Below are 72,089 nucleotides of genomic sequence, written 5' to 3'. Positions count from 1 at the left end.
GAATCACCTGGTGCTGATTCACAGTTATTAATCACTTCAAAAAAAAAAAAAAACAACAAACAAACTTAATAGTAAAATGAAAATAATTTATTTAGGAATTTTCTAAATACAACCTCAGTGGCAAAAGTTCACAAGTAAAATAAATACAAAATACAGGGCTTTTAAAGATGCAACAACCAGATGCCTCTTCTGTACTTTTGGAATAGCCTCCCTGAGACACTCTGAGAAATATCACCTGCCTAAAGATCTCTATCAATTCTGAAGACAAAACTAGCTAGAAGCTGCAAGATTTTGGGACTGATGACTGGGCATCCTCTTCTAAGTATTGCATAATCCTTTTTAATCTTTAACCTGGTTGCATATCTAATATATATATATGCATGTAGATTTACATCTTTATCTCTTGATTACTTTCTAGATTTAAATTGTGAATATAAATTCAGATTCCTTTGATGGCTCAGCTTGTTTGACAAAATGGTTATATTTTAACCAGCTGTAGAGTCTATATAACTGCAGGTATTCTTTTCATTTTCCCGAGAGAGATTTGGGTTTTTTAATGGCTGGTTGACTACTTCCTGCCAAGCCTGGGTGCTTTAATGATACCTCTAAGCCTTGATAGAGCTGCTATTAACATATATTAAGTGTTTTATGTAAATCATTTATGTAAGAAGCATTTAGCCAAAGTTTTGACAGAAGCTTTTAATGTTATTACCACTTTGTTCAGGCTACCTCACTGAACCTGCACCTGTAGGATTCACTTTCTATTTAACCTCATGGCATTCAACAAAGCCAAGTGAAAGGTCCTGCCCCTGGGCTGGGGTAATCCCCAGTATTGTTAGAACCTGGGAAATGAAATGATTGAGAGAAGATTTGCAGAGAAGGACTTGGGAATACTGGTGGACAAAACACTGGACATAAACAAGCAATGTGTTTGCAGTCCAGAAAGCCCAGTATGCTGGGCTGCAAATAAGGAACAATGAAGGTGATTCTGTCTCTCTGCTGCTCTCTTTTGAGACCCTACCTGGAGAGATGACTCCAGCTGTGGGGCCCCCAACATAGAGGGACACAGCCCTGTTAAACCAGGTCAGAGGACCACTTCTATGAAGAGAGGCTGCGAGTGTGGAGGCTGTTCAGCCTGGACAGGAGAAGGCTCTGGGGAGATGTTATTGTGGCCTTTCACTGCATAAAAGGGGCTTAGAAGAAAGATTGAGAAAGACTTTTTACCAAGGCATGTAGTAAAAGCACAAGAGTCATAGTTTAAACTGAAGGAGGCTAGATTTAAATGAGATATAAAGAAAGAGCATACTGTTGTCTATCACATCTTCTGTGGGAAGTTTATAGCAATTAATGTTCCTAGTTCTGAGTTTCTGCATTTTCAGAAGATGGTGTTTTTAGCAACACAAGTCTATAGTTTCTTATTTACTTTTGCTGCTGATCTAAGAAATTGAGTCCTGCTTTCCTTACAATTGTTTCTTTCTTGTTTGTAGAAAGCATCATTTGCTTTCTACAAACAGCGGGTGATAATACTTTGAAGAGTAGAGTGTTGTGCAATGAGATGGGATTTATTAGCAATCTGTATATAGCAAACAACTATTTTCTGTGAATGAATAGACTAAGGGGCAAAAAGTACCATGGTTCGCAGTGATAAAGTTTTTATTAGCAGATTTTCTGTGGAAATTGTGGGCTGTAGAGAGAATGTCACTAATATGACTGAGGAAGTACTAAAGGTACTTTGTGTTGTTACAGAGTACTATTGCTCTGTTCTCTGTGCATGTGGCAAGGGGCCCATAGAGAGGAAATGTGGGATCAGGCCATTAAACCAGCTTTCACCCAGTGAAGAGTACTTCCATCCAAGCCATGAGCATCTAGTTTCCTCAGGAGAATCCTGTGGGAGACAGCGACAAACACTTTACTGAAGTCTAGATAGACATCCACTTTCTTTCCACATCCTAAGGGAAGAGCATTTCTCTGCATACAGTTGGATAAATCAATTTACTTCAGGGCTACATATATATCAGTCAGTTATACTATAGACAGAGTAGATAGAGAAGTTTGAGAAACCTCACTGAATGATCAGTAAATGTAAACACCTCAAGAAGTAGTAGAGTTTATGCATTTGCAGTAGTCCACATCAGCAAAAAAAAAACCCCAAAAAACAAAAAAACCCCATAATTTTCCTTTTTACAAAATTAAAATGTTCACATATTAAAAATGTTCAAATGCAATTAAACATATTTCAATCAGAAGAATGTTTCACTGGGTTCCCAACCAGTTCCAGGCACAGCAACATCTTCCCTTGCACCTGAGAAGCCGTAACTTCTGGAATCAACTCATATCTGGAGCACCACTGCTCCACAAAGTCCAGTATTTTTGCCTTGGTGAAGAGCCCATATCCACCACCTGAGCTGGCTCACTTATGGGCTGTTTGCTATCTGTGTGTAGTGTTTCACTGTGCTGTGCAGGCATTCCATTGCCTAGTAAATCTTTGTAACTAATTTGATCCTTTTTCCTTGGGACCAGCATGAACGCATGCTGGCATTCCAAGATCCTTTTGATTAGTTTTCCATACAAGAGCTTATGACAAAATTACACTTGCAGAATTTGATCTTTTAAAATATTTCTCTTCTTGGAACATATTATAATCAAAGCACATTCTACTTTTTGCTCCATTTCTGTGCTGAGGTATTTATGATCAAAGCACAAGGGTCCTGGTGTAGCTTTTTGAACTGCAAGACACCTACTGGTAAAAGACAATTGAACCGAAAATGTTCTCAAGCTTGCAAATCCAACCTCTGATGTCATATGTTCAGGTCCTGAACGAAGACTAGAAAGTCATCATGAACTATTTAACGCATTATATATTTTTGATATTTCAACTTATAAACAGATTTATGACAATGAAGTGATTCCCACTCTGTCTCCTAATTTTGTCACAGAAAAACCTTTCAACTTTTGATGTGTGGCATCTGGATGAAAGAAAACATTCAACTGATACTGTGTTTTACAATTTAGTGTAAGTGCAAAAATCTCTTACATTCATGAGGAAATTCAATTTTGTAAGGAAAAAAAAAAAATCAAGAATGGTGTTTACCTGAGATAAACTTTAACATCCTTACCAGTCTTTAAAAGAAATTTCACTCTTTGCTTGTAGCCTTGAAGGCATTTCTGTTTTCTCTAGATAATTTTATTTCAAAACATTTGTACTAGAGCTTCCTATTCATACTATGAGGCAAAAGGTAATATAAGATAAAGAAACAGGATATATATGTTGTAAAAATTAAGCATTGGTTTGGAAAGTTCTATTGTCACAAAGGAGATTAACATAATCACTTTTGTGTCTAAATTGAAACATCCTCCCTCAAGTAAGAATAAACAATTTATTATCTTGAAATTAGTTAAATATTCTGCACTCCTTGCTTCTTTATCCTGTTACCATAAGATATGTATATAGCTTACTCTGTGCTTCAGATTTTCAGAGTTTTACTCCCTCGAGATTTTTCAATTTTCCAGAAAGAAAAATCCTTAAATATACATATAGTTTTATATGTAACTGTACACATGGGCTTACAGCTCATACAGAATTTCTAAGTCTCACTTTATCTTTCTGCTTGGTGGCATAAGATGTCTAAAGTCATGCAAGTCAAATGGGATCCTGAGGTAAACCTGTATATAACATACCCAATTTCTTTACAGACATAAAACCAAGCCTGACTCCTCTCAGAAGAATATGCTTCACCATAAGAACTGTATTATAAGATGCTATGTCTCTGCCACCAGTCAGTGTATAGTTTGAGCCAAGAAGCATCACAGAGAATTTCACGATGGTTTCAGAATATTCAAACAAACAAACAAAACTGTATGTCACAGATCTGTCTAGCAATCAAAACTTGCTTTTAGGCTTAAGGAAAAAAACGCTTTCCAAGGCAGTGATTACTGGAAGTGCACTATAGCAATGCTATTCTTTACAATGAGATCATATAATTAGTGATATTACTTAATAATAATAATATTTTTGATGCAGCCTTTAAGGATTAGTCTGGTTTTGCTGCTCATATCTCTTACAACAGGGTCTAACAGAAAAGCACAAGGACTGAGATTCTTTTGACTTGTTTGTTGCAATTCCTGGAGATGAATGAAGGCCCATGGCTACAGACTATGCTAAGTGTTCTGAAAATAGAGTAAATAGGTTCTCTAGCACTATAGTGATTGTAACTGGAGTGTTTGTGAAAGGTCTTGGAAGGTGACAATTGACATTACCAGATATACAAAGAAAGCAGGAAAACAGTAAGGAAGTGTTGGCTGTCCTGGCCAATGTCCAAGTATGGGAAGTATGAACTTAGACTGACCTAACTATTTTCAGATATCTTCTATTCCTAATAAGGAAGGGTTTTACAGAGGAAATTTTGAGGATAAATTAGGATAGTTTTATGAATGTTTACAGGAAATTTCTCCCAAGAGTAACAAGCAGCAAATATATGTTTAAAATATCCATCAGCAGTAAGGGAAGCAAAGTTTAGTGACCAGCTGAAAGAAAATATTGACTTACTAAAACTGAAAAAAGAAAGTAGCAAGAATAAAGATCTCTACCTTGTTTTAATTGCAGAGGCCATCAGAATATCCTAGAGGCCATAAAGAGGGTGAAGACAGTGATTGGATCCAAAAGAATCACAGAATCAGTTTGCTTGGAAAAATCTTTGAGATCATCAATTCCAACACCACCTTGTCAGCTAGACCATAGCACTGAATGCCACATCCAGTCTTGTCCCCTCCAGGGACAGTGACTCTGCCATCTCCCTGTGCAGCCCATTCCAATTCCCAGTCACCCTTTCTGTGAAGAACTTCTTGCTAATGTCCAACCTAAATCCCCACTGGTGCAGCTTGGGTCTGTGTGCTCTTGTCCTGTCCCTGGTTGCCTGGGAGAAGAGACCGACCCTCACCTGGCTACAGCCTCTGTTCATGGAAATGTAGAGAGTGATTGGGTCTCCCCTGAGCCTTTTCTCCAGGTTAAATATTCTCAGCTCCTTCAGCCACTACTCACTGGACTGGTGTTCCACACCCTTCACCAGCCTTGTTGCCCTTCTCTGGACATGCTCCAGCATCTCAACATCCTTCCTAAACTGAGGAGTCCAGCACTGGACACGGCACTCAAGGTGCAGCCTCACCAGTGCTGAGTACCAGGGAACAGTCACTGCCCTGGTCCTGGTGGTCACGCTATTCCTGATAGAGGCCAGGATGCCACTGGCCACCTGGGCACACTGCTGGCTCATGTTCAGCTGCTGTGAATCAGTACCCTTTATATATAATATAATAATATATGTATATATAAAATACAGGTCCTTTTCTGCCTGGCTGATGTCCAGCCACCCTGTCCCCAGCCTGTAGTGCTGCGTGGGATTGTTGTGGCCAAAGTACAGAACATGGTACTTGGTCTTGCTGAAACCTGGAATAATAGGATTCCTTCCATGGATCCAGCCTGTCCAGGGCCTTCTGCAGAGCCCTCCTACCCTCCAGCAGATCAACACACACACCCAGCTCGGTGTTGTCTGTGAATTTCCTAATAGTAGACTCAATCCCCTCATCCCACTCATCAGTAAAGATATTAAACAGGACTGTGCCCAAAACTAATCCTCAGGGGACACCAATAGTGACTGGCCACCAATGGGATGCAAGAAAATTCAGCATCAGAGGAATTATATGATTATGAAGATCTTTTACCAAATTAATCTCCAATATTAGGAAGACAGCAGATTCTAAAATAATTATAATGAAACACTGAAGCATGTTCTTACATGCATGCAGTTCTTTTCAGAATGATGTATTATAGTGCAAGAGCAAGGAAGCTCACTTGAGATTTGTGCATGTAGTACATTGGCACTGACTTCTCCTCACCTCCTGTACTGTGAAAGTTCAGTTTCAATGAAGTGTAAGTGTCACTGTTGGAATGCACACAAATAACAGAATACAGCACAATTTTATATCTGGAATTACATGTAAAACCTGCTCCAAAATCCCCATCTCTGTTCCAGTAAATGTCTGATACATTTAAACAATGACTTTTAAAAAGAGACAGGAACCAGGTCTTCTTCATCTCTTTATTTTTCTTTTCACAAGTCTAATTTCAAACCATCTCCCCCACATTTATGAACACTGCTTAAAACCTCTGAGAGGATCTGAATCTAGGCCAGAAATCTGAGCCAATGTTTCTGAAGTTGGACGGAGATTCACTTAATAATGTAGGAGCTGTAGGCTCCTCCAAACCTTCTCAAATACCAAATTTTGTAACAAAAAGGCAACAGAAGGAATGGTGTGCAAGGATAGTTTGATTGGAAGGTGATAAGCTAGAAAACAGCGGCTTGGCATTACGAAGATGTTAGGGGGAAGATAAGAAGATGATTATAGACTTTCAGGGAATATAAACACAATGTTAAAATATAGGATAGTTGGCTGGGAGCATGATCAGTAACTTAAAAGGGACAGCAGCTAGCTAATCACAGCAAGAGAGGACTGGCCTGGGAACTGCTTTTACAGTTAAGCATCATACTGTCCTAAATCATGGCACAAGCAGAAGTGATGACAGAGTCTGAAAAATGCTGCCAGGCCACCAAACCTAGATGCCTTTTGACTGTGTTCTAGTTTCTTCAGGCTCATGAACAAGTCAGGGATAGTTAGGAGACCCATGGTAGTTCCACTACTGAAGTTACAGGGTTGTAACATAAAGTGAAAAATATTAAATATTTCAGAAGGATCACAGAGTGAGATTAGAAAAGGAATAAACATACAATCAGTACAAAACATAGAGTATAAATAGTAAAAAAATTGTTTTAAGTAATTTAAAACAGAAATATATAAAAATAGTAACTTTTAGGTTATTGTCTTCTCTGCACGTTACTTTTGCATATTTTAATTTATATTAATACTAGATGGAGTAATGTTGCAGAATCCTTTGTCTCCCCTCCCCTCCCCTCCCTTCCCCTCCCCTCCTCTCCCCTCCCCTCCTCTCCCCTCCCTTCCCCTCCCCTCCCCTCTCTCACTGTGTCTAAAATTGTAGGATACTCATCCAAGATCTGAGCTTTCTAGCTGTTCAGTAACAAAAAAAATAATAATTTTTTTGACTAGTTCTATCCAAAATAAACATGTCTGTCAGCTTCTTGGATTGTCACAGCAGCTCAATGGCAAAACCAAAATGTTCTAATAATAAGCAAATGGTAATGCACTATCTAGGTTCTCCTATTTACGCCAGAAAGATTTTAAAAGAGATACATGTAATTAATGTCCAACCACATGGCTTAGTTTCACAAACTCTGCTGAAAATGCATCAGCTCAGAACACTTGTGGTCAGATTTCAAATTCCTGTATTCATGTACTGAGCCGTGTAATCAGCACTGAAGTAATGGTACTTCAAATTGAATATAATGTGAGTTGCATTTTGAACTTGTGGACAGTTCTCTAATAATGTTCTCTGCAACTGCAATCAGCATGAATTTTGTTTTCAGAAGAGAGAATGGGGTTTCGTAAGAAGCAGCTACAAAGCTCTCTGATAACTGAAAAGTCATATTTTTCTAGCATTGCTAAAGAGTTAAAAGTATTTATATTTTCCAAAAAGCAAAACATTTAGAAAGGAGTTTGCTGCTGTGCTAATCTGAAGCCCCCTGGCTTCTGCTGCCTGGCAGAGGCACGGTCAGCTGTGGAGGGTCACTCCCTGGATCTCAAGGAGAGTCGGGGAGCGGCTGAGCAGGAAATCACACTGCCTGCCTTGTTTGGGGGAGAGGCAGTGTCCAGGGAGGTAATGAGGGAGATGACTCTAGGCTGGGAAAACAGTTTCAGGTTTAATCCAGGCTTCCATGAGCTCTAAGTTACAGAGCATCCAACAGACAAAACTGACCTCAAGGCTTTTGCACCATCTTAAATACCGAAGTGGTAACAAGGGGAAGGGAACGCCCATTGACCAATGGGGGGATTTGGGGAGTGGAAAGTGAGAGGATAAATAGATATAAAAACCAATGGCAAAAACTTAAGGGAGGGCCCCTGGACCCTCATCCAATCCCTCAACACCCAGGGTAGTAGATTCTGGAAGAATGGGATGGGGAACCGAGTGATGGACAAGGTACCAGGGAGGGGAGGGGGAAGTGACCAGGCATTGTCAGGGATATTGGCACTGAGGGAATGGTGGGGAAACTCGGGGTGGAACTGTTGGGAGAAAATGGGGGGTGGAGGGGCAAACCATTACAGAACTGTTAGGGAAATATAAAAACACAATACAACAGGAGCTTATTAATTTTTCCAGAATTCATAGGACTGAAATTATTAGCTTGAAGTAATTTGATAGAGACAAGATATCTGATGGTAAGTGAATAATCCCTCTCTCCATATAGTCCTGGAACTTCTAATTTGTTACGCTATGAGGATATTTATTTGAAAACTAAAGCTTGTGGTTGCATCAAATTGTATCTCATCAGAGTTCAATGCTATTAAAAAAATATATGTATATGTTTTTTTCTGTGTTTTTTTGCAGAAGACTTGCAAAATGTAACCGAGAATAGCTGATGCACCTCACTTCATTCATCACAACCTACCTTCTTAGATAAAGTAGATGGAATGAAGAGGAGAAAATTGAGTGATTCCCAAAATATTTCTGTCTCAATTGCATTCTGACAGAAATGTACAAAGAATATTGAAGTGTTTTGTTGCCTGAACAAAATATGTGCTTTTGACTGGAACTGAGGCAGAAATTCCTCAGTTTTTTACTTCTGTCCATTTTTCACAGAACAATCTGTTTGTTTGGGGTTTTTAACCCCTCATACTTTTGAATAAGTTTCCAATTAATTATACACCACTTATTGTCTTTAAGAAAAATTGTGTAAAGTTGTTGTAAGTTTCAAATCATAGCATCCCTAGTTTAACTGCTGAAGTTAATCTACTTCAGCAGTTGTATGAAATACTTTTTTATGCCTATTCTTTCACTACTAAATTTGATGATTAGGGGAAACCATACTCTGAGAATACCCAAGAAGGATAAGTTTAAAATTTTAGAATATAAATCATAATGTTCAAGCATAGGATACATTAATTTCTATCTTTGAGTTGTGATGGCAAGATATTCTGAGGTCATATATAAGTCCTGCATTCATTCTCATACTTCATTCTTGACTGTGAGTGAAGCCATTCCATCTGTTTTCTGAGAGAATGCCTGAACTGAGAATTAGGTTAAAATATGTTTTCTGTCTTATGCAGATGATATTATTCATCTGGCATTAAGAACTGTAACAATGAGGTTAGGTGAATAAAACAATATGAACTTCATGGTTCTTCACCATAGTTACTTTTTAAAAAATACCTTTTGGCTCCTGGGAAAACATCTCTGAAAACCTGTTTCCTATGAAACTGTTAACTCAGCAGAAAAATAGACATAGAATGACATTTCAAATTCATCATCATTTCCTTCCATACAAAAGAAGTTGTTTTGTGCAATGGGACTTAAAAGGCTGTATCAGACTGATGACACTTTTCTGTTGGGAAATGCTCATGGTAATTACATGTTTAATTGCAGCACATTGCCATTAAATCCCCCTGTACTAAGGAACAGATATCAGTAGATTAAAGTGCTAAAAATTATATGGAAAAGGGAAGAAGTTAACCATTAAATCCTGGGTGACCCAGCCAGAACAAAATGGAGCTTGCTCAGCTATACCCTGGATTTATTGGACAGGTTTACTGCTGACAATGAAGCAGGCGAGCAAAAAAATCAAAACATGCTTATGGGAAAAAAGTCCTGGCTCTGCTATGTGTTGATGGGTACTGATGTGTAGTCCCTTTCCTTGGTGTTAAGAAGTGTGAAAACAAGTGGTGAAATTTTGAATGTCTCTGCAGTCTGTTTTGCTTTTTGTGTTGCTTTCATCTTGCTGCATTTGTGACTGGAAATGCCTTTGGGTTCAGTTTGAGCAAAACAAAAGATAAAATTAAATTCCTGTATTGCCTTGTGAATTTTAGAGAGGGGTCTTTTCTCACACCCAGAGAGATTTTTGTGTGAAAGTCTCTGCCTAAAAGGCAGAGACACAGATTGCAAAATCACATTTTTGGACAGACTCTAACATGCCTTTTCTCCCAGAATACTTGAGCAGAAAACCACTGGATGCAAGACTGTATATAAAGCAAAGAAGTCATTCACTCAAAAAACAAGTGCCAAAATGAAGTGGGTGATAGGTAATAATAGAGGACTCTCTAAAAAAGTGGTTTATACAGGTTTTAGTAAAAAAGTTAAATTACCTCATAAATATTATCAGAAAAATAATAGTTTGATAAAAGAACCTTCAAATTCTCATCTAGATGAAACAATTTTTGCCACAGAGGTCAGTAGGTGCTGAATTGAAACGCTGATGTTTAGATTCATATGCTTTGTGTGTTCATTGCCAGAAGTTTAGAGCTGGAGAGATACCAGTAAGATGAGTATACTCCTTTCCCCACTGAATAGCACTGAAAAAGGAGATGGGGATGATGGCCTAAAAATGTTATGAGCAGTGAAATTAACATGTTGCTATACAGAAAAAAAAGTGCACTCATCAGACTGAAAACAAAAGAAATACAGTTTTAAAGAAGAAAATACTTTTTATAAATAAGCAGCAAAACCTATCTGCTCACAGACATTCTAATTACTACTTGGGAAAACATCTTCCCAAGGAAATATCTATCTAAGCTCACAAAGAATGAACCAAATGCCTGGTACTGGAAAATGACAAAAATCTAGGTGCTGGCTAATCCTGTTTTAAACAAACAAATAAGCCATGCTCTGAGGCAGGTGCATTAAAGCCCTGCATTTTGGGTTCCTGTGAAAAAGGGAAACCCTGTATCTGATTGTTACCTATCTCATTGCATATGGAATCACTAGATCCAATTATCACAGGAGTTGAAATCTTGTCCTGGAAATATGTATTCTCTGCTGGTGGTAAGGCTTTGGAATTTTCCAGCAGTTTTGTCCAAGATGAGCAGGCTAAAGTTTTCAAAAATTCAAATTTTTTCTTCACTGTTTTAACCCTGTACTAGGTACAGAGTAGGAGTAATTTATAGAACTAGTGTTGTCAGAGGAGTTTGCAGTTAAAACATTACATCCTTGAAAATTCAGAAGAAAACATAAAGACAGTATAAAAAAAGAAGTGGAGTTGAGCTCCAGTTTAAATAGGTGTGTATGAAAACAATTGAAAACATTAGTGTTCTAACAAAAAATATGCACAGCCAAGTGTGAGAGAGTAAAAGCCTACTGCTAGCTTTGCTACGTCTTCCTGCTTCTCTTTGGAGACAAATCCCCACCCACCCAAAATATAAAATCCTGAATGCCTCTGTATAAAAGGCAGTCATTGAACCTAAGCCCTGACTTTTACAACACCTTCTTGGTGATGTACTTCACAGAATATTAACCTTGAGCTAGATGCAGTCTAACACTGCATCCATCTTAGATACATACTGTCCTATTAAGTCTTTCTTATATGTTGCTACCCTTCAGCACAACCTCATGAATTTTGACCATGAGAAAGGTTAGGATTTATCTCTAGCTGGGCTAGCAAAATATATCCTAAAACTCAGTAATCCAATTTTGTTAATTTCTCCAAACTCTGTGGTTAAAAAATGTTTTGTCATAAAACTATTTTTAAAGTACATCTCTTCATTGTTAGCCATGAAATTAGCAGCAGTTTAAACCAGCTGCTGGGTGACTGGAATAAAGTTTCCTTTTCGTGTGTCTTTCATTTCTGGCTGCTGATTCACCCCTTGCTGTGGGTTTCTCAGACAAATTTAATCTAAAAAGAATTGTATTTTTATGTAGCAATTTTGCCCATCAGTGGCTTAACTATTTCTCTTCTGTGCTTGAAATATGTGCATTATTTATAGATATAACATAGAGAACATACAGACAAATAGCATATGTGTCCAACAGCCTATATAGACTTTATAAATTCATACACGTTGGTAGGGACCTCTGGAAGTTGTCTGGTCCTACCTCTTGCTTGAGGCAAGGGTAATTTATTTCAGGTTGCTCAAGATTTGGACCAGCCAGAAATGGAATTATATGTGGTTTTCTTCTAGTTCTGGAGAAGTCCACATTAGGTCTCTAAAAAGAGCCCACTAAGCCCCAGAATCCTTTGTCAGCAGACCATGATGGATCCAGATAACAAAAACTAATCAGAAGACATTATATGAGAAGTGTTTGGATAATTGTGATAAATTCAGACTGTATGAATGCCTTGGACAGTTAAAAAGTGACGCTTTCTGTTTTGTATAAAAGCTTAAAATTTAAATGTTAAGAAAATATTAAAGTTTGGAAAAAGTGAGGCGGGATATCCAATTGTGAAATAATAAAGGATGAATGCCCAGAATGTCACATGCAAAAGCACTTAAAAAGTTACACTCCTGTCTCACTGCTAAATGTGATTGATTGTGGGCCACAAAGATATGACACCCAAGCATTCATATACAGCACCTGTGACCTTCTCTATTAATACCTTTCCTGAGTTAAAATCTCATTAAAGAAGCACTTTTCTCAAGAATAATCTCTGAAAGCTGCTGTGTCCTTGAAATACTGAGTGCTGGTAGGTCAAGAGAGGAGGAAGTATTAGAAGTGAGAAGGGGACACTGAGCAATGACTCGGGGGTAAATGAATAGAGGAATACTGTGGTGATTGCCATCAGGAAAATGTTCATTCAGGCAGAGATGGAGGTGTGAAGAGAAAGGGAGTGCATAGTTTCTTACATATTGTTCATGCTATTTAGGCTTTAAAGGTATTTTATGAGCTATTTTTTCAGTCACAAAGCAGTTTTAGCATGAAATGCCATAGAAAGAATCCTCCAGTTACAGTCTAGTATTACAGATTACATATCTTTTCTAGATGCTGCAAGGTTTTGAAGTGTTAAATGTTATTATAAGTTCTACCTCAGTATCTGTAAAGAGCCTCTTAACATTAAATATTAAAAGAAGATGTTGCTTTTTCTAGTCATTGGCTATTTTTGCTAAATATTTTATCAAAATATTTTTTTCCACTAGCAGTGAACACTGCATTCTTACCAAAAAAACCCCACAAATTCTTCCTAAAAGATTAGAAGTTTACTATATTCCTTTAGATGACCTTTACTTCTTAGCACATTAAAGATTTATCAAAACCTTTGGTTTTTATTCATTGTGAAGTGCAATAAATCCCAAACTACATTGCAGGATAAAACATTTTTCTTTAGAAGCAATATTTCATATATTTTGCAGTATTCTACATGAAATATTAAAGAAAGTTGAAATTTGTCTAGCATCTTCTAGCATCTTTTCTTAATGAACAGTTTTATCACAGAAGATAGTCACTGTAGTTGCTTACAATTGAACTAATTACTCTGGTGACAGTAATTGCAAACGTTTTGGAGACTGTTGTATAATTTTATGAGTAGCCAAAGAAAATATATAATACTTTTATACACAATTGTAACAAAAGAAACTTAGAGTAATATTTATTTTTGTGTAGCATTTGAAATAGTCATGACTCTATTACTTGCAATTTGATTTAATAAATTGCCTTACAGTATTGTGAAACTTGCAAATAAAACTGCTTATTTATTAATGATAGCTTATTTATGTGATGTTTTACCCAATATGAGAGCATCTGAGGAAAACTTTCTATTTTTTTCTCTTTTCATCCTTTTGTTATATAATTTTATATCAGGGATTTTTCATAATTCAGCCAAAAATATGCCTTTCTTCTGCTTCACACTTTGTAAATTACATGAAGTTACAGTGGATTACAGTATTCCTCAAACATCCCACAGTATCAATGGAGATGACACAAGAGCAGTAAAGAAGTACAGATCACAGAGAAAGTGGAAAGTTTGCAACTTTCGTGAAAGTTAATTGCGTGTGTTTAAAGAAAGCAGCAGTATGTGAGGCAGTCATGGGAAGGCTAGTAATTAACTGAGTTGAGTAAATGCCAAGAAGAGAAAGAACTAGAAATTTTAAAAAAGTGGTCAGATAATTCAGCAACATGAAGGTGAGTAAAGACTGCTATGAATGTGAACAAATTGGAAAGGAAACATTAAAACAATAGATCAAATAATAAGCATAATATATAAACAGAAAAGCTGATCTGCTTTATTTCTTTCTATTTCATTTTGAAAATACATTCATGATGTCATAAGAGATCATTGATTTGTTTATGGATCTGGCATGTAAAATCATATATTTAGCTCTGAGGGAATGGAAAACAAAGGTTTTGTTAATCTTACTATATTAATAATAAGAAGAAAAGACACACTTTAAAGTTAAGATGTACTAAATAACTATAACTCCTATGTAAGAGAAAATTGAAAATTACCTTGTAGAAAAATTCCAGAACAATTATGTATCGACTGACCTCAAGCAATACAACTTCCTTAGCTGGACTAAAAAAAAACCTATTGTATTTGTTGTTTTTTTGCTTTGGCTTTTTTTTTTCCCTAAATCCGCCAAGTATTCTGAAAGCTTTACAACCATCATAAGCATACTGAAACCTTCACACAATGTCAGGCAACTCCTTGCATTTTTCCAGCTTCCTAAAGAGTTAGCTTTTGATTCTTGGGTTGTATTTAATTTGTAAATTCTTTCCTGCTCTGCTCTGTGGGTTCCTGTTCCTGGAACCTTCTACCTTCTTCTCAGTGATTTATTTGTCTTTCTCTTTTTCTGTGCTATAGCATTTGTATTTGATTCAGGCAGTTCTAAGATCACCTGTTGTAAAATGAAGATTTCAATTCCCTGTAGAATATCTAAAATGTGCACTGTGGTCTACTAAGTCTCTAAAGAAAAAAAAATTGAAGGTGGCAGAGGGTGGTAATTTGTACTATCGTGAAGTATCTGATATATAGCCAAAGAGATGTAAAAAATTTGCCTTATCATCTGAACATACTCAGTGCATTGTGCAATTTAAGCAGTAGAGAATTCATGAGAGCTTAACTTTGATTTTCATGCATGGAACTTTGAATTTTTGTTACTGTTCTGCTAACATATGCTTCTAAATACATAAATCACTAAAAATATTATGGGGATTTAGAAAAGAAAGGCAAGGGCTAAAGAAGACTACAAAGATACAATATTCTTTGGCTAGAAATATATTGGTGGTAACCTTCAAAAAATTAAATACAGTAAATATATATATATATATATAAAATGTATTTAATATATTATAAATTCTATAGCAGACTATATAATTTTTTAAAAAAATAACATTTTGAACAAATCCTCAGGATGGCTACATGCCTTTATAGTCACTATTTTCCTCAGAAATTTAAAGGGTAGTTCTCAGGAAGGTACCTAAACACAAGTAAACAAAAGCAAGTGTGATTCATATTGCCTGTCAGCACAGATGTTTGCAGGACAGACTGTGCTTTGTACATGAAAGGGATCATGCCAAATATCGCCTGCATTTTTCTATTCACAATTCCTTTAGATTTTTCTATCTTACCAACATGTTCTGAAATGCCAAGTGTTAGCATTCCTGATTGGATTGTCCTGTAAGCACTTCAAAACTTTGATTTAGAATTTCTTGTAATGATGACTGAACAGAGGATTTTATCTACTTTTGAAGTACTTTTCTTTTGAGACTTAATCATATCCTGATGAAAACAGAAATTCATTGAGTTATGGAGACATTAAAATTTATAAAGCTTTAGGAAAATATCTTTACTTACTCTTGTACAGCTGAAGAACAGAAAATAACCCCAGCTAAATGAGTTACCCTCTCTAAGTTACATACCACTTCTGAATATGCATAGTCATGAATGCATTCTTGTCACTTCAGCACAGTTCAGTCTGTAAAGGATGACACTGCAGTATGTGGTAAACCTCAGGATATAAACTGTAGACACAAACATTATGAGACCTTTCCTTGGCTAGTAACAGCTCCTTAGGAATGGTGCCACTGGATTGATAGGCACGCAGTAGAAAATCCAACTGGTCTAATTTCTGCTCTTTCTTGCCATAGTAAACACTGAAAATTCTTTAATCTGTTTCTCATTTAGCAGAAAGAAAAACTTACTTAATGTAAATAAGGCAAGCAAACCCAAATTTTTAACAACATGCTGAAGCACTAGCATTGGGACTTTCTGTCATTCTACAGAAGTGTTCTATGCATGTAAAAAGCACCCTAAATAACCAGCAGTATTCCCACACTCCATTTCCTAAATATTTTTAAGTAAGTTTTCTAAGATCTGTGCATTTAATCTGTAAAAAACCCAAATTAAAGTAAACCATTATAATAAATGAGAATGTTTTTAACTACACAGATTTCAAAATTATATTAAAATAGGTTCTGTTTTAGATATGATACTTTTTCAGAAACCTAGAATCTCATAGCATCTGTTAAATTTTTCACACTTTGTCTAAGAAATGATTTGTTGATATTTCCACACTTCAATAAATCTTTGTGGTCAAGGGTGTTCAGTTTACTTGTAAACAAGGACCTAGGATTCAGCATGACACAGCACTTTTACTGAGTACAGAATAACAAGTTGTGAGTACAGTTTCAAGTCAGAGTTTAAATACTGCTTTTTCTTTTTGTTCACATTAAAATAATCAGACTTGTACAGGTTTTCACAGTAGCTGAGGACATGGAGCCTGAAGCCATGTGAACATGTCTGGTTTGCTATTCTTACATCACTGTCACTGACAGAAGTAAGGGAATCTCACTTCCAAGAAGGGTGGTAGGAGTGGATTACCATCAGGAAGAAAAAGGGGGCACAGGGACAGTCTGCTGCCGTTTTGTTCTTTGTCTCACAGATCAGGTGCCACTGTGTAGGTCCTTTGATGAGTATGTTTTGGAAGTAAATCACCTTCTTTTGCACTTTTGTTGTTACTATTGTTACCATTACTGTTGGTTTTCTTACCTCATTTCTGTTTTCAGTAAATGGTATCACCTTGAAATTTCTGCCTTTTTTTGTCTCTCACTAAAGAGGCTGGGGGAAAAGAGGAACTCATGGTTTTCTTTTTAATGGGAGCACTAAGTTAGGGAATTCCATTTCTAAACCATGGCATATATACAAGCTATTATGACCTTAAACCATTATTTTTTCATGGTAGCTAGATTAGCATAAGCATTTTCTCTCTCACATTTTCCTCCATTTTCCTTCCTTTCCTCCTTTCAAGTGTTGTTTTTCTTTCTCCAGTGAAATACTTTTCTTTCTCCTCTTTCAAAACATCAATGCAAGCCTCTTACAAATAGGGAAATGCAGAGAGGTAGTTATTTTCTCCTTTGCCTTGTCACTGCCAGATGAAGTGGTTTCAGTAGTTGAGACTGTACAAAAAGTGGGTGGGAGTCAGATTCCTCTTACTCTGCTTTTTCTATATCCTAGTGCAATTACTCCATCTGGCAAACAGAGACAGCTTCACTTGTGTAACTTCTGAAGATGTTGAAAGCCTCAATAAAACCCAAAGCTAGCACAAGATGGCTGTTGCAGGGTATATTCTAAAGAAAAATATGAAGTCATTAAAGACATGAGACAAAGAAAATTAATTTGCATTTTGAAAATGAAAAGTAATCAGACGAACAGGAATTAAGACTAGAATGGGCAAGAACCAGATTTTCCATTTCACAAAATTTTCCATGGTTTTATGTCTTTTCTTGGTCATATTGAAACTTTTAATTCAATTTCTATGATTTTACATTAATTTTAGACCTACACAGGAAGCCTTCAGTTTTTGAAATATGTTTAACTGAAAAAAAATCCAAAACATATCCTTTTTACAAAATGATGAAAATTACATTATTTGTGCAAGAAAAATTTGAAATATTTTGGATCATGTCTATCCTTATAAATGGCTATTTCTGTCAGTAGAACTTAAAAGATCTTCAGCTGATTAGTTGGTAATTCAGTATACAAAGACTCATTTTTCCCACCTGGATTGAGTCACTCAAGAAAACATTTTGCATGTAGTAGTGTTAGAACATATGCTTTAATAATGAAGTGCTGCACCTTTCCATAAGTGGATGTAAGTAGAAGTGACTGACACATGATAGACTACTAGTTACTAGGGCAAAAAGAAGGCTTCCCTTTAACAACCTCACCATTACACAGCTTTCTTTTCCCTTCCACATCTCACTTGCCATGGTATCTGATTTCATTAACATAGGAATAACCATGTGTCAAACCATATGTTCCATTTTTCAAATGAAAAATTGGCCAAGATTAATAGCAAAAAAAATTTTGTGGTTAAGTACATACATTTAGAAGTTAAATGTCAGGATAAGCAATAACATTTCAGTTTCTGGCATTTAATTTTTTCTTTTTTTTATTTGCTTTTAACTGTGTTGCAAACTGTGACATCAAAATGGCCGCATCCTTGGAGTGTATGCTTATGACAAAAGCTGAAATAAAGTAATAAGAATGTCAATGAAGAAATAAATCTGATCAATCTGTCAACTAGTTCATTAGTTTTGTGTACTGTGGGACCTCAGGTGTGTCCCTCAATTCCTGAAATGGGCATATGTCTTACCTGTGACCTAATTGCTTTAGAAGTTAGGATTGAGGTGCATGGGCTTTCCCTTCTTTATCACATCTGAGTTTCCATGAGAATAAATTCAAGCTGTGCACATCAGAAATCACACATTCCCTGCTTCAACAGGTTCTCTGATCTGAATAATCTGGGGCACAGCATGGGCAAGCATGACTGACAAAACCTGCCACATACTTATTGATTGTTATGGCTTAAATGTGATTGGTATAGTCTGCCAAACTACCTACCATACTATATCCAAATTTGAAAAGAAAAGGGAACTCTCTGGCTTCTTCACATAGTAATTTCTGCATTATGCTTGTTATGCATAGTTTGTAGTTAGAGTATCTTGCTATGTGAGGATTATTACCAAATAACTTTCAGTTTTTACCTTGAGAGTAAAATGACATTTGCCTGTCACAGGAGAGCTGCTTAGCTCAAGATGTTGCAAACATAATTGCACCATCCCATGTACCCCATGTGCTCTGTTACAAAACATCTAATTCACTTAATCCTAATCTTGTATAATGACTTCAGAAACACTTTGACAGAGGTCAGGATTAGAAATCTTTATGTACCTTATTCTAAGTGAAGAACACCTAAACAATGTTTGGCAGAGGGGAATTCAGAAATTCTGTAAGAACTACCATTTTGAGGACAAAACAAATAACAAGTTTTGACATATACTTTGTTTCCTCATGGATTTTCTCTGGCAAGAGAAACTAGAAATGAGTTCTTCAAACCCAAACTGGGATTTTGAAAAACAAAAGGACATGGAAGATTTCTTTATATCCTTCCTTATTTTTTTAGATTTTATTTTTGGAAATACTAAACATCTACTCTGCTAGCATTTTGTTTCATCGACTTGAGTTTTTTAAGTCTCATCTGTAAAATGGATATGTTAATCTGCTTGACTCTTGGCTACCCAAATGATTCTGTGAATATTCACACTTATAAAATGTGCTCATAAATTGGGGTACTGTATGTCAAATTTCAGCCCACAGGAAACCCTCAGTTGAATCTTAACAGCAGATTGCAGTGATGCAGTTATGCCTGGAACAGTTCTATGAATGTTGACACCACACTCTATTTGGAGGTTGTTTCAGCCTGAAGTCTTTCATGCATGATAGTACAAGTTTCTGCATGCAGAAGTGCCAGGGAATCTTATTGGAAGAAATTACAGGACTGAAATTATGGCATGTGAAGGGAAGGTTCCTCAGGGATGAAGAAAATGTGGTTGTTATATGTTACTGAAACACAATGAAGATATTGTATTACAATACCCTATATAGAAGAAAACCTTCAGTACTGAATTATTTGTTATTTTTGGGGTGGAGGGAGGAGGGAGACAGTTGGGCAGGGGACTAGGCAAAGACAAATGTACAGCTGCCAACACATATGGAATCACAACATTGTTGGCAAAACGAAACATCATGCAAACTGCAGTATGAGTTTCATTTAGGATTTTTATAAGGTATTGTGTCAGTTTTGCACTGGTTTTTGGTAGCGGGGGAGCCACAGGTGGCTTCTGTGAGAAGCTGCTAGAAGGTTTCACCATGTCTGGCAGTCAATCCCTGATGACTCTGAAGATGGACATACTGCTGGTCAAGATTGAGCCAGTTAGGGAGATTGGTAACGTCTCTCTGGTAACATATTTAAGAAGAAAATCAAAACAAAGTGTATAGTCTTTCTCTTCTAGTCAGAGAAGAGGAGAAGGTGAGAACATATGAGGGGAAGCAACATGGCAACAACAAGGTCTGTGGAGAAGGAGAGGGAGGAGGTGCTCCAGGCGTGGGAACCAAGATTCCTCTGCAGGCTGTGGGGAGACCATGGTGAAGCAGCTGTGCCCCTGCAGCCCATGGGGATCCATGGGGGATGCAAAGATCCACCCCCAGCCTGTAGGGGACATGCCCATGCTGGAGCAGGTGGACACCTGAAGGAGGCTCAGTGGAGAGAGGGTGCCCTGCTTCCAGGCTGGAGCAGCTTACGCTTGGAGGACTGCACCCTGTGGAAAGGGAAACCCACATTGAAACAGTTTTCAGAGGACTGTGTGCCTGCGGGAGAGACTCACACTGCAGCAGTTCTGGCAAGACTGCTGCTTATGAGAGTGGATCCATGTTGGAGAAGTTCATGGAGAATTCTCTCCTGTGGGAAGGGACCCCACAGTGTAGCAGGAGAAGGACTCCTCTCCCTGAGCAGTGGAAGAAAATCTTCAGGTGACAAACTGACCAAAACCCTCCCTGTGCTGTCAGTGGGAAGGAGGAAGGGGCTGGGGGGAAAAAAGGTGTTTTAAGGGCTTATTTTACCTCACATTATCCGCCTCTGATTCTGTTAGTAATGAATTCTCTTTGTACCTTTAGGTTTTGCCCTTGGAGTGGTTTTTTTCCTGGTCCTTATCTCAGCTCATGAACCCTTCACTAATTTTTTTTCTCCCCTCTGCCCAGCTATGGAAGGGGAAGATGAGTGAGTGGCCTTCATGAGTGCCTGGCGTTTGGCCTGTGTCAACCCACAACAGGTACCCACCAAGCTGAAAAACAAGTAAGCACAAAAATCAAGCTTGTCTTGTTTTTTAAAATTTCTCCCCTCACTTGTTTTATATCACAAGTACTTTTTTTATTTCTAGCAGACTCACAATAATATCCTTAATTCTGTTCATTCAAATAATTGTAAAATTTTCTGGGTGTTATTCAGTGCTCATTTTTATTAAACCAATAACTCTGGCTGTTTTCAAACCGTGATGCCTTCAGACCTATCTGTTCTAGTCTTAAGTCTGTCTTTGATTTTCATACATGATGATTTAGTTTGGGCTTGACCCTAGGCTGGGAGTTTTTTGAAGTAAATCAACTGGTCTAATTAAAGGTTAAACTACTAGGGGGATGGCTGAAATAGTCAACTACATGCTTCAGGTTTTGCTTCCTAATCAAGCTAGAAGATCATTTGCAGATTTGCCACGAAATTTTTTATATATAAAAAGTAAAAAATAATTACAAATGTTCCTGCTTCTTTCAGAGCATTCCTTTAAACTCTTCCTGGTGTAATATTGACTGAACAAAACTGTCTTAGTAATTATTAGGGCATCTGTTGTGCCATGATCCTACCCTATCATATTGACTTTTTCTGGAAAAGAGAAAGTTCCACTTTTGGATTATCTGTTTGCACCCAGGTTAAAGAATGTTTAGAAGTTTAGAAGGTCTGTATATCTCTGGAGACTGGATTACTGTTTTGAAATTTCTGCTTCCCCTAGTGAGATGCATCTAATAGCCCAAAGAAGTCGGAGTTAGACTGAAAGGAGACATAACCTAGGGATAGAATTTTAAATTAATAGACATTTATATGATTGACTACAGGTTTTTGATAATGCAAACATGTTTCTCAGCCACAAAGACAAGACTTCTGGCCCACACTTCTTGCATGGAAAAAATATCTTCTTCTCCCATGAACCTGTCAAGTAATCTATTTTGAACTTTACATCAGTGTGGTCTAAAGTCTTCCCATAAGTGTTAAAGTTCTGAATGGCTTAGGGAAGGAGAAGGAAATGCTGTAACCCCCTGCACTTTACAGACCTCTTTAGTAGGTGGATAAATGATACCTCCTGTGGTGGGTTGCAGTGTAAATTGCTAACCTACTCCCAAGGGAATAAAACCAGTACTTCTTACAAATTACATTTAACAAAACAGTCCAATTTTGTTGAAAGCAAGGTTTAACTGCCAAAAATCTAAAGTGTGATGCTTTGGAACTTCACATCATAGCTCAGCTTGTTGGCAGTCATAGTCAGTCTGGGTCCAGGTTAGGTAATGGCATCTCAGCTAACATTTTCCTGGAACATTCCTAGTGCTCCAAGCATTTCCTGAAATATGCTTCAGGCTCTCACTGGTAATGCATATCTAGCTTAATAAAGTCCAGAATACTATCAGAAAACATCTTGAATGGGTGCTTAGTATCTCCATTGCCAAGCTGCTGGCTTTTCTTACGTCTGTTAGACATGACATCAAAATAAACAACCTCTAAGCAAGCAGGGGAAGAATAAAGAGTTGTTTACCCTTTTCTTGGTCTGGCCTCACTTCCAAATTTGTTCAAGGTCTTCTCGTGTTCCAACAGCCTGAAGAATGACAAAAGGGAGGAAGACTCTGCTGCAGAAAAGACCTGGGCACCAAAGTTTCACTGCCTTCTGTTTTGATATGTAGTCCATATTTGAGAAGCAGAGCAAAATTCTTGTTTGGATATCTGGCTTTGTGGTTTATCTGGGTTGGAGATGGATGAAGCTGGTAAGTCCCTGGGCCAACTCTTCTGTCACTTAAAGAATGGAGTTAGATGCACTGCAGCACACTCTATAAGAGGAGGGACCTCAATCCTCTTTTTCCAGATGAGTCAGTAAGGACCAAATTATTAGAAAAGTATTTAAATTCACTACTTGTAATGGAGAACTTCCAGATGTTCTAGGATCTATCTGAAAGTGCTATTCCAAAAACCTGGACTGATAGTTTACCATTCTCACCATCTTCACCAAATAATTTAAGTCTGCTGTTTATAGGAGAGTCCTTTCTTTGAGTTTTGTGGATATTTGATATTTGTGCTGAGATACCTTTTCCTTCTTGCGCATGATAGAGGAAATTTATATATACAACATGCATTGACTCTCTCCAATGGACTGATTGCTTTGCAGAAGTGATACATTTCTGTCTTTCTATAATAGCCAGCTTTTTTTACCTGTTTGTCCTCATTTTATGATATTCTGTGTTGCTGCATTCAACACTGAGCAGGGAAATGGCCCACATGTCTGTTTTGCAACTACTGACCTTCCTCAGCTGTACATTTTCAGACTTTCCTGAATTTATTTCTATATTATCCTCAGTGTTATACTAAGAAACAGCACTTGCGCTGCTCTTATAACTCAACCCACATACTTTTTCTATGTTAGATGCCTTTTAGATAATTTATAAAAGTTGTAATTTGAATCACACTGCTAAGTATAACTTTCTGGTTATAAATGTCTATAATTGTTATTTTTCCTGTTTGCCCTGTCTCAACTTTTACTCTTATCAGCCAGAATATGGATTCTTTATTCAGATCAGTGTTTATGGGATCAGCACCTAAACCAATATAGTACCTGGTAAATATATTCTAAAATGGCAGACTCCACCAAGACAGCTAATAAGTAAAATGAATTCAAGTTGCTTTACATAGTTCCTCAGCTGTTTTCTCCCCACAAATAAATAAGTAATTCAAACTTGCCTTTTTTATTGTTATTATTGCACAGAAGGATAAAATCTAATTGCTTTTGAAATTATTAGGGAGATAATTATAAATTGCACAATACAACAAACAGTGATGAATTGAAAATAATTTTGATACTATAAAAAAAGTCACGCCTCTAATAACAAAGATTTCTTCTGCAAAATTATATTACATTGTTCTTTTGGATTAGAAACCATATTCATCATATATTATATACTTGAAACTTAAATTAAATAGTGTATTATAAGGTAGTAGTGATAAATATGCAACCACAACACATACAGATAATCATAGCAACATGAAAGATATTTCCAAGTATCAAATAAATAGTCTGATTTACAATAAAGCCGCATATTCATATTTTTAAAAATGAATAAATGAATCCTCTTCATCTTGGATCCAAGTACATATATTGGACAAAATATGTGAATGGTTATGAAAGATCTTTAACAGTTTCCAGACAAAGCTCTTTATGCATATAAAGGGAAAAAAATTAAGACATGATTTAAGGTTTTCTTTAACAAGGCATGTTTTTTGTTTGTTGCTTTGTGGGGTGTTTTTAACTCTGGAATGTAACATAAGAAATCAGAACCTGAAAGCTTGACATTTGGTTGTTTTGTTTCAAGCCTTTCCATTTCTCCATGTTCCACAGAGAGAAGAAAAATTTATATTCTTTCTGTCTTTCCGAAGCCTTTCTGTAATCATAGCAATCTTTTTAGATATTTTAGACTCGTTGCTGTAATCTGGAAATTTATACTGCAAATCAAATGAGCTATAAACCATGTCAGCTTACTAAACTAAAAGGCAAAATTGTTATTTATTTATGGATATATCATTTTTAACACCCTGACCAATAGAAAAAGAGTTCTCAACTTTTTGTTCTCAACACTTTTATGCTTCTTAACTAGCTGTCTACCAGTGTGAAGCATACTGTCAAGTACAAATAAATTAGAGTATTTGTACTTTAGCTGGCAGAAGACTTGACATGGCAAAAGAGTATTTGTATTACCTTGCAGTACAAGGTAACCCTCCAGCAGAGGTTGACTGTGCCATTATGTGCAAAAGTTTCCTTTTCCATTATGTTAAAGTGGAAAATTAAATTAATATAAAGAGAGGGAGAAAACAAAAGTGATCTGCGTGGAGATAACCTAAAATAGATTTAGACTAAAATTAAATTTTCCTTTCAGGAAAGGGAATTAAATCTTATGATTTCAATGAGGATCAATTGGGCAAGCTTCAGTCCATTTTTCTTCACTTTGTGTCATCCCATTGGCTTTTATTGTTTTCACCTGCTTTTGGAAGTTTCTCCTTTTTTTTAGCATTTCATTTCTTCCATTTCTTCTCCTGTTTCTTTGTTTGCCTTTCTTCCCTGATTTTGGGATTTTAATGGGAATAATTTTAGCAAATTTCAGTCCATTTTGCTGCACGTCCTTTCATCTCAGTATGTTTGCTTGTAGTCCCTCCATTTGCAAATTTTCTGGTTTTTTTTTCAATTGCATTTTATTTGACCATCTCTCCTTTCCAGAATGTTTGCAACATTTTGTTCTCTGATTTAAAGTTTTTTCAGGAGGAGCTTTGATTCTTCCTTATGTATTTCTTGGTACAGAATTACTTTTGTGAAATGCTGAGAGAGCTGATGTGTAAATGGGGTCTAATACTGGTCCTCATATGCAAAAAAAATGGTCATTCTCTGCCACTTTTTTTAAAAGGACTTGTTCTATGTATTAAAGGGGCTGTATTCCCATCTTCCAATCATTACATATTACGTATTCTAGAGCACATTGCACAGGGTTGGTTCCAGATGATCAGAATTGGATGTGAAGACATGGGTAGACATAGTTTTATTGCTTCAATGTTTTTTTTTAAATCTTATTGAGCCACTAACTAGTTTGTTCTTCTGATTAATTCCAGCTGAGCTTGTTATCAATACAGACTCTGAAAGTACCATTTTTGAGTTGGGAATTAGGAATGTGGGGATGTCTTTATTACTGTTCAATTTCAAAACTGAATATTGAAGAACTAATTTTTAGAAGTTAAATATAAAACTAAGTTTAGCTGGAGAATATAGATCAGGAAATTACACTGGTATAGGGTAAATAGAACACATGGAGTAATTTATTTCTAAACTGTAATCTCTAATATTCATGAGTTGTGTTAGGTGTATAAAAAGTACTCCAAAACAAGCATGTCAAGTATACAATTCATGTACATCGACTGAAAAATTGTAGCAGCACTAAGACTGTTTTATATGGCATAGAATTAATTTAGCATGAATAGAGTGTGCAGAATCAGAAAATAATGTTATAATATATTTTAAGAAGCTGGTGGTAAGGTGTTTTTTTATTCTACTAAAGAGAACAGATGAACTTTTGCAAATCTGGGGACAATTCTCTCTGCTTACTCTTTCATACAAAATAGTTCAGAAGGCAGTATGTCAGCACTGCAAATGGTGGTGTGGTTGTCTGCAGAGAAGTAAAACGTGCCCAAAGCTGCAGAAGAATACTGACCACCAGTTGCAGTTGATGCAGGGGATGTCTCTAGAACTTGAACTGAAACTTCGACCAGTGTCATGGTACAGGCACTTTATGCTCCAGAAGATCATACAATTCAGAACCTGGTAAAGAAATTCCCATTCTGAACCATTTGGAACAAAGGGAGAGAATGATAGTTAAGAGCTACAGCAAAGGTTACATCCAAGGCTTGTGTGACCAAGGTTGTTAATATTCCCTTTTCAGGGTGTATTTTGCATGTGAATCTTTTACAAAAAAAATTGTGACTATTTTGGGGTTTTATATATGGGACTAAATACATGTAATCTTCTTATGAACAGCAGTATGCAAAAAAGGAGGACAATTACTAAAAAGTAGATTAATTCCTTAATGGAGCTTACAATCATTTAAAAAATACATATATCTGCAGCTGTTCACTAACATTTTCTGGAAGTATTTGAGTTTTGACAGCGAATAGAGTTACAATAATTTACATTTTTTATTTTTTGTGAAATATTTGCTTTAGAAAGCATTTTGTGAAAATATATGGTTATCACGTCCATGGTTTTGTTGTGAATAAAATATGATCTCTGAACAACTCAGTCTGATCCATGAAGCTGTGGTATGTTTTAGCACAAAATAGAATCTGAATTTTTGTCCAAGTTCCTACCCATCCGAATGCAACTCAAAGCAATATTTTAAAGCTTGAGCAATAATATTTTAGTTCACCACATGCAAACTACTTATAATTAAATATATTGAATTAAAAAGACAGAAAAAGAGTCCATGTTCAGAAAAAAAATGGGAATGATGACGTACATTGAGGGAGAAAATACTCAAGTCAGCCAATGCTAATTTTAAAGAAGAGAATTGCATTATTCTTTGCATATGCCTGACTTATTATTGAAAAGTGTATATTTGTATTTTTCTACCCATCATGCAAATATTATCTTGGCAAAAATTTATCTCTGTTGGATGTGCTATTTGCACTCTAGTAGAAAAATATATCTTGATGGGGCAGATGTCAGGTATGATTAAGAAAAAACAATGAGCTTATGTTTTCTTAGGAAAGTGTATGCTTTCCTTTAGTGAATTTATTATAGTGGAGTTGATAAATGTCAGAACTTGTTTAGGTAAAGGCTTCTTTTCTATGTTCAGAACTGTATCTGTAAGGATTTTTTTTTTTTTTTTTTTTTGGTAGCTAATTGAACTCATCTTTCTAAATGTGGAAGAATCAGAAATTCCTCATTATCAATATTTTTTTAAAAGTAAATAAATACCTTGAATATGCCTTACTGTAGCTGTAATTTTATAAGCCCTTTTGTCGCATCTTCAATACTTTCTTTTCTGTGGATGTAGAACCCATTATTGCAATCACATGCCATGAATATTTAAGCCATTTCTTAAATCACCTTGGAAATACCCATGAGTGTTTCGTCTCAGCTTTGTATGACCCTGGTTTCCACAGTGCAGCTCCCTCCTTTCATGGCTGTCATCCAGCCCTCCTCCTAACCTGCAGGCAGGCTGCAGGTGGGGCCAGAGGCACTGCAGAGGTGTCCTGCAGTCCAGGCCAGACCAAGCCCTAAGAGAAGACCCACAGAACACCAAGATTTATTTTCACAAAATAAACATTTTAACTGTACCAGAGGTATGAAGAACCCCTTAATTTCTCAGGAAGGAAAATTACATTTTAGTTATCTAGGTGCCTGTATGGAACTTAGAAACAATCAAACGTTGATAGCTAAGCCACCCACCTCACTAGCTATTCTTCATTTAAAAGTCCTTTAGAAACACATGCTGACTGTGATTTGCCTTAACAGAGTCCTTGAAGGCATAGAATGCTGGTTCATGGACACTTGTCCACCAGGATCTCAGGTCCTTTTCTGCAGAGCAGCTCTCCTGCAGGCCAGCCCCCAGCCTGGGGTTACTTAGTACAATTGAAGGATTTCAGTGAGAAATATCTGATATAAGGTCAAAGAGCCCAAGTAGTTAAGATATCGGAAAAACTCCAACATAAGATTTCCCATCCTATATTGTTTTAAAACCAGGTATATGTATAATACATACAAGTAAGAATAAAATTTCTCAGGAATATTTTCAAATTAGTTTGCTTAATAATTTTTTGAGAAAAATAAGTAGCTTTCAAAAGTCAGGCATGTATGAAGGTAGAAAATAAGACTACTCTCTCACATATATATAGCAAAAATATGATATTCATGACTTACTGAGAGTTCAAAAGCACCACCATTTTCAATAATAGGGTAACAGACAGTTGTCTTAGAAAATAGACAGTTATTGCAAATAACTGTCTCTATAGCAAAAGATAGACATGCATGTCATTGGAGAGAATTTCCTATATTTTGCAAGCTTGATCTCAAAACTTTTCACAAACTACAAATACATTATTTCATTCCTACTCAGAACAATATTATTGCATTTGGAGAAGTTAGTATGTCATCCCTAAAGATACTAATTTTCATTAAAAAGGTTTTGTGTTGGAAAAGTTGGAAGATCAATATTTTCTGCAGACTTGGGAATTGCTGACTTAATCTGCATTAGAATGATTTGAAAATGGACTTTACAGTCTTTGCAGTCTTTAATTTATATCTTAATCAGGATGTAATGTAACTTTTCCAAATTAATGGTCTTTTTTTTGTGTGTGTGAAGTAATGTAGATAGCTGTTGAAGAATGAATGGTCTCACCATTTTATAGCCAGGAAAAGAGGGAAGGAAGTTGCGGTCATGCAAATGTGCTAAGCAAACGTGAGAAAAACCCCAAGATCACGGATCAATTTGAAATTTCACAGACCTGGAAGGATGTTTCTGGGATAAAATTGGATCCAGCTGACAGATGTAATGCCTCAGAATTTAATAATCCGTGTTGTTAAAATTGTTTTCCCAAGTTTAGTAGTGCTTCATCCTGCTGATGTGTTAAAGTTTCATTTGGACAATTTGTTTAAATAGAAGTTAGAATGTTAATAGTTCCAGATTATTTTGAAGATTCTACTGTGACATGTAATCCAAGGAGATAATTTCTTCTTTTCCTTTGAGGTTTTCAGTGATCCTGATGAACTGATTAGCTTTAGTGACTGCATAGTCATAGTTTCCCGTCCCCCAGAAAAACAATTCTGAGAGTTTCTGTAATAATTACTCAGAAAACACCAGGAATCTCAGCAACTAAAACTGTAGGTATAATCTGTGTTTACCCTTTATTTACAAAGAAGTGTCTTTACTCAATAGCATACTATTGCAATGGTTTTCAACACGTATTGCAAGATACCAGTTAAGGCAAACAGAAGTGTGAATTTTAAGTAGCAGGAAGAGCTCAGCTTTCCAACATGACCTTATTCTTCTTTTCCCTCTTCTTTCTCTTCTTCCTTTCCCTTCTGTTTCATTGGCCGTAACATCACAGTATTACCTTTATTTACAAGGGAAATTTGTCTTCATTTGATTTGCTGAGAATTTATTTCAGATCACCTACTTCCAGTTCAATATGCTTGTATTACTTCATTCTGTAGCTAGTTTTGTCAAGAAATACGTCAGGAATTACCTAAAAAAATGTGCTTGCTGTTCATTTTAAAATCCAGTTGCATATTCTGAGCTTGATATTTTGCAGTAATAATGTCTTTTAAGGTTTACATTCCCTTTGAGATAATGCTATTAATTTAAGGGCAATCCCATTCAGATGGGAATGAAAATACAGTTATCTTTTAGGCTGCTGATTAGTAAAATTTGTGTTTAAGAATAAAGAAATTTTAAGCCTAATGCTGATAAGTGCCATTGATCAGCTGATTTTCAACTTAGCAAAGCAGAGCACTAAATTGTCACACTGTGGGATGCATTGGCAGTAACTTAATTGTCTGAAAGTATAAATCTAAATAATTCCTTGTGTGATTCCACTAGTATTAGTAATGAGACACAGACCCTTAAAGGAAGCAACTAATCTTAAAAGTTTCTCTCTCCAATAAAGATTAAAAGAGGTATTCACCTCAGCTGTATGATTTTCAGATGTCTGAAATGGGGAAAATGAATGTAACTTACTGATTCTTTGAGAATCTGGTGCTGAGCAAGGAAGATAACATGATGTACCAAGTTCTCTGTACAGCTCTTTCTTTTATAAAATGGTGATCCACAAGCACAAATATTTTCAGACCTATTTTATGGTTTAACCAGCTGATTTCTGCCTTCAAGTGTCACTTTTATATATACGTATATCTTATATATATATAAGATATAATATATTAAATTCTCTGACGTATAGCATCCCTCAGAAGTAAATTTTATTATGGGATCTGTGGGTTGCACCCTTCCTGTATTGCCACATGTTAATCCTTCCCTTCTGATTTTGCAATGAATCACAGAGTGATAGTTTTCTCATGGAAGGAGACAATTTTATGGCCTCTGTGTATGTTGCAATACCATTTGAAAAACATAGTATCAGGCTGCTATTTGGTCATGCTGTCGTATATATATAAAAATACAGTGTTATAAAATATATAGTTGGAATGGAAACTCTGAAATGTATGAATAATTTTCAACCAAGCATATGTCTTCCTGAGTCAAAAGAGAACATCTTACTAGAGCAGAACCAGAGTATCAGGGACCTTAAGAACTGCCCAGCTGAGGAAGAAGGGGAAGCAAAAATGAAACTTATCTAAACAATAGTTCATTCTATTTTTGTTTCTCTCTTGTAATATGCAAAAAAATTAAATGTTAATTTTGAGCAGAATATGAGATAAGGTGGAAGGCCAACGGAGCTGTTCCTTCTCAGCTTCATTGGTTACACAAGAACCTATTTAAATTCTCAAAAACAACTAGAGCTATTGACAAAAATATTTCTTAAGAATATTTCCTCTGGCACTTAATACATGGGACTTACAGGAAAATCAGTTTGTGACTATGCACTTATTTGTCACTAGGTCAAATGAAGTAAATTCTGGAGACCTCTATAGAAGGTGCAGTAAGCCTTGATCAGCGACGGGAACTATAACTGCATTATTTTATAGCATGATTGTTCTTGTAAAAAATTTAAACTATGTATTTATTTACTTTATAGTTTCAGAGAAAATAGAGAAAAACAAGAGTACTTGCATATGATGTCTTAACTATCATATACTTGTACCTTTCCCCTATTTCTCTTATATAAACCATGTTCAGACTTGCAGTCCTATTCCAAATACTAAAGAAACATGTTAATGTTTGTTTCAGGAAAAGAAAAGCCTTGTATTTTTCAAAGCATCTGAGAAAGGAAAGCTAGATTTATTTACATTTTTATATGTTCTGCAGAAATCTGTCAAGATTGCCACCTGACCCACTGTAATCCTGAGAAAACCTTGCAATTATATATTTTCCTTTTCTTGTTATGTGTTAAAAGGTTCTCAAGAATAGAGTTAGAATATTGTTATATTTATGAGCTGAATTGTATATTTATATTAATTGGAAATTCATTTTCTCATATATTTTATCAATATGAATACCAGAAATAAAATCGTCAGCTGATCAGATAATTTCATTTAAGAAAGATTGTATTTCAAGACTTTGGAGTAAGAATAGCATATTTTAAAAAAGCTGTAGTTGGGCAAATATTGTTAAAATAAACACCAGTATTTAAAGTTAAATTTCATGCTTTGTTGATCAAACATAATAAAGACTTGTATATCCAAACCACAAACCCAAATAATTAATTCCACATGTGAAAACTGAGGAAGAGGAAGAAGTATAATTTCTTTTTAATTTATTTATTTTCACACTAAGTTTTTTTTTATTTTCAACAAGAAAGCAGCAATATATTTGAATTTGCTGTGAGTGTGAGTGAAAATATAAGCAGGTTCAGAATATTGATTGTGTGTTATGCTCTCTCCAGTAATCTGCATTCAATTTTTAAGGTGCAGTTTTCATGGGCTTATTTAGCTTCAGGTATTTTTTATTAGTTTCTTTAGCCTCAGGTATTTTATATTAGTTCTTTCTCACTAACTTTTAATGTGTTTAACTCAGTGTCTTGGAAACCTGATTGTAGCCAATAATCTTGTGGATTAAAAGTAGATAAAGGTAACTGAAATTTACATAAAATCATGCAGGTCTCAATGGGATTTTCAGTTTCTGCTTAGAATGTGAAAATCCCTGAATTTTTAGTCCATGTCCTGTATAATTCCTTTACCAATTGTGGAAAGTGAATATGAAGAAAAACAGCAAGTCATGATTTTATTAAGAGGGGATACTGTAGAATTTTTCTAGATCACAAGTAAGATTGAAGAAAATCTCAGCTGTCCTTTGGTGGTAAACAATACAACGTAATTAGTGTCACTTGCTGATTACTTCCTATCTGGAAGGAATAAGATGTGCTACTCCCCTTGTTCCAGACCAGGCAGAGCAGAGCGAAGGGTCACTGCCACTTCTCACACCATTCTTTTGAAGCAAAGGAAGTCCAGGTTCACACACAATAATGGCATGCTTTGGGACCCCCTCAACATCTTTAAATGTTAAAGATCCAGGACAAAAAGATAGTCTAGAGAACTAGCATTTATTTATTTCAGTGACGCAAAACACAAAAGGACTCATCATTTTTGCTGAGCTCTTTCATTTCCCTTTGGTTGCGACTATCTGATGTATTACTCAGTTTTGAGAAGTTTGCTTCATTGTGATGAGTATGCTGAACTGCTGTGTTCTGGTCTTCGTTCAAATATAGGATTTCAGTCACTTTTTAAGTTCAGTTTCACAAAAGGGTCCACACAGAATTCCTCCTTACATAACCCTTCTTTGCACTTTTGAGACCATTGTATTTTCAAATACATATAAATTCTACTTTTCATTAATCTTTCTTGCAAATGGAATAAAATTGTATAATATTGTTTATTTATATTCTTCAAAGTGTGTATACATATAAATGCATTTTATATGTATGCATGTGTACATACATGGCATGTATGCTAGCACTCTTATCAGATGATGCACTACAGAAAAAGAATAGGTGGATTCCAGGCATCCCTGTGTTTACTGAGAACCTTGATGGAGCTTAGACATAAGGATAAGTGAAGTGAAAAAATTCTCTGGCTAGAACAACTGAACAGAAAATGTCTGTCAACTAGGTTTTGCAGATCATATTTAGGTAACTTTGGAGCCAGCCGACTGTGGAGAACAGCTGGTATGAATGTTTTTTATACTATGTTACCTAAAAATACAGATATGTCACCTCACCTTGCCATCTGTCATTTGCGTATGGCTTCTGCAGATAGATGAGCTTTACATGAGATACAGTGGGGAAGAGGTCATCATCTAAGTTTTAGACACGCTACACAAAACTGAAGTGGACTAGTTAATAGTGTTGTCACAGAACAAAAACAGAACACTGCATGTCTGCCCACTAAAGACAAACTTTATTATCTCTCTCTTAATGTGTAAACAATCATGGGATTTGTTTCATTTTTTATTTAATAGTAGTGTGTGTGTGAGACAGGGAATTGTTTCTTGGCTGCCAGAGGACAGTATCCTCTGGCTCATGAAAGTAGACCTTTGTGGCTTGTGGCAATGAACTCAACTTTCTTTTCTGTTCTGATTACAAGATTCTTTCTGGGGACTTGGCAAATGATTTGAAGAATTATAAAGGCTCCACAATTAATTGATTGAGTATATTGTACCCTTCGCTGCTCTGTTTCTGACAGTTGAGTTTTATCTGTGATGAGTTACCTACTAGCATTTTGGATGTGGGATCTCTCCCTGGATAAATGAAAGTTCTTGACCTGGGCTATCTATTTCTGACAGTAGAAGCTTTTGTCTTGGATCTAAGGTTGGTTTTCTTTTCATTATTTTTATTGTTTTAGAATAACTCATGTTTAAAGATTAATGAGAATCTTAATTGAAGTTTCAAAGTGGTCCTCAGAGATTTTTAATGTCTGGTTATTAAATATTTTGAGCCTGAATGTTTCTTTGTTCATCTATTTCACATTTTCTCCTTTTTCTTAGCTCATTATACCATTATAGGCAACTTGACAATATATTTTCACCTATGATAGAGCACCCTTTGTCTAAATCAGTCCTATAATTTTTGGCTGCCTGAGATTTTGACATAATTGTTGTCAATCTTCTTTTAATTTCTTTCAGCTCTATCTCTATATAAAAGAGTGAAACAAATCTGTTACAAGTCACTCCTTTTCACCAAACTACATTAATTGCTTTGAACTTACAGGACAGAGTGTGGGAGGGAATGGTGGTATAATTAGCTGGAAACTGTGTGAATGCTACCTGCAGATTATGTAAAACTTCTGGCAATCTACTTTATTACAGATGTCTTGGACAAATATCACAATATTGACTTCTGTAGGAAAACTGCAATAATGATTCTAAACAGTCTTTAGTTTCATTTTCTGTGACTCCCATAATGTCGAGATTGCCTGTCAGTATTATCTTTCTTTTTTTAAATGCTGAATATTTTACATTTATGGTGAATTCTATGGTGAATGATTCTATGGTGAGTAAAATGCATCTTTATGTCTGCTTCTTCATGAGTATTAGAAGAACAGTTCTAATGTAAGCATAAGTCTTTTGTAATTTTTCTGTATTTTTTCATTTTGTTGAAATAAGTGGTATTCTCTTTGCTTTTTTTCTGTGTGTAGTTTTATGTGCCCTGTATCATGAGTAAATGTGTTCCTGTTTCCTTGACCTATGTTCAACAGTCCAAATGGGCAGACATTTCTGCTTATTGTACTGTTACAGAATCTGTGACCTTCTCCAATTATGGCGTTCTTAATTTAATTCTGGATTTAAATTATTTTTTGATCTGTGAGGAAAGTGACTATTTGTAAAAAAAATTGTGGAATTTACCTCTTGCATTAGCATAGTTAATTAATAATAGATAACAAACAAAGCAAAACAAAAATCCTAGCAAATTAATAAAATTCACTAGGTGCCAGCAAAATTGATAGAAAATATTATTGCCCTTGCAACATGTTTCTCTTTGTCCCTCTCCTTCTCTCCCTTTCTCTGTTTGCAGATATAGCATTATGTCTAAAATTCTGTCTTATGTAGAATAAGCATCTGACTGCACACCTGGAAAGTACAATAAGTTCACTAATCTTGTTAATGGAATCTGTGGGGCAGTTAATTAACAGATGTTCCCTGTAACCTGGTATTTTCTAGAAGGGATTTTACCTTATGCTTGTGAGTTTTAAACTGATTAAAGTTAGTGTGTTTATTGTAACTAAGGAGGTGGCCTCTCTTTTTCTAAGACAGGCCAGGTCAGGGTTTGTGTTGGTGGTCTCCAAGAGCTATCCTAGTCCAAGTACACCATACATCATTGTATTTGGACTTATCTGTATCCACACTGAACATTGGTTGGGTCTGTATGGCATAATATCTCCCACAGGCCCTTGAAATTTGCCTGAAAAAAATCTCCTTTAATTGTAGACATGCAGATTTCCTTAGTTTTGGTGAGGTCGAATTTCCCACGTATCTTGGTTTGAAAAGACAGGAGTCTGTGAAGGAAGGAAAGAGCCTCCTGTGAAATGGAAAAGGTAAACCCCCTCCCTATGAATTACCACAATTTCAAAATTAAAAGGGTCTCATGCAAAGATATGGGAATGGGAATAACAGTTCTTTACTAGGAAAAAACTAAATTAAAAATAATGTAATTAGTACAAACAGAACTACTGATAGAGTCAGAAACCTGACACCCTGAGGAGTCAGGGTGTTGGTAATAGTCCAGTAAAATGGTGGCTGCTCCTCCTGGAGTGGCAGATGAAATGCTGCTGAAGTGGTGACCTGTAGAAGGGTGTAGTTTTCTCTGAAGATCTGGTGATAGAGTAGATGGGCCTGGTCTTCCTCTGGGGATCCAGCGGGGAAGAAGCTGCTCTTCTGGGAATCCAGCGAAGAGGCTGCCCTGATGTCCCAAAAAATGCAGATTTTATGCAGGTAGGTATGCTTGGCTCCTCCCTCTGGGTGGAGCATTTTATAATGGGATGATGTAACTTTACTAGTCATGCAGTGAGTCATTCAATGGCCCATTAACAGAAGATATCTCCCCTGAGGCAGATACTGTTCTTGGAAGAGATAAGAAAATTGCCTAACTTAAGAGGAGATACCTGCCCCACCTCCAACAGATGGCAAATAGAATACATGCTTATCTTACAAGCCAGGACACAGTGAGTTTTCTAAATAAAGCTAACAGCAGGCCTGAATGGAACACTTGGCTGAAAGTAGGAACAGTTATGACAGAAATAAATGATGAGCAATTAATGCAGAAGTGGGAAAAATATATTCATGTAACTACCAGGTTGACAGTTGCAAAGGAGGTAGGTATTATACACTTGGAGGCTAGAACTGATGTTTATCTACTGAATTTAGCCTGGTGATTGCTACCCTCACTTTCTGCAATAACACTGAAAGTCTGGGGGATTTTCACTGGAGAAAATATTTACGGTATGCATCTGCAGCTCTGATTCATTTATGCTCCACAGTGTTACAATACTGTTTGTCTGCTCTAAATGACATTCACTGCTGCTAGGTGGATATATGGCTGACAAAGCTCTCCAAAGGTGATGAACCTGGTGACTTCACTGACACTGATCCAAAGTGATGTGACAATTTTCTTAGGTAGAGTATTCTGACACCTTTTTCCTCTCCTCATTTCTCCCTCTGTCACAAGCCCTGCCTGTTGCAGCCAGCTCACATAGTGAGCTTGACATCCAGGGCTGAAAGGATATGTGGGCTGAAACCCTGGAACTGTGCACATCACATACAGCTCAGGCAAACAGAAAGTGGCAGGAGCAATAGGATGTTATCACCACCATTATCAAGGGAGATTTTGTCTTTCCATGCTCCTGGCACAATGCAGCAGTTGCCAAGATGTTTAGAGACAACATAGGGCCTTGGAATCCCACCTTTGATGTTGATGAGGAGCAGTAGTCTACGACACCATGCCTCAACATTCCTCAGGAAAGATCTATTAGAGCTGCCTACATAGGGCAGTACAGCACTATAGTGTAGGGTAACAAGTAGGTCTTCTTATTTAAGCTCCAAGTCATTTATCAGCCATCTGTAGCAAGGAATTTATTCAAAGAAAACTCTTTGCAAAACATTGCTTTAAAAGTCTCACTAAAGATTAAAATTGCTGTCATTTGAATTTGTGATAAATTTAGTAGTGATAAATTATAACCACATCTTCAGACTGCTTTTAACACATACCTGTTCTAGAAGTTGGAAAGGTGAGAATATAGACCAAGTAATCTACCTACTCTGTAGGTCTGAAGTAGAAAAGGGAATTGCTGTACATGAGAACTATTTAACAAAGTAGAACAAAATAAATGCTTGAGCTGAACAGTTAAGAAAATATGTGTAGCACCAGATAAAGACATTTTTAAGCTGTTCTGCAAAGAGGACCAAGTGAAGGAAGGCTACATACATCACTTATGAAAGCTTAGCTTTAAACACAATGACTTTGAGTCTTTTCATACCAAAAGTTAACATATCCTAGGAAAATCTTAGGCTTCCAGCAGTTCTTTCTAAGCTATTGAGACAATCATCAGTGCAATATCTTTGGAGTGTTAGCTCATAAAGTCTAGTCTGGATAATTTTTACCATTTATAGGATACATTTTGATTCTTTGCACCTCTATAATTTGCACTGTATCAACTATCAAAAGCTGTTAGTAGGATTCTTATTGTTTGGATTTGCATCATAAATATTGTGATTTTGACTAAGGCAAGGTAATAAACTGCATTACCATGAAGGAAAATAAAACAGTACTTCACTAGTTTTGGAGAGTTAAACTTTGTGAATTCCTTTCTTATTATACTGCCATCTTTCCATTAATGTTTAATTTATTAAAGAATTATATTATTTTTATTTTAGGCATGTATGCAAATGTTTTCAATGCTTGCAGTGGTCACAATTTCTCATTTTTATTGATGCAGTTTTCTGAAAATAACCTTTTTTCAAATGAGATAAATTTTTTTATTATTCATTCATTGTTTATTGCATTTTGTGTTGTTTCTGGGTTTTAAAACATGTCTGCCAATTCTTCAATTTAAATTATTTCAATTCTGATGTCAGACATGGTAAATTATGAACAATATTTCCTTTCATTATGAGAAATTTTACTTCATGAAGAGATGAACCATAGATGGGATTGGAATTATACTTCTCCACTGGGAATATTCACATACATTATTTATTAGAAAACATGTTGAACCAATTGGGAATCCAGTTTTATATCAGTGTCACATCTAGAGTGACATTTTGAAAAGCTTTCCTTACCAGTTTTTCAGAGTTCAATTAATAGTTTTGTTAGACTCCATAGTGACAGTGAAATACTAAGTGCCCATTTGCATTTTCCTGATTCAGATGCAACCTCTCAGACATCCTAAAACAATGATCTACTTCAGTACACATTTACAACATTTGTCTTTTTTGCCAATAGATTTCCTAGCAGCCTCGCCAGATTTTTTTATTTCTTCATATAACATCTGTTAAGCACCATAGGAACAGGTTTTCAGTCATCTGGAAACTTTGAATGCTGATGTGAGAAAGATGACCCATGTTAGTGTGAAAGATGGAGACAAACTTACTGGTCAAGTGCTAGCCACATCAAGACAAAAGGTACATCTTTTTTGGTTGTTATCACATAGAAAGATGAAGCAGGTCCATGACCTGTCAATACATTACAGATGCTTTTTTTTTTTTTTTTTTGAAAGACATGTTAAATGACTTCATTTTTAAGGAAAAACAGTCTGATGAGAGAATTGTCGGCTTTATCATAAGTAGGTGGTACGAAAGCAGCCTTGTCACTTCTCCATTGTCTAGTACTAAAGCCAGGTAAGATCCACATGTAGATGTGAGATTCCTAGAAACTCAATTACAAAGGCAAATCAAATTTGTATGTACATATAAAGCAATATCCAAGTGTCATCTGAGCTCAGTTGCCAGGTGTTGGCTCTGTGACACCATGACAAGAGAAAAAGATCCAAGGAGCCCTATTTCACCTGTTAACACTGTAAATAGCTTTTTCTTTGACTAGATATGCCTGTATTAAGGGATAGCAGAGGCCTGATTATTCTAACTGCTGTCTTCCAAAATCTGGCAAACTGTTCGCATGAGTAGGAACTGTTTTGCAAATCTGTAAAGAAAGCAGCTTTGGGACTTCAATGTAGACCTGAATCTATCACATAAGTATCATACTGAGGTATCCTAAAAAATGCCTGTGTTTGACAGAATGGTAAATTTTGTTTGGTAAAGGTATTTATTTTAATAGTGATGATGTAACGATTCATTACACTCAACTGCTTAGAAACTTGGCAGGTGGAAACCTAAATAAATATGTACATCATAAACACTCATTATGTCTTCACTTATGCTAGGATTTATTTAGAATTTTTCCTCAGCATGTTGGTGACATGTAAGCTAATTGTCTCCTTATTTATCATAACCTGCAGTTTGTGTAAGAGTCTTTCTTTAAGTGCTGTCTTTTTTTTTTTTTTTTTTTTTAAGGGACTTCCTACAATTTAAAACATTTTATTTGCACATTGATACTTATCTGTGATAGAGGTAATGCTGGCTGCCAAAAGTAGGTACAGGATGGCACTGAGTTGCTTATAGCTGACTTTCTTAGGCTGAACCCAGATGAAAATATGAAGGCCTAAAGGCAAGACTAAGCCTAAAACTGTCATCTTTGATTTGGCCTCTGCTAAATTTTGCTTAAGGATTTGAATCACCACCCAAGTGCCAAGTTATTCATTATAGTAATTTGCATCAAAGTGCAAGGCCGTAACACGGCTGAGGTGCTGTCTCGCCCCAGGACAGCTCTCCCTTACATTCCTTTAAACTACTTGTGGGGGTCCATTAAGTGCAACTAAAAAACGTTTCAGTGCAATAGAATCAAATAATTTAGAAGCTTATATAAATGCCAAATATAGATGTATGTGTCTATTTGTTCTTTAACTCTTGTTTTGAAGGCAAAGGGTGTCTGCTCTGCAAAGAAAAGAAAGACAGGAGGCAAAGATTAAAGGCAATGAGGCAGGTCAGTGTCCACACTGACAGAGGACACTGTCCCACAGCATCCACATGCAAAATGCTGACCAGGCCTGGTGAAGACGACCATGGTCAGACACCACAGCTGGCCAGGCAGGTCTACAGGGGCAAGAAATGCCCTAGGTCAAGCCATGAACTCAAGTCAGTAGGTCAAGGTCAGCAAAGTAAGTAGCTAGGCACAAACACTTCTACAACACTCTGACTGCTCTCTCTGAATGCTGAATGCTGTATAACTTTAAATGAATTAAACAAAATAACCTTTTATCCTGGAGATTGTTTTGCAGTTATGATGATTTGGCTTATTTACAATGAAGGTAGTGGATACAACAGCTGCTTTTCTCTCAAGATAAGTATAAAAATTATTGAAATCTTTAAAGAATATCAAGAGTTGCTACTGAAAATAGTAAAGTTTGGAGTAGAAAAATTGTACAAGGGCATTTTAAAAATTCCCATAGCAAGCAAAATGTAGGGATAGAGATGCTTAGAAATCTTCCTACAGACCTGAATAAAAAAAAAATACATGAAAAAATTTCAGGAATACCCGGAGAAATCTTTAGCTTGCTTCTAAAGAGAAGCTATAAAACAGTTATTGGGATCAAGTACTGGTTAATGAGAGGCTCAGAACTCTAAAGCTGAGGCTGAGACTTTGTGATTTAATTTTCACTCTTTTTAAGAAAGCAGGCATCTCTGCTCAGATTTTTTAATTGAACATGACTGTAGAAAAGAACTGTCTGCCCTCTGTCACTGAATCCTTTAAACAGAAATTACCAACATGCTCAAGTTTGTTATGTTTGAAAAGTGCAACAATCCCTGATAGCAAATGTCATTGCAAACCCCTAGAAGAAAATAATTTTGAAGTACTAAATTATGTCAGAAACATGACAATTAATGAATTTGATTATCATACAATTACATGCAAGCTCAGAATTTGTCTTTGAGGAGTGTGCGTGTAAGATCTCAGAATCATAGAATAGTTGGGGTTGGAAGGTACCTTTAAAGTCATCTAGCCAGTCATCCTCTAGATTATCACGTGCATTTTCAGATGCTTGTCTCAGGTGAGTGCACTCAAGAACTGTAAAAAAAAAAAAAGGTGGCTGACAAAATTTAACCGATTTTCTCTGCCATATCTGGATATATTAACACTTTGCTGCTAAATGTGGCAGCCTATAGGATCCAAATGGAAAAATATGTATACATGTAGCAAGGAAGGAAGTGAAAAATGCAATATTAAGGATAGACTAGTCCTAGTGTAGAGTTAAAGAATATTATGAAAAATGAGAACTACAATATGAAAGGGCTGACTCTGGAGAACCTTAGAAATGAACCTTAGAAATTTTATCTTTATCTCTTTAAAAAATCAATTTTGCTTAAAAGCAACCATAGAACTCTTTAATAACTATCATATATACTCTTATTTTGTTCTAACATGAAATTTACTTTTCTGTTTAGATTTTGTATACAGAGCAAATGAAGCACTTGTTTGTTAATCAAAACTATTTTCTCTTTCAGGAAAACTTAATAGAGGAGAGATAATTTCATTGTTTGTGAGTTAAATCTTGCAAGATGATGCAACAGTTCTTTGACTCACAGCTTTTATACTGGTTAAAGCTATCCCCAGAATAATTTTCCATATAGCAATGCTAATCATTGTTAATTCTTTCTTCAGCAGTAGAAAATTAATCTGATTAATTTGTGTTTTGTGAATCGGATGAATTAGTGATTTCACTAATTCAGTATAAATATAAAATAAAGTATAAAATATATTTAATATTTTAATTATATTTTAATATTTTAATATAAATATAAAATAAGTATAAAATATATTTTCCACAAAATATTTTGAAGCATTGTATTTTTCTCTCTCTTCTTTTTTTTTTTTTCCTGAGAATTTTTAAAGAGAAAAAACTAAGTTGTTAAAATTCTCCATTTTCCTGATATTGAAATCTGGAAGTTTCTTATATATCTCAGTCACATTATTAAGAGGGTACTTCAAAAATGATTTTGAATTGACAACATAAAATAATTGGACTTTTCACTTGGAAATTCAGAGAGTTGCCATTCATGTTTTCATTTTAAGTTTCATCAAGGAAAGCAATGGAAAAGATCAATGAACTTGTTTTTCTGAGCAACAATCAATTTGGGGAACTGCAGGAAATAAATTCACTCACCCTGAAAGGGATTTTGTCAGTCAGAAAATCAAAAGGCAGGGTTTAAATAATATACACCTGAAACACTATGCACACTACATATGTCTGATATTTACTGAATGACTAATAATTTTATATCTTTTCTCCTTACTTAGAAAATGAGGTAAGGTTTGAGTGAATAATAGGTGTCTAAGATGAAACTTCCAACAACTTATTACTAATGTCAAAGAAAAGGAAGAAAGTTTTCATAAAGTCAATATTTGATGGGTAAAATAAACAACATTTATGACCAAGCATTTCAAACCTGACAGACAAAAAGGCTGATTGAGATAAGCAAACAGTAACAGAGATACAAGAATGTCAAGGGGAAGACCATTTGAGAGTATGGAAAAGACAGAAAAATCCCCACAACTAGGATCTGATCTAAGAAGCTCTAAATTCAGGACAAAATCCCACTGGATCTAATGAACTAAATTGTTAACCGATTTAAGAATTAAATCTAACTGTAAAACTTCAAGGTCTGCACATGTAAATGAACTTCTTTCTTCCTCCTCTCTGGAAAATTTTCTTGTGCTTTTTGATGCTGTGGTCTTGTATGACTTCCTTATCTCAGGAATTCACTTGGTTTAGCTTCTTTTCTGTCTCTTGCTTTGCTATAAATTAGAACGACAAAAAATTCATTCTCTATTTTTCATTTAAAATGAGCTAATTATTCAATCTCTCTTGCCACAGTTTAACACCATCAACTGACAGTATGAATAATTGTTAATTGAGAGTGCATTTAATGAGCTCAGTTTCATGTTATGAGGCCAGAAAGTTGATAAGTTTGTGAGGGTAATTGTTAACCAAATCAGCTATGTTCTTCATGTTGCAATTCCTTGCTAATGGCCTATAAACAAGCTATGCTGACAGTACAGTTTAAAATCAATTTGTCCCCACAGCTTTTTTCCCCCTAATTCTTTTTCTTTATTCTAATTCAATATGATTTAGCACATGGTGATCCTGCAGGCAAATTCATAGCTCCTATTCTAGATACTTTAGAGTCTTTGAGTTTGCTGAAATTTGTAATGGTTATTTGCTCTTCGAAAATCTTGAAATGAATGAGAAGTTATCATCTAAAGTAACATTGCAGTATTCAAGAGCAGGGAACTTTGACAATGCAAAAGAGTATTGGACTAGAACATCCACTAACTCTTGTATTCAGCTGCATTCTTGTGACAAAGGAGATATCCTCTACAGCTTTAGTAGCAGGTTTAGAGTCCCTATGCAATCCCCTTTTTATATCTTTTTCTTATAAACAATAAGTCCAAGGTGAACATGGTCTTTGCCAGGACCAACTTAAACAGCAGCAATGATTCTTCCATCATTTTCTGAGTAACATGTAGATTCTTCACACTTCACAGAATCACTGGATCCTCTACCGGAATGGACTGACAATCATTCCTTTTGTAGGTGTGCTGTTGTCAATGAACTGTGTCAACAGGTGAAGGAACCACATGAGGAAGTGAACAGGATGCACAGAGCAAGAGATTGATGATGCTGAAGTCTCAAGAGCCTCAAACCTCCATAGAAGTGGGGGTGCAGGGGGCCTCAGAACACTGTCAAGGGGTTAGTGAAAGGTCTGTTGAACATGAGGTCTGGAGTCTGGTCACTGTGTATACTAGGAGACAGCTTCCTTCTTCTATAAATATGAAAGTAACAAATATAACTGCTATCTTTTACAAGAGGCTTGAGGCCCGAGATCTAGAAGGAAAATCAATTGATGAAGAGGATGAAAGTGCCTCTGGGAAAGAGGGGCCACCTAGAGTAGTAGAGCCTTCTACTACTACATCACGACATTCTCTGGCATTATATGTAATGGAATGTCTGGAATACAAGGAGTTTACAGTTGGTAATAGCATGACATTCGTATGAGTAAGGATTAAGGGACAAACAAATAATGCAAATGCCATTGTGGGAGTCTGTAATATACTACCTAGGTGCCAGTGAATTATTCTTTGAGGAGCTAATGGACCCTCCCAGATCAACCACCCTTGTGCTTATGGAGGACTTCAACTTGTTAGGTGTTAACTGGGAACACCACACAGCTTACCAAGTTCCAGAAGATTCCTGAAACACCTGGATGAAAATTTCATGGTACAGGTAGAAAGGCAGGGGACTTGGAAAGATGCCCTCCTTGATCTGCTGCTTGATCCACTCTGTGAACAGAGTGGGTCTCCTGAGCAAAGTGGAGATTGGTGGGTGTCTTGGCCACATTGACCACACAGTGATCAAGTTTAAAATCTTTATTGACAGGATGAAAAGTGTCAGTGAAACTTCAATCCTGGACACAAGGAGAGCAGACTTTAGGCTGCTCAAGGAACTAGTGATTATGGTCCCCTGGGAAAATACGTTAATCACAACAAGCAGGGAAACGATCAGACACAAGTTACAGTCAAAACAGACATTTTATTTTGTTGTGTTTATTTCAAAGATGTGAGCTTCATAAATTTAGTGTGATTTTCTACTGAGAATGAAATGGATTAATGTCCTTGCATCAGTTGCATATCAAGCATAAGCATGCCAAGATTAATTTGTTCCACAGAGATTCCATATCCAATAGAGTTCTGTGTGACTACTATGTTGAAAATACATAGAAATTTATTAGGAAAAATCTCTCAGAATCAATTACTGAAGGTGTTTTGTGCGGCATTTTTTGTTATATGTATTTGTGAGATATTCAAAACACAAGCTCAATTCCTTACATCATAGTTTCTATTCAGTGAAAGGTATAAACTTAAAATTTTCAAGATGCAAAATGGATGCAAAATGCCTAATGAATGCTTAATAAATGCTTACATTAGTACTCCACTTGCTGTTCATGTGCTCTGTGGTATGGCAGATTTTCTAAGTCACTTGAGTAGTTGTGACTGCCTGAGTTGCATCACAATAACTGAAAATAATGCACAAATGGAAAGATGTTTGCATACATTTATGACAGCATAAGTCTTGGCAAACACCTGAAAGTTCATGAACATTTTCACAAGTACCTGACTGCTGCCTGAACTCTCATAAATTGTGGAAAACACCACAGAGAGCTGCTTCAGAGTATTCTGATGCAGTCTTTGTTTCCTTGACTTGATTTTTCATGTGTTTATCAATTCTGTATTACATTAACTTAAGAATGTATTAGCACAGGAGCTTTTCAGCAACTGTATTTGTTCCTCTGGAAATCGAGTGCTGGTTCAGTGACCTCTAAAACTAATAGCTGAAGTTACATGTCTTCTGTGATCCCTATGAAATGCTAATAAACCCACTAGTGCAGAGATGACTGCATTATAAATAAAAAATTTGCAAAATATTGCATTGATTTTATAATTGCAATTTAATTTTCTCTGTAAGAAGAAATGTGGAGAGATTCCAATATGTTCACCAATCATAGTTCAGAGGGTTCTGTAATCAGATTGATACTCTATTAGCATGCCATAGACTACCAAGAAATTAAGCCATATGTACAGTATAGAAAAGTGGTGTAAGCTTCCAAATAATGTGCTTTGGAAGAATGTCCAGAGAGTGCTTGGCATGTGTTTAAAAGTTCCTTTGTTCTCTGACAGTAATATTTGAAGCATTTTCTCTCCTCAGTTTACAAGTACAATACATAAATCAGCAACAAGATCAAGTTTAAAAGACAGCACCCCAGAAGCAGAATACTGTTGATGTAATGTATTTTATGGAGAAGTGTCTTCAATGACTATTAGGTGATCTTAGGGTCATATATATATGATGAATGTGAATTTATTTCATTCCCCTGGGGAGACATAAATTCTGAAAAACAATTGTGTGCAGCAGAAAATTCCTGCAAATTAAGAATACTGGAAGTTGAATTTTCTTATATAACACTGCCTCTACCTCAAATTAGGGGCTGTCAGAGTCAAGTTTAAGAGAAGTCAGTCCAGACAGAGAAGAGAAGTCAGTCCAGGTAGATTTTGACTGAAGCAAAGTGAGTTTGTGGAGCTAGAACATAATTTGATGAATGCCTTGATGACTTTTCTCACTTATACTGGGTTTTCCTCTATTTGCATCCAAAAAGTTTTCCTTATAATGTTGCAACACCAAAGAACACAAAGAATAATCAATCACATATGGATGAACTAATTCAGTTTCTTAGAGTCTTTTATAATCAGCTTTGAGAACTAGCTCTGTTTCAATTAGAAGAGACTGCTATAATTTTTAAATGGATTAAGGCACTGCATACAAAGACTAATGACAGATGGACATAAACTGCAATATGTTAATTTAATTTTGGAATATTTTCACTGATGCACTGTCATTATATTAAGTTCCTGTAAGAATTCAAGTAAGAGAAGAGACCGTCCCTAAATGCTGGTTTAAATTGCACTTTATATCTTCCTATCCACTGTCACAAATACAAATAGAAAAAATCAGAAAAAGGTAGTAAGTTAAAGGCATATAAATGGGAATTTACAAAGTGTGAAACTATTTAGTTGTAAGCCAAAAGAGGGTTTTTCCTAGTAACTAAATCTTATTGACCTCTTGGATCTAGGTAGTATGTACTGAAGTAATGTTGAATTTTATTATTTTGGAAACACAGAAGTTAACTTTTGCCAATAACAACTGGAAAAGTCTTTACTTGCTTTTGGAAACAATCTTGGTTGTCTTTTAATTCATTACAAAAATGGACCTCTGATCCTTGACTGGACTTCTGGGCTCTACTACAGTGCAAATAATAAAATAATAGTCTATATGGCACAGAACTTTCTTAATCTAAAAGGATCTGTGTATCAGTGTACAGTGAATCCAGGTCCCTTCTCTCTTCTCTAACCCAAGAAGAAGCTATTCAAGCTAAGCAAAAGTTTTTAAATTCTAAGAAAAAAATTCAATATCTCCACAAAATATATATCACACCAGGGAATTCGTTCACCTCTTCTTCCCACCTCATTTGCATTGGACATACTGGGAAAGGAAGACATCCAAGTTCATGCAATTCTGCCTAAGTGAAGCTTATCAGGTATCTGCACAAGGGGGTTGAAGAAAAAAAAATAAATTTTTTTCCACTACTTATTGGGATGGATTTAGCTATCCTCATTTCAAATGTCAGCCCAAGTCAGTCTTTCTCTAATGTTATAAGGATTCCAGATAAATTTATCTAAAGTTGAGACCCTTAAAAAGATTCTTCTTCCGTCGTTTTGATACATGACTGAAAGGGAAGAGAAAGATAAACAAAGAGAAAGAGAGAGAGAGAGAGAGAGAGAGAGAGAGAGAGAGAGAAAAGAAAGAAAGAAAGAAAGAAAGAAAGAAAGAAAGAAAGAAAGAGAATGATGTGCTTCATACCAAGTATTTTAAATCTTAAGAACAAAATAATAAAAAAAAAACTCTCATGTCCCAAACCTTCACTAGGTAAAGCAATAAAATATATCTATATCTATATCTAGATCTAGATCTTGATGCAGATATAGTTATCTATCTCATAGATATATCATCAATATATATCATTATAGGGTTGGACTTGATGACCTTGGAAGTTTTTTCCAAGATTAATGATTCCATGAATCTATTACCTCATTTAAGAACCAGGAAGGAGATTCTTGAAGTTGCATGTTCTTTTGTGTAATTTTTTGAAAACTCAGTAAGTGTTTGCCAAACCAGTGACTAATACAGACAGCTAGTTAATCAAGTAAAAGCAAATATTTATCCCTCTTCTCAGATATACTATTCTGGAAAGAATTGGTTTCCACCAATTTCCTTAGTTAAATTTTCATTATCTAAGAAGGAAATCTGCTGGGAAATGAGCGACAAAATAATGAATCACCTGATACAGAAAGTTTCATTTTAACATAATTAAATTAAAATGAAATATTTTTCAAAAGTCCAGATCACACAAAATTGACATCTCTTTTCCATTCCCTGAGGTAAGAACATAAATATGTGATACCTATCTCACTATGATCTCTTTTGTCCATTCTGCATTTTACATATACATGCATCTATGTGTGTCTCATGGTCCTGATTTGAGAAATACCACAGCATGCAAGATTTAATGATTTTATTTTATTTATTATAGGATGCAGATATCCTTTCAGATTTATTTCAGACCTGAGCCTCCATACTAAAAATCATTCTGAAATTTCAGTAATCAGGACAAAATATATATTGGCTGATTTTCTTTGCAATTTTAAATTTTATGCCCTTGATTGAATAAGCTTATCTTTCACCTACAGAAAGCATAATGAAAACTACTTATTTGCCATTCTTTACTCTACTATAAACATATCTTTTTGGTGTCAGTGATCAGAAGAATAAAGATCTTCAGGTCTTTTCAATGACTACATGATCTTTTCTTTCTACTATTCATTTTGCTGCCCTGTTTGTTAGCTAATAAGTAGCATTCATAGAAAAGTCTCTTCAAATACTCTTTTTTTTTCATATTTTCCAAATTCATTACAGAAACACAGTGACACTAGTGACAAGACTAGTTAAAATATTCTCAAAAATTCTTGGGTTTTTTTCATGTTTATTAAGCTGCTTTAACTTTCACCTAAAATTTCAAATTTTATTAAGCTCCAGAAAGTTAGTTCAAATACTATAAAAGTGACAATAACTACTCCTGGGAGAAATTTAGACTTTGAATAAACAGGAAAAAATTTTTAAAAAAAGAAACAAGAACAATAAAAACCCAACCATTCTACCCCAAAATTATCCAGTGATATTTGTCTGTCTGGCAAATCAAAATTTGATTTTGATCTTACTTTCTCACCTACCTTCAATGAGTAAGTTGTTTAAGGTTTCCTGAATCTTGCTTAAACTTATTAACTTTTATGGTGTTGGAATATGTTAATTAGATAGGGGTGGTTCTGTCCCCAGTCTTGTTAATCTCAAAAACACCACAAAGTTGCTCTTAGATTATTAAATCATATTCCTTCTCTATTCACTAGGACTAATTCTGATTTTGTTGGGCTGTGCTGGACTAATATCTTTTGGAACTAAGGTTCTTAACAAATTTGTGTCAGATACCTTTGTAATACATTATAGCTTGAATTGCACTGAAGAAAATGTTAACTGGGAAATAAAGTGGTAGAAGGAACATAAAATCTATTCTACCATATCAGAGTTGTTCTTCCTTTCCCTGTTACCTTGTGAGAGAGAAGCATTTGTATGGATTAGGCTTTCCAGATGGTCAGGAAGAAACCTGTCTCCTGAATATAATCTGTTTTTTCTTTATTTAGTGCCCAGTATGGATGCTAAGTGGCTTTAAAAATTAAATTATTACATATTCTTAATTTTTTTTTTAAATTAAGATATTATATGTTAGCATTAGAAAGATTATTTGAGATTTAATACTCTACTGGCAATATGTCTGGAGCCTTAATAATAAAAAGGTCAAACTCTAGTAGCAGCCTAAAAGGTTTTTCAAAATATTTCTTAATCATAGAAGCTGAAAAAGAAAAAAGTCTGAAAAACATATTGATTTTGTTCCAGACATTGAATGAATATATATTCTTGAATTTGTTTTCTATAAAAGGGTTTTACTTTGTACAGAAAAAAAAAAAAATATCCTGTTGCAGTGTGACAACTCTGACATTAGCATGCATATCTTGACCAATTTAATAAAAATGCTCCAAAGGCTGCAAAGAAGCATTTGCAAAACAGATGATCAGCATTTCTCAATAATATATTATTTATTTGGCCAGTTAGGTTTGGAAAACTCTGAACACTGTAGCCATCACTTCCCAAAGAAATAACACTTGGCACATCTTTGGTATAAATGTTTTCAAGGAAAATATGTGAAGAGCCAGGAAAAGAAATCCTTATGCTTCTAAGGAATCTCTTCTGTTTAGAAATAGGCAAAACTTGTGTGGGTTGAGTTTAGATTTGAAATTAGAATAAGCTGTAGTTCCCTCTGACACTGGGTCTTTCTGATTCCCTATCATTTTCTCTGCCACATAACCTCTCCTTGAAATTCTTATTGGTAAATTCGTTGGGTTTTTTTAAAATTCTTAAATTATATTGCAAAATTGTTCAGAGTACTAGTAGAAAGCGTATAACTGTTGAACAGAAAATCATCTACACTTCAGCTTTTACTTTAGTATTTCTATTTTCCCAGTGCATTTTTCCCAATTGAATATTTTCCCTATTGCACAGTTCTTTAGTTTTTGGTTTATCAGGAAGGAGCACTTTTCTTTCTTTACTGGAAGAAGTTTTCATGCCTTTCTGCAGACCTGATTTGCTCACATATGGTTGAGAAATGATGTAGAGTTCTTTGACTAGCCAAAAGTTTTTTGAAGCCTCCTTGTGTTTGTGGTTTATAATGCCTTAGCACATTTTGTGCCACAGTGTTTGTAGGAAATACTGTTAACACCATGCACCAGCACTCTAGGAAATATCCCTGCAAGATGTTATGAGGAGCAAGAGGCGCTTTATTTGAAATAAAATCTGAATCAAACCAGCTTTCTCTGTTACCCTCACTCCCTCCCAGTCTCATACTCAGAACCACCAGGATGTTCAGAGTCCAAGGAGCCTGTTCAGCAGCCAGGTACCACCTTGAGGTTAATCCAGGTGTGAATTCCAGGTTCCATTGTGATGACATGGTGGAAAAGCTCTCAAATCCTCCTCATGTCTCCAAGGATTCTTCTAGGATGGGAACTACATGGAAGTTCTTACATATACTACATACTACATATGCCTTCTTCTGCAGAATTCTGGATGATGCATAGTGAATGGCTGATCTGGTGGCCATTATCAGAGACCATTCAGAAAGTCCTGTTCCTATTATAAGCCCTGTTCCTTCTGATGCATCTACATGGAGACATCCCCATTCATTCTTCATTAACCAATTTCTCAGAAAATGTGTTTCACTCTTCCTTATTATACACAGTCTTTTTGGCAAGTATGATTCTATAGCTATGTTTTAAATTACTTGAGGAAAAGTATCGATAAATATACATAACTCATATACCAGAATATAGAACAGCTACAAATGTAGAACAGAGCATCTAAATGAGGAGCAGCAAAACCTGTGAGACCTCTTTTCTCCTAGAGACAAACGTGCTCTTTCTTAACAGAATCACTCACATGCAGCTTTGTGCAGACCTGTTTTAATTATTTTTGTAAGGAGATTTTTTTCATCTGTATCAAACAATTTCAGTCCCCATGTGGCTGGTTTTTGTGAAAGTCTTGATACTTAAGAAATGGAATACGATTTGTCAGACCTCAGCATCATGGAAATGAATGTATTGAAAAAGTGGAAAGGTTATGGAATAATAGCAACTACTACCTGTGGTTAGCAACATTTTTTATTCTGCAACATTTTGTTTGTGCAAAAAACCCCAAACTTCTCTGGAGTATATTGACTCAAACATCTGAAGGAATTATTTATTTTAGAAATAAATGCCTCTGGAGAAATACTCTTTAGAGGATTTAGCTCTTTCAAATCTGTAGTTCCTCAGATGAGATTTGTGTAATTGTAGGAAATATTCAAAAAGCTTTCAGGCCTCAGTAGCAGCTGGGTCAACATCTACTTGATTTTCTCTGGCCTATTGATGAAACAGTCTCCCACCAAATAAAATATTTTCTTAACTTTTATTTTCCTATGTCTGAGTAATTATTACTTTTTTTTTTTTTCATGTGATATTTTACTCTAAACAAAAAGATTAGCAGTTAATTTCAATTTCTCACACACTTCCTATCTCCCTTTTTGTGGTTGGTTGGTTGGTTGGTTGGTTGGTTTGTTTGTTTTGGGGGGAAGGGTATTTTGGGTTGATTTTGATTGGATGCCAGGTGCCCACAATGCTTTTCAGCTCGGAAGGAGGGGAAAAAATAAGATGGCAAAACCCCTCATGGATCAAGTTAAAGGCAGTTTGATAAAACAAAAGCAAAGGTTAAACACAGAAGCAAAGGAAAATAAAATATTTATTCTTCTCATCTGCCAGCAATGTCCAGCCTCTTTCTAGGAAGTACTGCTTTAGTATATGAAGTGGGTGGGCTGGAAGATTAGTGCCATAAATTATGAATACTCCCTCCTCCTTTTTTTCTCCTAGCTTTTTTCTCCTTGAGCAGATGCCAAATGGTCAGTCTGTTCTCTCTGTCCTCTCCCAGCTTCTTGCCCAATTCCAGCCTGCTGGCCTTTGGGAAGGGCGAATGTTGGAGAGACAGCCTTGGTGGTGTGCCAGCACTGCTCAGCAGTAGCCAAACACTGGTGTGTTGTTTGTAGAATCCAAACAGGGAGAAGTTAAGTCCACTTTAGATAGACCCTATGTGGGGTAGAGGTGTCTGTGTAGTTACTATTTTGTGATAATCTCCACTTCCCTTTTTGTTGAATCTCTTTCACTCTGTGTCAAAAATCTATACTGCACTAAACCAGAGAGAAGGGACAAGAAAGCAGCAAGAATTCATACATGAGTGGCTGGGGATTGGCCTTCCAGCTATTGGAGAGCTTTTCAGGCATGAATCAGGGACTGTGCATTTTCCACTAAATAGTGGTTGGAAAAAGTCACATAAACATTTCCCTGAAAAGGAACCAGGTCTTAGAGTAAAGTAGTTGTATGTTCCAGGGGAAGATCAAACAGATCTCCAGTTACTCTAAGAAAGGAATAATTCGAGCACAGGACTCTGCTCTGCTCTACTTTCTGCCCTGCACTCTATCAGAGATGTGCGGGAAACCTCCTGGGAAACAGAATCTTGTCTTCTGTAATTTGGGCTAAACCTTTGTAATGTACTGTACCACTAGATAAAACAAAACATCAGTGGGACCAGTAACTTCTCCTTCAGAGGTCTTGTAAAAATGAATAATTTTTTCAAAAGTGACAGCATTCTGGGCTGGCTGGCCTTCAAAATAGAAGGGAAAAAAGCTGATGTACCTGGGGTTTGTCTCAAATTAGGTGGCAACTGAGTGAGAAGTTTGGATCTTACCGCTTGTACATAAGTGTAAGATGAGTGAAGTGGGAATTCCCCAGCTCCTCCTGCACAAGTATTCTGGCTGTTTTAAATGTTAGCTTTGATTCACATGACTACACCTGTAGCATTTTACAAGGCACTCAAGGCACTTTTTTTTCCCTGTGGTGCTGGTAGTTAATGGGTTTTCAGGATCAGGAATTGGTAATGAGCAAAGAGTACACTTTGCAGAAATGCGTCAAAAAGTGGAACCTTCTCAGCATTAGCCTTTAAGCTGAAATTGCCAATAAATTTCAGCTTAAAGTGCAGACTTCTTTCTGGCTTTGGGGATGGTAGTTTATATAATACAGAGCTGTCACCAAGATCACTAATCCTCCTTCCAAAATACACTGCACAGTTGCCAGCTAGTAAACAAGCTGAGCTATTTGGAAGATAATCATTCATTGTAAGGCTATGTCAGTGAAAGTGTTAAATATATTTCTCAAATAAAATATGGTCATATTACACAGACTTTGGACTGCAACTACAGGAGTAGTTGCCTGTACCTTTGTTCTGTTTGGCTTATCTGTATCATCTGTAAAGCAAGACTAAAGTGAATTTGGGTAATAATCCCATCTCACGTATTTAATTTGCTTAGTGATCGATACTTGAATGGATTCTGAACTTAGTGCATTGAAAAAAAACTGACAACCATAATCCCTACCTTTGTGCTTTTTAAAAGGGCAGTTAAAATATCCTTTAATATGGAACAAGACTGGGAATAATAGGACATGCTTCTCCATTACATACTGACTTCTAGCAAAAAAAATGTGAGATAAATGAGAGGGAAATTATAATGCTAAAATTATAATGGGGAAATTATAATGAAAACCCATAGCAATCTTTACAGAGAGAATTTATATTAGTTATTTTCAGTGCCTTTAAAATGCCTTTCTGTCTGAAATTGAGTGTGGACAGGGTTGAAAATAAAAGTGTGTCTCATATTGATATGTCAATCATAGCTAACAAGCACTGTTGGGAGGTAATCTCTTTCAATCAGTTTCTTGCAGACTGGGAGACAACATTTATTACTCTGCAAATGAACCCACCAACTGCTTTTTGCATGGTGATAACAGCAGGAGACATAAGTTAGAAAGCTGGTTAAGTGGGGTCACTAAGGAAGTGTAAGCATCTCTAAAGGTTAAGATGAACTAAAAATATCCTCAGTGGGATTTTTCCTTGAAAAACAAAAGAAGAGAACCTTTTTTTTCTCAAAAGTATTCTGGAGTATCCTGGGTTTCCTGAGATAAATGAAAAATATGTGTCTTATTACAAATAAAAATATTTGTGACAAAACCTCCCTCTCTTCCTCCAATCCTCTCTCCCTCCCTTTCTCATTTCCTTCCTTCCATAATGGAATAGTGATAATTTCTCAGCAGTACATGAGTGTCTTTCTAAGGAAATATCCTACCTGATCTACAGCTGCCTCATGAAGATATATATTGTATTATACTATTGACACTAAAATCTAACTAAGTGAAAGGAATAGTGCCTGCTTTGAAACATCACCTTTTTCCTTTGAAAAGAAGCTATCTTTCCTTACTGTGACTTATGTAGAGCAACCTAGAAACTCCTTCTTTTAGATCAGTATAAGAAAGAGAATGTGTCATTATCAGCCTCTTATCCAGGGAAAACCATGATATAATTATCACAACATTTTTTATTTTGACCAGTAAAACTTGTGCTTGTCAAATCGTTGAAATCAATATGGTTGACTATAATGCCATCATAATTATACTGGCAAAATATTTAAGAGTTCTGTGATAAATGATAAGTTCTATTTCCTTGTTTCATGGATACTACACTCTAGGAAGAGGGGGAGAAGAAGACATAATGACTTTCACTGTACCTTACACAAACTGTATAAAGCACACTGCTGCTTTTAAATTCAGGAGAGGACATGCATTGCACCGTAATTATTTTCATGGGGTTATGAAGGTAGGTCTAGAGATATAAAGGAACAGTTATGGTAATATGGCAAATTAAGAAAGTGGACAAGCTTATCTGCTTCGTACATATGAAGAAAGGTTGCGTTTCTCAAATGATACATTTTGGTCACTGGCATTAGCACTAGGTTTGTGAGTTCCTTAGGCTGGTCATCACAGGCCAGTAGTGTTTATTAGTTTCCTTTCTATCCATCAGGAAAATTTTGTCTCAGAAAAATATGATTTTGCATTTCCATCTATAAGACTGGGTCTGAGTCATTGTTGCATACAAACAATGTGATGGCGCATATCCAAGTCTGAAAATTATTAAGGTTTTAGTCATTCGAGTTGTTGTTAATGCTAGTGGTTTCTTTATTGAATTTGTTTTGTGAGAACAGACCTATTTTCTCTGTGTAGTAACTGTTAAATTTTCTGCTGAAATATATAAATTAAGTAAGGTGCAAACACATGCTTCAGAGTTACTTTGGGCAATTGGAATTTTCTTTTCCTGTAAGATATTAGTGTTTCTGTTCAAAACTTGCAAAACCATGACATTTTCCTTGAGTTAATTTCAATGCAAAAGTCATCTTCGCTGCAAGGGTTTTGGATTCCTGTGAGAAATTTCTGATCTTTCTCATGGGAACATCCTCTATGTATTTCCAAGTGATAATACTGAAAGGCTCAGAAAGTGAAATAGAAAACAGTAAAATTCTAAGAGTACTTCATTTTCTAGGAATTCGCATAATTAGGAGGAACATATTCGAGCACTCTTACGTGCCTAAATTAACTCTCCTGTGGTTTCCTGTAGAATTCTTTCCAAATCAAAGCACTAAAACTGTGACCTGAGTGGGCTGGGAAATGGTTTTCCTTCCTCACAAAACTTGCTGGCATTGAATAAAAGAATGACCTTTGCATGAAAACAGACATTAGTCAGTCACTGACGCTGTAAGTGATATAGACATTTTTTTTAGTTTGAAGATGTGTAGTCTAATTACTCTGCTATAGATTTCAGTCTTGAAATTAGGTTCATCCTAGTTGTCTACAATAAATTTGCAGTGGATCTTGAAATGCCTGCTGTGAAGGCTTTAATCATCTGGTAATGAAATTACTTTCAGTGATCTAATCAATAACAAAGAATGAATTTTCAGTGGAAAGCATAAAATAAGAGTGTAAGCAAGCAGATAAATTATTTGGCCATTCATGTTTGTAATAGGGCAGTCAGAGTTAAGTACCATATATCCCTTTGGTTAAAGGACAAAAGTGAATTTGTCATTTAGAAAACAAATTACACTGGCTATGTCAATAACAAATACCTTATTTTCCATGAACATTCACTGAAAAAGGCATGTACCAACAAAACCCAAAAGAACAACAAAAAAATTCTCACTTTGAATAAGCAATATCTGCTGATTATCAGCCACTTCAAAAGTGAACTGTTTTTAAGGTAGTTTGCATGGAGTTTTTGGGTGAACTTTGTTTTTAGTATAAGGAAGAAAAATATTTCCATGAATGATCTTCCATTTCTTTCAACTTGGTAATGACTGTCACTGAAAAAAAGCATATTTAATAAAAGTTCTTGGTTAATTCTGTGTGCTTAGCTTCCTTTAAATGATATCTGCTTCTAGTTAAAAGTTTCTCAATTAATATATAAATCTTTTCAACAGTGTAATTTAATTGAAAAGTATTTATCAAATGATCTCACTTTCTTTTCATTACAGTCCTAAGAAAACATAACCTGTTATCCAGACTTTTACTCTTTGCAACATATGAAAACATGTATTTAGCAGAGAATTTTAGTGAATTCAAGCAATTAAATGTTTATTAGTTAAAGACCAAATAAAATTCTCAGGTAATTTGAAAAGTTTTGACAGGATTTTTGTGGACATCTCTTCCTTCCCAGAGCATGACTGATAGTCTTTGAAATGACAAAATATTTCTTACACATCTTTCAGATATAAGGATACTTACTAATCTATGTCCTGATGTAATTTTCTATATGGTTAGAAAATGATGTAGGCCCCTGGTGGGATTTATCTCACCCAGTTTAACATATCTACATTTTCATTTAATGCTAAATTTTATTAAATGTAGGCATCTCAAATAAGACTCTTTGCACATTAGATTATTTGAGTACAATGACAACATCTCCATAGACTAAAAAAGATGTAAGAGGATAATTTCAGATATTTCAATATTCATGTGAGAAATCCACATGAAGCTAGAATAATCCCAGTGCTTCTCTGTGATATAAATTATCTACTTCAAGGTCAATTAAAGACTGGCTCCGTGGTCAATGAAGTGATAAAGGCACTTTGAGTTGTCTGGTTATCTGTGAAAATTGACATCTAAAGCTCATCAGAAGAACTGTGCCCTGAAAGTTTTAAGTGGTGAATCCCTTCATTTGATCTAGCTGTCCTTATGCCTGATGTAACTATAATAAAGATTCATTTTATATGTAGTAATTTAAACAGTGTTTAAATTTAATTATGGAATTTTAATAATGAATTTGTATAAATGACCAAATAAGTGACAGATAGAGAATCATGCAAAGTGACATTTTGGTGAAAAACCAATGCAGCACTTAACTGTCATACTATTACCCTTGCTTCAGTGGCTCCTCCCAGGTAGTACACACAACAAAAATGATGGCTGTCTATGCTATTTATTTTGTTAATATATATACTGATATATTTTTCAGGTAAGTTACTTATTCACTTGAAAGAGCTGTCTGACTGTCTCACAAGTAGTCTGAATCTCATATATTTCAAATGAATTCTTGCAGAACTAGGGACATAGTACTTATAAACTAAAAATCAATGGTTTAATTAATAAGAATAATGTGTCTATGCATGACGCTGTGGAAAGCTGCTCTAGGGTTTACCTGCACTGCAAGGACTGATGTTAAATTGAAGTCTACGACTAACATAGACAGAGGATTAGAAGACAAAAGTTTGGGGTTTTTTTCATCTTCTCATCATTGTCATGACCAGCAAGATTAATTAATTTAATAAACTTACTTTATGTTGAAATATTTGAGTCCATATCACAGATATCGTTGGCATAGTAATGGCAGATAGAACTTTTTTCAGCAAAATGTATGGCTGCATAATTTTTCCTATTATGATTTTTACCTTAACAGTATGCAAATACAACACAAAAAGTGATGTAGCCATTACAGTCTTTTGAGAGCCAAATTATGTCTCATGAATAACAAGAGCAATTTTGTTCTCATCAGGGGCATCTAAAGATAAATGTGAAAGAATATATATTTTTGTATTTCCTAATAAATCTTATGTTCAAATTGCCAAGCCATTCAGCTTTGGGCAGGACATATGGAAAATTAGATCATATGAAATAAGTTTTTCCACGAATATCTCACTATTAAGACATATGTTCATAATCCTAAATAGGACTAGGTCCTGCTGTGACAAAAGTCAAATGTCCTATGAATCGTGCATTCTGTGCAGCTATCCAAAATTTATGGTCCAAAACTAAAGCAAAATACTAGAAAATATAAAGGAAATTAAACAGCATTAATATTTTTTTCATAAATGGACTGTGTAATACTGCAATTTTTAATATAATTTCAAATATCCCTCAGTTATTGATTCTATCGTGGCTGTTAGAAAAACAGCAGGAAAAGTTTCTAAAGAAGAAGTATTATATCTAGGAGAATAACAATACAGTGAGAATAAAACATCAAAAGGATCAATTGAGAAGAGTAACAAATGAAAAAGAATAAGGAAAACTTAACATCAGCAGATTAGTTAAAATACAAAAAAGTCTTTAAAGATTTCACATAATTATAGAATCAGAAATATTTAGTTTGGGAAAGACCTTTGAGAATAGTAAATCCAACCCTTTACCCAGCACTGTACCATGTCCCTAAATGCCACACCTATATGTTTTCTAAATACCTTCAAGGATGGTGTCTTCATCCTTCCCCAGGCACCTAGTGCTTGACAGCCCTTTCTTTTAAGAAGTTTTCCTTAATATCAATCTAAACCTCCTCTTGTGGAACTTGAGGCCACTTAGTCTCATCCTATCACTTGCTACTTAGAAGAAGAGGTCAGCACCCACCTGGCTAAAACCTGCTTTCAGGTAGTGGAAGAGATGATGATGAGGTTTTGCTCTCCTTCCCAGGCTAAATAACCCCAGTTCCTGCAGCAGTACCTCAGAAGACTTGCACTCTAGGTCCTCCATCAGCTTTATTGCCCTTCTCTGGACAATAAAGCTCCATCAAACTCAAATTCTCCTCCAAAGGAGCCCAGAACTTGACACAGAACTCAAGCTGTGGCCTCACCAGTGCCAAGTACAGGGGGGAATCTCTTCTGTGGTCCTGCTGGACACACTATTGCTGATCCAGGACAGGATGTCAATTGCCTTCTTGGCCACCTGGGCACACTCTGGCTCATGTTCAGCTCCTGTCAACCAACATCCTCAGGTCCTACTCACCTTGGCTGTTTTCCAGGCACTGCAGTGCTGTCTGCAGTTGTTGAAAATGCAGGAACCGGCACCTGGCCTTGATGAACTTCATACAATTGTCCTTAGCCCATCAGTCCAGCTCTAGATCCCAACATATTGTTTTTATGCAGATCAATAATTGCACCCAATTTGCTATTATCTGTAAAAACATGTAGGGTGCCCTTGATCCCCTCATCCAGATCATTGATAAAGATATTAAACAAGTCTTGTCCCATTACTGAGCCCTAGGGCACACCACCAGCGACTGGCCACCAATTGGATGTGTAACATTCACCACCATTCCCTGGGCTTGGTCATTCCACCACTTTTTTACCCAGGAAAGCATGTATTTGTCCAAGCCATGGTCAGCCAATTTCTTCTGGAGAATGCTGTGGAAGACGCGGTCAAATTCTTCACTTAAATAAGACAGCATCCACAGTCCTTCCAGCATTCACTAAGCAGGTCAGCTTGTCATAGAATGAAATCAATTTGATCAGCACCACCTACCTTTCATAAACCCATGCTGTCTGGATCATACTGAGAAAATAATTAAACCAAATTTTAAAAAACTACCTCTGTCTGAAAGCTTGGTTCGAGTAAAAAGAGAGAAGAATAAAGGATTAAAATAGTAGATGGGTAGGAAAGGCAAGCACTTCTAAATCTGAATAAAAGTTTGATGAAACAGTAAAAATTAAGGGAAATCAACTGCTTTTTCAATTGGTGAAAATTTTCAGACTATTAGGATATCTTTTTTTAACTAAGATAATAAAATTAGTTAATTACTGTGCTTTCCTGCTGTATTATTAGCCAGCAGAACAAAAGAAAAGATTTTTGATTTGGGTCACAATTGCATGACTGATATTTTGGTGCAAAAAAATGAAATCTACTCTTAATTTCCAAGAGAAATGTTGAATAGATAACAGAATCAAATTAATTGTCCTTTCTTTCTTTCTTTTTATTAGCTGCTTTTCATTTCATTCCTTTGTTTGTACAGATAAGACAGCTGTTGTTGCTTTTCTGTCTGCCATAAAGATGAGAGGTATTCTTGTTCTGTATTTTGCAACCCATAGTAACAATGTTAAAATGTATGTGTGTGTATGTATAGCATGCTGCTGATATTTTACTGTATTACAATGAGCGAAATCGAGTAAACAATGACATTAAACAAGAAAAATTATAATTTAGTACTTAATTTAGTACTCCTTGATCTTTAAGACAGTAAATGCCATAGTTACTCTTACCTGTGGAACCTTGAGTCTTTAATTTAAATTATATTTCTTCACATTATAGTGCAATTCTTTACTTACATACAGAGCCTGCATTTTATGTTTCTGGAGTCATAATAGCCACTTGAAAATAAGGGGAAGAATTTTATATATATAAAACTTTGGTGTCTTATGACCTGGAATGGACCTTAAAAAAAGTGTAGATCCTTTGTTTGGGTGTTCAATGGTCACAGTCTATTCATCCATATTGAAAATCTGAGAAGATCCACAGAGATTTTCAGAGATAGACGATTGATTCAAATTTTAAGGTTTTTTCATTAAGATAGGGCTGAAGTTCCAGTTCATGCTCAACAGAGAGATGATACAATATCTTCAAAACCAGTTGCCTTGATGCTTTTAGTAAGAGGAAAACAACAGTTTTTCTCCTCTGATCTTGTTCTCAGAAACATCTGAATTGTTTTAAATGGCATTTTTAAGGACATTTCACCCTGAGGCACAGTCATTCTTTATGGAATTACTAAATTGAGTGGTTCAAGTGGTTCAAGTTCAGCAAAGCAAATTAAAACAGTGTCTAGATGATATTAGTCATGACTCTTCCCCCATGTGAAAAAAGAAAGTCATATAATTTCAGTATTGTAATTCTTTCAGTGTTTATCTCTTCTTCCAAAAACATAGTTTAGAGTTATCTTGAAATAGAATGAAGCTTACCTAATAGTAATACATTGAATTTTGACAATACTTAAATGATTAATATTAATGTGAGACAGACTTACAGGAATTGGAAATTAAGCTATGTATTGACTACACTACTCAGTAATTATCTTGATGAATCCTGTCAGTCTCATTGAGCAAGATGAGACCTTGCTTTCTTCTTCTTTATTGTCCAAATTCTGAAAATATTCAGCACAAAATTCAGACAACTAAAAATCAAAGATGGAAACAGTGTCACAATGAATTTTAAATGTGAGAAAATTAAGACTCTCAATCGTAGCTAAATCTAGGAAAAAAACACAGAATATAATTACGTGAAGAGATGGAAATGGTTAACCATTCAGAACCTTGATTTCACCTAGCGTATTACCTGGGTCGTGATGAACTTATTTACCCATGTAAGTCACACTGGAGGATGCAGCACATCTATTGAATGGTGCAGCACATCAGTCTTTTCTGCTTTACAAACTGCTGCTTGATTTATTCAGCCCAGAGAAAGCTCTGGGGAGACCTTAGTGCACCTTCCAGCACCCATAGGGGGCCTACAAGAAAGCTGAAGAGGGACCATTTAAAAGAGCATGCAGTGGTAGGACAAGGGGGAATGGCTTCAAACTGACAGATTAGTTTTAGATAAGTTTTAAGGAAGAAATTCTTTCCTATGAAGGTCATGAGACACTGGAATGGGTATCTCCTCATTTTGGGAGATATTTAAGGCCAGGCTGGATGGCACCCTGGGCAGCCTAGTCTAGTGGAAGGTGTCATGCCCATAGTGGAGGGAGGGAGGGAGGGAACAAGATAGGACATGGTTTTATGGTGGACTTGGCAATGTTAGTTTCATGGTTGGACTCAGTGATCCTAGAGTCTTTTCCAACATAAGTCATTAAGATTCTTTAATCTTTAAGGACTCTTCCAACACTAACCATTCTATGATTCAATTCTACTATTCTATTCTTCATTCTATTCTGAAAAAATTTCACAAACATGCAGTATTGTTGTAAGGGAAAAACTTTACAGGTCCTGCAGATATTTACCAGGTTGTCTTCACTCTATGTCAATCTACTGTGATTACTTTGCTGGCACAGGAATAGCCATAGTTCTGCCCCCTCTCCCCCCTTCCAAATATAAATGTTCTGTTACATTTTAAACAGAGGTAAAAATTTTGGCTGTAATAATAGGCAGCAATTAAATAAATTTTTATTGAGTTTCAGAATCACCTGATAAATCAGCTCATAAAATGTCTTCTAAAGGAAAGCCATATTATGTCTATATGTGCTTGTGTATATTGTGCTTGTGTAAGAGGAAGAAAAAAAAAAAGCTTTATGAGGGGAATGAAGACTTGTTTTAAAAAGATATGTTTCATAAAAATTACTCTTATCTATTCAAAACTATAACAAAAAAAGACTACTTCTCAGACAACAACTGGATTAGGATTGATTTCTTGTTTCTCAGGAGAGCTATATTTCATGTGTACCCTCCGCTGTATGCTGGCTTTTAATTGTAAACATTTCTGCTAGTCATATCTGGAGATATCTGGGGCAGTCTTTAGCAGTACAGCAAACACAGCAATTGTGTGGTTGGGGGTATCGTCCTGTCAGGAATCATAATCTGTAGAGAGAAATGTTGGAAGGTGATGGAAGTATACTTCTACAGTACAACAGTAGCTCATCATGGAAACTGCCCATGGGGAATATTTAGCTAGAAATCTGCAGGATATTATTTTTCCCAGGAGTCAAATGCTATTACTTAAAATCTCCTGCACTTAGAGTCACACTCTGGTTTTAATAAATATCCTTCATCTGAACAAGTTGCTTACAGACACCAGTTTGGACTGTTGCTAGGGTATCAGTGACATCTCAAACAAATTTCTTGCTTTTTCTCTCTAGGCCACGCTCTTTCTCAGGGCCCTGAGTGTAGCAGAATCTTGCTGTCCTGAAATATTTTTCTCTGTACACAGCCTTTACAACCCTAACAGCCCTCAGGGATTTAGTTGTCACTGTTCAAGGCTTGCTCTGATGTGGTGCAGCCATGTAATCTTATATCAGATTTCTGGAAAACAAAGAAGCAGTAAGAAGAGATTCAATGAGCATCCCCTTGCCTGGCTGTATATTTACACCATCAGTCCCTTCCCAAATTATGTAGCAGTTTTTCCTGTCTGTGTCTTGCCCATCCCTGGCTGGGAATCCTCTCCCCAGCTTGAGCTGGGACCTGCATTCCCACAACAGACATGCCTGGCTGGCTGCACCGTGGCCAGTCCTGCCCTTCACCACCCGACCAGACCTCTCCAGCTGCAGTAGGATTGTGCCCCTATTTGAGGAGGCCTTGCTGCCACCCTTAACTCTCCTTCCTTTCTGGAGGCTGTTCTCTACCCCATGGGTGTGAAATACATTATTTCTAATAATAGTTATTTCAGAAGTGCTTTATATGAAAATCGGTATCCTTTCCCACTTTCTATTTTCTGTTTCACTGATGAAAAAAGTGCATATTTTTCTATTTAGTATAGCAAACTCTACCCAATATTTTAAATTTAATTAATTTAATTTTAGAATAAAGCAAAAGTACACTTTTTTGAGTATAGAGAAATCAGATATGAATTGATGCCATCAACTTTTACTGGGTGTAGGTACACTTTTAAGTTTTGTTGTCAGAATATTCCTGAATTTTGCAATATTTTTGGAGGTTGTATGATTTGAGGCTTTTAAATGGAAGTGTAGATGTTTTCCACCAGCAAATGTGTAAGAATATAAACTTTTCTTAGCTGAGAAAAATTCTACATTCCTTATATATAAGTAATGATGTAAAGAGAGAGGAAAGCTGATTCCTCTATAACATAATAATTATTTAAATGTACTCACTACATATCATTTCATACCTATATGATTCAGCCAGGATTAAACTGTCTGTAAGAATTTTACACACACCATGTCATGAACGTAAGAGCCATGAGGGGCTATCAGGTCTTGAAATTAAACCTTGTTTATGCTATTCACAGTCTTGGGTTAAAAATGTGTGACGCAATTGCTTTAAAAAGCTATTTTCCCTAAACTTAGAATACAAGCAGTGTGTCCTTCCCTTTTGTAAGTGAAGATTTCCCCAGAAATCTTGAAAAAAAAAGGTAAATTAAAAGACAGCCCTACAGCACAAAAGCATATCTTTAAATTCTTTTATAAAATATCTTGTACTGTTTTTATAGTAAGGATGTGCAGTCTAAGGCAGGATAGGAGGTGATATAAACTGCAATTTCTTGGATAAACTAACAAAATTTTCTGAAGGTTTACAGTATTTTTTATTCATTGGTATTTTATTTTTTATTCATATTAATGCATGCACAATTGTAAATTGACACATGTTCTTTAACAACAAGAAAACAGTTTTGCTCTTTTCTAAGTCTCCTCTGACAAGAGAAGACAGGTTTTGGTTCTATCTATATATATGGCAAATTTACCATCTCTGTTACATTATGAAAATGTGGAATTAGATTAAACATGAAGAGCTTACATCTTTCTTTTACAAAGGGTTTTTGCACAAACAAATATTTATGGCTTTAATATGATATTAAACTCCATCAGCACAGAGATAGTTAGGTATATATGTCCATTTGGCTTTCTTACATGAGCACACAGATGTTTTCAACACAGAGACAACTTACCTGCAAAACCCTAATTCTTAATTCCCATGTCTTTAAAATTTTCCCTGTTCTGTTCTGGGCTGTTCCATCTGATTGGGCAGAAGCCAATAAAATCAGGGATATTTTATACATTTCTATCTTTCTTTATCTAAAAGGTAAAGGATATTATAAAGTAGAATTTTTTTTCTCATATTGTCTGCATCCTTTTTGCTACTAAAAACATTTGATGGTTTGAATCTAACATGGTATCAGCAAACAAAAAAAACAAACCCAATATTTGTAAAATTGACTATTCTTCTGTGGATTTTCTGTCAGGAATTGTGATGCATCTGGTAATTTCTAGAGAGAGTTTGCTGCACAGATTATTGCAAGAGACATATTAGTGTTATCATAGCTGCTACACTGTATGCATATATTCATTTGACACAGTTTTACATTTCATAAAAATTTCTATTGATTTTAGGTCTTCTGCAAGTGATGAAAAACAGGTACTAGAGACAATTAAAAAGCAGTGTTGTTCAGTCATTGCTGTGAAATCCAATATGCTCTCTCTCATAACATGGTCCTTTTATATCGTTCTATCATTAAGACATGTAAGTGATTATTCTGTTTGCATTAAATGGAGAAAAAAATTGCCGTAAGATGCAATTGCAAGTGCTTAAGAGCCAAATGGCAATCACGTATCCAAGTCCAAAGCAGAATCCAGCTGATGAACAGCAACATAAATATTTTAACTATGGAATAGAAAATGCTTTGTGTGTAGTAGGAGGAAATAATTTAGATTTTAAAATAATTCTAATTTTTTTGTTCACATATTTTCTGTGGCCAAATGTGACTAAATCTGAATTTTGGCAGTACTTTAAATGATCACTAGTATCCTCTTGGCAGACTCTAGCTGGATGGTAGTACATTAGTAGGAAAATCTCCTGAGATGTGACACCAAATAAACAACAGATTAAGGCAGACTGCAATTAAAAAAAAAAATTATTTCCAGGGCATACAGTACTAATAGGAAATAGCAAATTTTTATCCTCTAAATAAATGCAGATGACACACTCTACACTGTCTTACACTGCAGTTACTTGTGGGGAGGACTAGTCTCCTCACTAAGGTTACTTATTATGCCAGTAAATCCTGTTTATATTTGCACTCCTGTAGATGTTGGCATAAAGAAGAACCAGATGATGATTAGCCTAAATCAAAAGAACTTTAATAATGCTGTGATGGTCTCTAAAACAGTGAAAATATTTATTGAATGTGGTAACTTGTGTTGCATGATGTTGGAATCAGTGGGAGGCAGGTATATAAAATTTCTCCTTCTAGGATACATTTATTTTGCGATTCAAACTCTGAAATCCATTTGAACTCATCTCTCTGCAGACATACATGCCCTAAAGGGTATTTATTTTCGAAAAAAATGATGTTTGGCACCTATTCCTCACAATATATAGTGATGAACATCTCTCGAGAAACATCTCCGTTTTTCAGGGAAGCATATATTATTCTTTATTTCTTGAAGGTTTTCAGTTTCTCAGACTTAGCAGGAGTGCTAATCTCTTACTACTATCAATCCACATGCTGGGTGCTCATGTTCCCCTGAAAATTGTATTTTTCTGGAGAAAGTATAGTAGCTAAAACTGTGACCACATTTGAACTAGAAATGCTTGTCAGTGTGGCAATACAAGCAAAAGTTAGGGACCAACTTTTATAAAATGTTTTCCTGGAAGCAACTGCATATTCATTAGGATATTTATATCACATAAATTACTTCTGCTATTACAGCTTTCTTCATCTAAGCAGCTACAATAAATAAAATCAGCAAATTTGATCCTCTCACCAAGTACACCTATCTGAAAGAAAAGCCTGAATATGCTCACATCTTATGATAGTGGTTTGAATTCTATAAGCTTAGATTATTGATATCTTCATATATAATCAACAGTGCAAAGGAATAAATCTGTTGAAAACAGTAGATTAAATGGATGACAAATTATCCATGCTTCAGTAGCAAACAAAATAAAGCTTTGTTTGTGTCTACTAGGACAATTATATAATTCTGCAGTTCTTTATAGCAAATGTCTAATTATAAAAAATCTAGATTTTCTTCAGTACTCCCTACTGGTTTGTTATTATGTGCATGTATCAGCAGCTTGCACTGAAGATGAATTGGGATAATCAGAACAGGCATCCCACTGGATTGAGTTATTGGAACATTGCTGCATCTGGCTGAGGCCTCATGAGGATTTATATTTCAAAGGTAAGAAGGAGGCAGCCAGAGATTGTATTTAGCTAAAGAACAAATGCCATGTTTGTGCCTGATTGCCCCCAGAGTGTACTTTGTTTCTGAGCCTCTGACTTACTGAAAATAATGATAAAGGGCTGCAAGTCATTATAAGGAATCTACTTCATTCAAAATACGTCTTTTTGTGATATTTAGCTTTGGAATAACAGCACTAGTTTCTTAGTATATTTTTTTTGTAAACTGAATTGCTTATGCTAAAAAATGACAGCAGAAAATGTACTGCAGTTTATGTTATTTAAACTCCTATGCTAATAGCAAGTAGCTGATATTAGTCACTTTGTGAATTCAGACTTAACAAGTAAAGTATAATTACATTTTAAAACTCATCCCAGCCTTATTGTAAATCTTCAGATATGCTTTTTAATATATTATTTTCCTTATGTTTCATTTTTTCAACCATTTATGCATATGGTTATTTGCATTTTTAGAATAGAGTCCTGTGAAAAGCCTAGACCAGTTCCTGTTTTCTGCTCCTGTTCTTGTCCTGAGAAGGAAATTTACATTCTGCTGCATCTTTCTTCACTTCCACAGGGAAGATGTTACTTTTCCTTGATATGTCATAGCAATACCATAGGAAAAAACTTAATTAGAGATGTAACCATTCCACAGCAATTTTCCAACTATTTAACAAAGCTTCATGGATAGCAAGGAACTTGAGAACATTTTTCTAAGATTGTTCCTACACCAGTAGGCACAAGGTGATCTAAGATTGTTCTGCCTGGACTAACCAAGGAAATGTAGGAATTACCTCCCTCATATCTGGAATGAGTCAGGTGTGGCTGGATGGATAAACTGGATTAGTAGTATATGCCTGCCCTGCAAAGGCAAATTGTTTTCACTCAGGTGTATTTTCTTGAAATGAAGCTGCTTTGTTTTTAAGTCCAAATCTAGACCTAGAAGGAGATGTTTGCCATATAGGCTTGTCAGACATACTTCTTCTAGCTCAGACTGCTGATCTTCAGTAATTTTCTTTCAGAGTAGATATACTTTCAAAGAAATAATAACTATTTTCTGCTTTTTTTCCTTCACAATCCAAGGCTAAACTTTAGTCAAAGACATATGTGTCCTTAAAAATGCTGACCTTTTCAATGTACTGGCATTCACCCGGGCACTTACACACTTGTCTCCTTGGAGTAAAGATGTGTTTGGTTCAATTTCGAACAGCACAGTCACTTCCTTTCACATTTCACCACCCTAGTTTAAGTGTTCTCCATGTGTCAAACAAGGGAGATACTGAGATCTTGACAGGCCCAAAAGAGTAAGAATGACACATAATGACCTTTGTAACAATTAATCTGTCACTGTTATAGTGGTATAGGCTATTTATTATTATGTAATGACTTTGCAACCTCTGTGTCACAGAGGAGCATCTAAAGAATTCATAGCTTTTTTTTTTTTGTCAAGACATGAATGGGGAATATGGATAAACATATATCTTTATGATCTCTTTGCAAGGAATTATAATAATGGGTTATAATTTCATACCCGTTCTGAAAAAAATCAATTCTGATAAGTTGGTAAGAAGTGAAAGAGTAATATTAAGATAGGAAAGGAGTTGAATAATTACTAGCAAAAAGTAGCTGTTTGTAAAGTTCTGCATATGTGAGAGCAAATTCTTCACAGAGAGAAATAGTGGTTTTGATTTTATGCACTATGCAGCTATTTCAAATAGTTTCTTTTAAAGGAAGTTGGCAATTTTTTCATGCACATCCCCCCCCCCCCCTTTTTTTTTTTTTTTAACAATAAAACCTTTGATGGCTTAACAATTTGGCAAGTGAGGTTTAAGTGTAATCCCTGACAGAAGTATTGGAAACTTACAGAAGATCAGCAGAATGGTGAAAACAAAAGTAAAGAGAAGACAAACACTTCAATCAGCCAGGAGCTGAGAATGAGAATAAAGTGCTGTAAAACAAAAGGGCATTATTAAAATTGTTTGGATCTTTTACATAAAAAACAAACTAAAATCTGGAAGAAACCAAACCTCTTGTTTTCCACTAATATTTTAATTCTTATTCAATCTTTTTCAGAAAGAAGAATGTTTCTGCCCTTTGCAAATTAAATTCAATGGTGAGCAATGAAGTAATGTCAATCATTAGGTTAGATCAGCCAAGGAAAATACTCAGGCTATTATATCCCAAAATACAGGTTTCCTCTTTCAGACTACATGGTACCTGCTTCCTATTTTGTCATCTTTGATGTAATGGCACAGAACTAAAATGAGGAAGAATCTTCCTTTGTATAAGCCAATTATATGATAGAGTAGTGAAGAACAGCTTTTTTCCAAATTATTTCATTCCTTTTGGAGTATTCTAGAATGAGATTTTTAATAGAGGACCATATTTGAGTGCTTTCTTCCTGTACCCATAAATGAAGCCTCAAAAAATATATTATTCTTCACTTGGAAAGCAAGTCCTTAAATAAATGTGTTTTCTCTCCTTCAACATTCATAAACACAGGCTCCCAGCTGGGGCTTTAGCATTCTCTGCTCAAGAAACCTGCAACTTTGTAAAATGTCCATTGCAAACAAAGCTTTTCTTTCTGTATCAAAGTAAGATTAGAAAATTTCCAGGTGCTGGACTTAGAGTTTTTGGTCTCATCGTGTCTTCTTTCAGCTGGCAAGTGTTTGTCATTGGATGTCTTTGGCAACTATATCAACAATGTGAAGGGCACCAATGTCTACTTTTATTTCTTCTCTTCCTATCTTGGTGTCTTACAGGAACTACAGTGGAAAACACAAAAAAAATATCTCAAGTTTTTAAGAAAATTAGAAACTTATAAGTTCAAAGATTTTAGCAGAGAGTTTATATGTAATTTTCCTTAATCACATGAAAGGTATAAGACATCTAAGTACAGAGAAACTGCAATTATTTTTTTGTCTATTCTTATTTGGTGAGACAGGATCTTTTTAATGAATTAACATAGTGTGGGCAACAACTGTATAAACATTACTTCTCAGGTGCAAGCATATTAACAGGCATTTGTCTTCTTTGGTTTTCAATCCAATTTTTTTTTCTTTTTTTTTTAATTTTCTTATATATTTGTCTTTTAATTGGTTGAGTTGGGGTTTCTTTTCTCCTCACTTTAATCTTTTATCTGATTTTAAATCAGTTCCAACTAGGAAATTTTACAATATTAATGGCATAATCAAAAAACTTTCTATAGAATATAAAATTTCAGTGATTGTGGCTTACTCTAGTAGCTGCTACAATAACATTTTTTAAAAATGGTAGATAGCTGTTAATGATTTTATTCATTACCTGTCTTCATCATCTCAATGTTAACTGGTTTCATGTCAGCATGATTAGCTATTTAAGTGTTCCTTTTCTCCCAGGGGGAATTAGTGTGTTATTTATAATAAATATATTCAGATTTATTCTATTCTTAAATATTTATATTAATCTTGTTTAATTTAAAAGACTAGGTTGCATATAGTTATCCCTTTCCTGACTGCCTTTACATCAAGTACATATTGTGCAGTTTCTGCTCTTTCGATCATCTACTTGACAGACAATTTCTTTTTATGGATGTAGTAGACAGCAAGGACAAGTGGAGTGATTTGTCCAAGGTGACTAAGCAACCTAAAGCAGCAGTCATGAAGGTAACAAAGGTCTTCTGAGACACAAGATACTTTATCTGTTGATGTGTTCAGACTCTTTGCTAGAGAAAATTGCTGTTGCTTTTGCCTTTTGTTGCTCTGCAGAACCAAGGCATCTCTCAGGGAATGAGCCAGGCTGGGTTCCAGCTGGCACCTCGTCAACCAAATTCCTAACAGTCAGATTGCAGGGTCTTTGTAGGAGATGTGTGAGCCAGAGAAAAGCCAGCTTCACTTTCAGAGTCTAGGATGAGTTTGAGAATGGAACAGTTAGAGGAGAATACCCCAGTTTTTTATATTTAAACTGAGAACTGAGCAGAGGTAGTATGGAAATCATTGAGAGACAATAAACGAGAAACTTCCCATCCTTTTTTAATTATTTAGATTTTTATTTTGGGGCCAGTTAAAAGGGCAAGGCATCACTTTAAAGGTTGTAACTGCTGTGGTCTGACTACATCTACTTATCTCTCCTTACCAGCTTACTAACTCCACACATGAGAAATGAAATCCTCAGGATGTTAAGGGATACTTGCAAAAAAACTCTACAACTGTCTAATTACATTTCTAATAATATTTTAATAAACAAAGAAAAAAGCAAAACTAAGTCTACTTTTTATTATATCTGTTGTTTGTTTTCTTTAAGATGAACAAAATATTTTTAGGAAAAGTTTATCCGACAAATTTAGTTTTATGCATCATTCATGAAAAGACCATGCATATTTAATCATTTGCTCACTATTCATTGTTGATTGAATATTTAAAAGTAAATTTAAAAAAAAACCAGATCTAATGAAACCTAAATTTTTTAAATCTTTACTTGTTTTCAAGGTAGGAAATATAAAACATTAAATACTAAGTAGTGGGGAAAAGGCCCAGATGCTGGCAATTTAGAAATTGTTATAAACCCTTTTGTTTATTCTCGTAATTCAATCATAGTTTCTCTTTCCTGAT

Source organism: Lonchura striata, chromosome 1A (assembly GCF_050655825.1).
Source record: "Lonchura striata isolate lonStrDom1 chromosome 1A, ASM5065582v1, whole genome shotgun sequence".
In the NCBI taxonomy this organism is placed as follows: Eukaryota; Metazoa; Chordata; class Aves; order Passeriformes; family Estrildidae; genus Lonchura; species Lonchura striata.
The sequence above is the reverse complement of the archived record's forward strand: the minus strand, read 5'-3'. Positions refer to the sequence as shown.